Source organism: Phocoena phocoena, chromosome 4 (genome assembly GCF_963924675.1).
Source record: "Phocoena phocoena chromosome 4, mPhoPho1.1, whole genome shotgun sequence".
In the NCBI taxonomy this organism is placed as follows: domain Eukaryota; kingdom Metazoa; phylum Chordata; class Mammalia; order Artiodactyla; family Phocoenidae; genus Phocoena; species Phocoena phocoena.
The window spans coordinates 121,681,744-121,753,832 of NC_089222.1; the positions used below are offsets into that span (position 1 = coordinate 121,681,744).

The 72,089-nt window shown below is 35.9% G+C and overlaps 1 pseudogene; it reads left to right on the forward strand.

Annotated features, from left to right (window-relative positions):
• The first annotated feature begins 40,079 nt into the window (after positions 1-40,079).
• LOC136122086 (dual specificity protein kinase TTK-like) lies at positions 40,080-42,031 on the forward strand (annotated as a pseudogene).
• The last annotated feature ends 30,058 nt before the right edge of the window (positions 42,032-72,089 follow it).

The following is a 72,089-nucleotide window of genomic DNA, read 5'->3' on the forward strand; positions in this document are numbered from 1 at the left end:
CCCGGGAGAACGCACGGCGGGCCTCAGGCTGGTGCAACGTCACGCCGGCCTCTGCCGCAACGTCACGCCGCCTCTGACGCCGCAGGCCCGCCCCGCACGCAGTGCCCCTCCTTCCCCCCCCCGCCACCACCCCGGCCTGAGTGAGCCGGAGCCCCCGAATCAGCGGCTCCTTTAACCCCGTCCTCTCTGAGCAAAAAACAGACGCCCTCCAGCGACCTACACGCAGAGGCAGGGCCAAATCCAAAGCTGAGCTCCTGTGAGCTGTGAGAACAAAGAAGAGAAAGGGAAATCTCTCCCAGCAGCCTCAGAAGCAGCGGATTAAAGCTCCACAATCAACTTGATATACCCTGCATCTGTGGAATACCTGAATAGACAAGGAATGATCCCAAATTGAAAAGGTGGAATTTAGGAGCGAGATCTATGATTTTTTCCCCTTTTCCTCTTTTTGTGAATGTGTACGTGTATGCTTCTGTGTGAGATCTTGTCTGTATACTCTTGCTTCCACCATTTGTCCTAGGGCTCTATCCGTCCATGGTTTTTAAAAAAAATTTCTTTTCTTAATAATTAATTTTAATTGTAATAACTTTATTATACTTTACCTTCGTTCTTTCTTTCTTTCCTTCCTTCCTTCCCTCCTTTAGACAACGAATCACCCCAAATTGAGGAGGTGGTCTCTGAGAGCAAGATTTATGATTTTTCCCCCTTTACCTCTTTTTGTGAAGGTGTATGTGTATGCTTCTGTGTAAGATTTTCTCTGTATAGCTTTGCTTCCAACATTTGTCCTAAGGTTCTACCCGTCCCTTTTTTTTTTCTAAATATGTTTTTAATTGAATAACTATATTATACTTTATTTTATTTTTACTGTATCTTCTTACTTTCTGTCTTTTTTCCTTCTTTCCCTCCTTCCTTCCTTCTTTCCTTCCTCCCTCCCTCCTTTCTTTCCTTCTTTGCTTCTTTCTTCCTTCCTTCCTTTCCTCCTTTCCGTCTTTCTTTCCTCATACTTCTACTAATTCTCTCTACTTTTTCTCCCTTTTATTCTGAGCTGTGTGGATGAAACACTCTTGGTGCTCCAGCCCAGGAGTCAGGGCTCTGCCTCTGAGGTAGGAGAGCCAACTTCAGGACACTGGTCAACAAGAGACCTCCCAGCTCCACATAATATTAAACGGCGGAAATCTCCCAGAGACCTCCATCTTAACACCAACACCCAGCTTCACTCAACGACCAGCAAGCCACAGTGCTGGACAACCTATGCCAAACAACTAGCAAAACAGGAACACAACCCCACCCATTAGCAGAGAGGCTGCCTAAAATCATAATAAGGCCACAGACACCCCAAAACACACCACCAGACGTGAACCTGCCCACTAGAGAGACAAGATCCAGCCTCATCCAGCACAACACAGGCACTAGTCCCCTCCACCAGGAAGCCTACACAACCCACTGAAACAACCTTAGCCACTGGAGACAGACATCAAAAACAACGGGAACTACGAAGGTGCAGCCTGCAAAAAGGAGACCCCAAACACAGTAAGATAAGCAAAATGAGAAGACAGAAAAACACACAGCAGATGAAGGAGCAAGATAAAAACCCACCAGACCTAACAAATGAAGAGGAAATGGGCAGTCTACCTGAAAAAGAATTCAGAATAATGATAGTAAGAATGATCCGAAATCTTGGAAGTAGAATGGACAAAATGCAAGAAACATTTAACAAGGACCTAGAAGAAATAAAGATGAAACAAGCAACGATGAACAATGCAATAAATGAAATTAAAAGTACTCTAGATAGGATCAATAGCAGAATAACTGAGACAGAAGAACGGATAAGTGACCTGGAAGATAAAGTAGTGGAAATAACTACTGCAGAGCAGAATAAAAAAAAAAAAGAATGAAAAGAACTGAGGACAGTCTCAGAGACCTCTGGGACAACATTAAACGCACCAACATTCGAATTATAGGGCTTCCAGAAGAAGAAGAGAAAAAGAAAGGGACTGAGAGAATATTTGAAGAGATTATAGATGAAAACTTCCCTAATATGGGAAAGGAAATAGTTAATCAAGTCCAGGAAGCACAGAGAGTCCCATACAGGATAAATACAAGGAGAAATACACCAAGACACATATTAATCAAAATGTCAAAAATTAAATACAAAGAAAGCATATTAAAAGCAGCAAGGGAAAAACAACAAATAACACACAAGGGAATCCCCATAAGGTTAACAGCTGATCTCTCAGCAGAAACCCTACAAGCCAGAAGGGAGTGGCAGGACATACTGGAAGTGATGAAGGAGGAAAACCTGCAACCAAGACTACTCTACCCAGCAAGAATCTCATTCAGATTTGATGGAGAAATTAAAATCTTTACAGACAAGCAAAAGCTGAGAGAGTTCAGCACCACCAAACCAGCTCTACAACAACTACTAAAGGAACTTCTCTAGACAAGAAACACAAGAGAAGGAAAAGACCTATAATAACGAACCCAAAACAATTAAGAAAATGGGAATAGGAACATACATATCGATAATTACCTTAAATGTAAATGGACTAAATGCTCCCACCAAAAGACACAGATTGGCTGAATGGCTACAAAAACAAGGCCTTTATATATGCTGTCTACAAGAGACCCACTTCAGACCTAGAGACACATACAGACTGAAACTAAGGGGATGGAAAAAGATATTCCATGCAAATGGAAACCAAAAGAAAGCTGGAGTAGCAATTCTCATATCAGACAAAATAGACTTTAAAATAAGGACTATTAAAAGAGACAATGACACTACATAACGATCAAGGGATCGATCCAAGAAGAAGATATAACAATTGTAAATATTTACGCACCCAACATAGGAGCACCTCAATACATAAGGCAAATACTAAAAGCCATAAAAGGGGAGATCGACAGTAACACATTCATAGTAGGGGACTTTAACACCCCACTTTCGCCCATGGACAGATCATCCAAAATGAAAATAAATAAGGAAACACAAGCTTTAAATGATACATTAAACAAGATGGAGTTAATTGATATTTATCGGACGCTCCATCCAAAAACAACAGAATACACATTTTTCTCAAGTGCTCATGGAACATTCTCCAGGATAGATCATATCTTGGGTCACAAATCAAGCCTTGGTAAATTTAAGAAAACTGAAATTATATCAAGTATCTTTTCTGACCACAACACCATGAGACTAGATATCAATTACAGGAAATGATCTGTAAAAAATACAAACACATGGAGGCTGAACAATACACTACTTAATAATGAAGTGATCACTGAAGAAATCAAAGAGGAAATAAAAAAAATACCTAGAAACAAATGACAATGGAGACACAACGACCCAAAACCTATGGGATGCAGCAAAAGCAGTTCTAACGGGGAAGTTTATAGCAATACAAGCCCACCTTAAGAAGCAGGAAACACCTCGAATAAACAACATAACCTTGCACCTGAAGCAATTAGAGAAAGAAGAACAAAAAAAAAACCCAAAGCTAGCAGAAGGAAAGAAATCATAAAAATCAGAACAGAAATAAATGAAAAAGAAATGAAGGAAACAATAGCAAAGATCAATAAAACTAAAAGCTGGTTCTTTGAGAAGATAAAGAAAATTGATAAACCACTAGCCAGACTCATCAAGAAAAAAAGGGAGAAGACTCAAATCAATAGAATTAGAAATGAAAAAGGAGAAGTAACAAGTGACAATGCAGAAATACAAAAGATCATGAGAGATTACTACAAGCAATTCTATGCCAATAAAATGGACAACCTGGAAGAAATGGACAAATTCTTAGAAATGCACAACCTGCCAAGACTGAATCAGGAAGAAATAGCAAATATGAACAGACCAATCACAAGCCCTGAATTGAAACTGATTTAAAATCATCCAACAAACAAAAGCCCAGGACCAGATGGCTTCACAGGTGTATTCTATCAAACGTTTAGAGAAGAGCTAACACCTATCCTTCTCGAACTCTTCCAAAATATAGCAGAGGGAGGAACACTCCCAAATACCTTCTACGAGGCCACCATCACCTTGATACCAAAACCAGACAAGGATGTCACAAAGAAAGAAAACTACAGGCCAATATCACTGATGAGCATAGATGCAAAAATCCTCAACAAAATACTAGCAAACAGAATCCAACAGCACATTAAAAGGATCATACAGCATGATCAAGTGGGGTTTATTCCAGGAATGCAAGGATTCTTCAATATACGCAAATCTATCAATGTGATAAACCATATTAACAAATTGAAGCAGAAAAACCATATGATCATCTCAATAGATGCAGAGAAAGCTTTCGACAAAATTCAACACCCATTTATGATAAAAACCCTCCAGAAAGTAGGCATAGAGGGAACTTTCCTCAACATAATAAAGGCCATATATGACAAGCCCACAGCAAACATCATCCTCAATGGTGAAAAACTGAAAGCATTTCCACTAAGATCAGGAACAAGACAAGGTTGCCCACTCTCACCACTCTTATTCAACATAGTTTTGGAAGTTTTAGCCACAGCAATCAGAGAAGAAAAGGAAATAAAAGGAATGCAAATCAGAAAAGAAGAAGTAAAGCTGTCACTGTCTGCAGATGACATGATACTATACATAGAGAATCCTAAAGATGCTACCAGAAAACTACTAGAGCTAATCAATGAATTTGGTAAAGTAGCAGGATACAAAATTAATGCACAGAAATCTCGGGCATTCCTATATACTAATGATGAAAAATCTGAAAGTGAAATCAAGAAAACTCTCCCATTTACCATTGCAACAAAAAGAATAAAATATCTAGGAATAAACCTACCAAAGGAGACAAAAGGCCTGTATGCAGAAAATTATAAGACACTGATGAAAGAAAGTAAAAATGATACATATAGATGGAGAGATATACCATGTTCTTGGATGGGAAGAATCAACATTGTGAAAATGACTCTACTACCCAAAGCAATCTACAGATTCAATGCAATCCCTATCAAACTACCACTGGCATTTTTCTCAGAACTAGAACAAAAAATTTCACAATTTGTATGGAAACACAAAAGACCCCGAATAGCCAAAGCACTCTTGAGAACGAAAAAAGGAGCTGGAGGTATCAGGATCCCTGACTTCAGACTATACTACAAAGCTACATTAATCAAGACAGTATGGTACTGGCACAAAAACAGAAAGATAGATCATTGGAACAGGATAGAAAGCCCAGAGATAAACCCACGCACATATGGACACCTTATCTTTGATAAAGGAGGCAGGAATGTACAGTGGAGAAAAGACAGCCTCTTCAATAAATGGTGCTGGGAAAACTGGACAGGTACATTTAAAAGTATGAGATTAGCTCACTCCCTAACACCATACACAAAAATAAGCTCAAAATGGATTAAAGATCTAAATGTAAGGCCAGAAACTATCAAACTCTTAGAGGAAAACATAGGAAGAACACTCTATGACATAAATCACAGCAAGATCCTTTCTGATCCACCTCCTAGAGTAATGGCAATAAAAACAAAAATAAACAGATTGGACCTAATGAAACTTCAAAGCTTTTGCACAGCAAAGGAAACCATAATCAAGACCAAAAGACAACCCTCAGAATGGGAGAAAATATTTGCAAATGAAGCAACTGACAAAGGATTAATCTCCAAAATTTACAAGCAGCTCATGCAGCTCAATAACAAAAAAACAAACAACCCAATCCAAAAATGGGCAGAAGACCTAAATAGACATTTCTCCAAAGAAGATATACAGAATGCCAACAAACACATGAAGGAATGCTCAACATCATTAATCATTAGAGAAATGCAAATCAAAACTACAATGAGATATCATCTCTCACCAGTCAGAATGGCCATCATCAAAAAATCTAGAAACAATAAATGCTGGAGAGGGTGTGGAGAAAAGGGAACACTCTTGCTCTGCTGGTGGGAATGTGAATTGGTTCAGCCACTATGGAGAACAGTATGGAGGTTCCTTAAAAAACTACAAATAGAATTACCATATGACCCAGCAATCCCACTACTGGGCATATACCCTGAGAAAACCATAATTCAAAAAGAGTCATGTACCAAAATGTTCATTGCAGCTCTATTTACAGTAGCCCGGAGATGGAAACAACCTAAGCGCCCATCATCGGATGAATGGATAAAATAGATGTGGCACATATACACAATGGAATATTACTCAGCCTTAAAAAGAAATGAAATTGAGCTATTTGTAATGAGATGCATAGACCTAGAGTCTGTCATACAGAGTGAAGTAAGTCAGAAAGAAAAAGACAAATACCATATGCTAACACATATATATGGAATTTAAGGGGAAAAAAATGTCATGAAGAACCTAGGGGTAAGACAGGAATAAAGATGCGGACCTACTGGAGAACGGACTTGAGGATATGGGGAGGGGGAAGGGTGAGCTTTGACAGGGCGAGAGAGAGTCATGGACATATACACACTAACAAACGTAGTAAGGTAGATAGCTAGGGGGATGCAGCCGCAAGGCACAGGATATTAGCTCGGTGCTTTGTGACAGCCTGGAGGGGTGGGATGGGGAGAGTGGGAGGGAGGGAGACGTAAGAGGGAAGACATATGGGAACATATGTATATGTATAACTGATTCACTTTGTTATAAAGCAGAAACTAACACACCATTGTAAAGCAATTATACCCCAATAAAGATGTTTAAAAAAAAAAAAAGAAAATGGAACAAAACGGACATGACATTCAGAAAACAAATTCCAAAATGGCAGACACAGATACTATTTTTTCAGTAATTACATTAATGTAAATGGATTTAACACTCTAAACAAAAGGTGGGCATTGAAGTAATGGATTTAAAAAAAAAAATGTCCAACTATGACTTCTTACAGGAGACACATTTAGGATTGAAGGCACAGATCGGTTCAAAATACAGTAGCTCAAAGAAAGCTGGCATACTAATGTCAGAGAAAACAGACTTCAGGACAAATACTATTACTAGAGACAAAAAAAGGATATTTTAATAAAAGGATCAGTCTATCAGATATACATAACAATTATAAATATATATGCACATTACAATAGAGTGCCAAAAATACATGGAGCAAAAACTGACTAAGTTGAAGGGAGAAAGTGACAACTCAAAAATAATAGTTGAAAATTTTAATTTTCACTTTGAATAATTAATTTAAAAAAATTAGGCTTCAGATCAACAAGGAAATAAAAGACTTGAAATGTACTGAACCAACTTGACCTAACAGGCACATAGAGAACACCTCACCCAAAAAGAGCAGAATGAATATTCTTGTCATGTACTATGGAATGTTCTCTACAATAGACCATGTTCTAGGTTATGAAACAAGTATGAATCAACTTAAAAGGGTTAAAATTATACAAGTTACATTTTCAGACAACAGTGAAATTAAATTAGATATCAGTGACAGAGGAAATGTAAGACTCCTAAATGTATAGGTATTAAATTACACATTTCTAAATAACTAATGGATCAAAGAAGAGATTACAAGGTACTTTAGAAGGTACTTTAAGGTAAATGGAAAAAATAGCAAAATTTAACAAAATTTATAGATATAAATTCCTATATTAAAAAAGAAAATAAATGAAATAAATAATCTAAACTTCTACTATAAAAATACCTAGAGAAAAGGAGAACAAACTGAACCAAAATCAAACAGAAGGGAGGAAATACTAGTTATTAAAGTGGAAATAAAGTTGAGTATAGTGAAACAATAGAGAAAATCAACAAAACTGGAAGTTGTTTCTTTCAAAGGAAACAACTTGATTAACCTTTAACTAGCCAGAGAAAAACAAGAGAGGGAAGATTCGTATTACTAAAAATCAGAAATGAAAGAGAAAACATCATTATCTATCTTTCTGAAGGAAAAATAACTATAATGGAAGACTGTGAACAAATATATGTCAAATTAAATAGTCTACATAAAATTGATGAATTCCTAGAAAGACATAAACTACCAAGACTGGCTTAAAAAGAAATAGGAAATCTGAATAGACCTATAACAAACAGAGAGATTGAATCAGTAATTTAAAAACTTTCTACACACACAAAAAAAAGTCCCAGTGTTGGATGTTTTCACTACTTAATTCTATAAAAGATATAAATAAAAATAAATATCAATGTTTTACAAAGCTTTCCAAAAAAATGAGTAAGGAACACTTCCCAGCTCACTGTATAATGACATTGTTACCCTGATACCAAAACCAAAGAAATCACATGAAGAGAGAATTACAGAAAATACCCCTTATGAATTTCAGTGCAAATATCCTTGATAAAGTACTAACAAGATTAAATTGGCAACATATGAAAACTATTATACACCTTGACCAAGTGGAATTTATCTCAGGAATGCAAGATGAGTTTACCGTCTGAAAATCAGTCAATGTGATACACCACAGATGGAATCAAAGACAAAGAAACACGTGATGATCTCAATAGATGCACAAAAAATATTTGAGAAAATCCAACACCCTTTTGTCATAAAATCACTCAACAAAATAGAAATAGAATGGAACTCCTTAAACCTAATGAGGATATCTATGAAAAATTCACAGCTAATAACATTCTTAATGGTGAAAGACTGAAGGCTTTCCCCCTAAGATGTTCAACAATGTACATATATCTGCTCTAACCACTTCTACTCAAAATTGTCTTAGAGATACTATCCTATCTTTATCTTAGATGAGAAAAATAAATAAAAAGCCTCCAAAGTAGAAAAGAAGTTAAGTTATCTTTATTTTCAGGTGACATGATCTTCTACATACAAAATTGAAAGGAATCCACTAAATGTACTAGAATGACTAACAAAGTATTTCAGCAAAGTTTCAGGATAAAAGATCCATATACAAAAATCAATTGTATTTTTGTAAGCAAATAATAAAAATTACAAATAAAACTAAAAATTATTTTATTTTCAATAGCACCAAAAATAATAAAATATTTAGGGGCTTCCCTGGTGGCACAGTGGTTGAGAGTCCACCTGCCAATGCAGGGGACACGGGTTCATGCCCTGGTCAGGGAAGATCCCACATTCCGCGGAGTAGCTGGACCCGTGAGCCATGGCCACTGAGCCTGTGCATCCAGAACCTGTGCTCCACAATGGGAGAGGCCACAACATTGAGAGGTCCATGTACCGCAGAAAAAATAAAATTTTAAAAATTAAAAAAAAAAATTTAGAAATAAATTTATCAAAGAACTGCAGGATTGTACATTGAAAATTGTATAACATTGTTGAAGGAACTTACAGAAGATATAAATAAAAGGAGAACAATCCTATATTAATGATTTGGAAGACTTTCTCTTGTTAGGATGTCAAAACTACTTAATTTGATCTACAGATTCAAGACATTTTTGTCAAAATCCTTGCTGTCTTTAGGCAGAAACTGACAAGCTGAGTCTAAATTTCATATGGAAATGAAAAGAGACCCAGAACGGACAAAATAGTCTTGAGAATGAACAAAGTTGGAGGGCATATACTTCTCTATTATAAATATTACAATAAGACCACACTAATCAAGACACTGTCATATTTACATAATCATAGAAGTACACATGAAGCTCAATGGAACATAGTTTAAAATCCAGAAATAAACCCCTACTCTATGGTCAATTGATTTTCACAAGAGAACAAAGACAATACAATGGGTTAATTATAGTTTGGTGGTTTTTTTTGTTTTCATCTTGCTGTTTAGACATCTTGATATCCATATTCAAGAACAATGGGCTCTTATGTCACACAACAGAGAAAAAATAATTTGAAATGGAAATAAACAAGTATAATATCAAAATTAAAAATAACTTAGAAATAAGCACAGGAATCTATTTTGTAGCACTTACAACTCAACAACAAATAGAAAAATAACTCATTTAAAAATCTGGTATTTTCTTTCAATACTTAACATATCAATTACACTTCTTCAAAACTAATAGTGGTTTCCCTGGAGCTTACAATATACATTTTATTTCACCTAATTCCATCTTGAAATAACACTAGAGTGCTTCACATGTTGTGTAGGTAGCTTATAATAAAGTATGCCAAATTTTTCCTTGCTGTCCCCTGTGTTATTTTTGTAATTATTTCACCTATCCATATGTTGTAATAATAAAATAATAATAAAACATAATAAAACATTAGTTTTGGTACATTAAACATACAGTTATCTTTTAATCAATTAAGAATTAGAAAATTTTTAAAACGATAGTTTACATTTATTTATTCCTTCTCCAGTTCCCTTTGTTTGTTTACATAGATCCAATCTTCTGACTACAGCATTTTTCTTCCATTTGAAAAACTTATTTTAACATTTCTTGCAGGGCAGATCTGCTCCCTAGAGAATTCTCTTGGTTTTTGTTTGTGACAGTCTTTTTTTCTGCTTCACTTTTGAAGGACTATTGTATTTGATATAGGATTTTAGTTTCCATTCCACTCCTTTCTTGACTAAATGGTTTCTGTTAAGAATCTTATTCTAATTCTTATCCTTGTTACCCTATTGGTAAGACTTTCCCCATCTGGATTTTCTCAAGATTTTTTCTGTCTTTCATTTACTGCAGTTTAAATATGATATGCCTAGGTATAAATTTATTGGTATTTATCCTGATTGGTGTTCTCTGAGCTTCCTAGATCTGTGGTTTGGTGTCTGTCATTAATTTTGGAAAATTCTTGGCCATTATAAATTTCAAATACTTCTACTCCATTTATTCTCCTTCTGGTTTTCCAAATATGCACATATGATACCTTTTAGAAATCCCCAACAGTGCTTGGATGTTCCATTCTGATATTTTCACTTCTTTTTTTTTCTCTTTTCATTTCAGTATGGGAAGTTTCTATTGAGCTATCTTCAGGCTCACTGATTCTTTCCTTGACCATGACCCATCTAATGATAAAACCATCAAAGGCATTCTTTATTTCTGTTAGTTTATTTTTATTTTTACCATGCTTTTGATTGTTATTTAGAGTTTTCCTCTCTCTACTTGCATTACTCATCTGTCCTTGCATATTGTCTACTTTGTCATTAGAGCCCTTTACTTATTAATTATAATTATTTTAAATTCCCTGCCTGACAATTTCAAAGTGTGTGTCATATCTCTTTTGGTTCTGCAGCTTGCTTTTTCTTTTCAGGCTGGTTTTTCTTCTTGCCTTTAGTATGTCTAATAATATTTTGTTGAAAGCTGGACATGATGTGTTGGGTAACAGGATATATTGGGTAACAGGATATACTGGGTAACAGGAACTGAGGTAAGGAGGACTTAATGTGTAGTTTTATGTTAGTTTGGCTAGGAGCTGGGATATCTTTAATGTAGTTGTAGGTGTCATAGATTTCAAATTCCTCTGGTGACCTTATTTTAATTTCCCCTGTTAATTTAGGGCTTTCCTAAGAACTTCTCTCAGAGGTAGTGTCTTGCAGCTATTTCAACTGTAATCCACTGGATCCCTGTTCATATGAGGATAAGTTGTAGGGCAGAGGAAGCATTCTATAATATTATGATTGCATCTCATTCTTTTAATGGTCTATTTCCCTGTGTTGTGACTTTCACAAGTGTTGCTTAGCTTTTCTTCTCCCGTTAATGAGACAGGAAATCTAGAGGGCCCTAGAAGTGGGGATAGGCTCTGGTTAAGTGTTTTCCCTGTAGAGTAGGACTTTGTTATGGAGAAGTCACTGGATGTATTTCAGAACTATTTCTCTTTCCTTCCCCATGATAAAACCCTAGATATTTCTCAGAGCTTTACTGTGGGTGCCTAGAGAGAAAGTGCATAAAATATGACCTCTTCCCAAGACTGCAGCCAGTGAGTTCTCCTGATAAGCATATATTAGCACTAACTCTCTGCATGTGCTTATCTCTCCAAATTTCATGGTAGCAGTTTGTCTTATAACATCAGTTCTCTGACAGGTCCAAGAAACAGCATTGATTTTTAATTTGTACAACCATTTCTTATTATCATGAGGGAAGTGATGACTTCTAAACACTTTAGATATTGGAGCTGAAATTGGAAATCCATTGATAAAGTGTTAACTTTACTCTTGAAATTTGCTTATGCCTCTGTGCACTTAATTTTTTGTCTCTTTGTAACTTTACCCTTTGTGTTATTAACTTTTTGGTTATTTGAGTAAAAGTTCTTGTAATTTAATTCCTGCATACATCTACCCATTGACATTTGAAACATACTTCCATTAAATTCTCATGCTACTCCTCTCCCTCTTGACAAGTGAGAACCTGCTCAACTTACATGTGTCAGGAGACTTCTACTTCCATATCCATCCATCTACATTTCTGCTGCTCTCATTCATTGCATAGGTGCCCTTCTGCTATTTTCTTAACACTGCATTTATCAGTCCCAGTTAGTAGTGCTTAATAGGGTCTCAGCTCATGCCATGGTGCCTGGCACATAGTAATATGGTTAATGTTCAACAGTAATATAATTTTTTAAAGTCCATCAGTAGCTATTCACCAAATTTTATTAAAATAACATAACTTTGTTAAAATAGGAGTATTTTTCAAAATTTTTTGAAAATCCAGAGGATGTAGAAAAGTATATGTTTTTACTTTATATGTACCTTTAAAAGTCTATTAGTTTTCTGATGCCAAAATGTTGTGTTCACATTGTGACTCTGAACCATAAAACTGAATAAAGTACAAAAACATCTTACTCAATTCTCCCTATTTTTAATTCACTCATTTTAGAGGTAGAAAAGTGAGATCCAAAGAGGTAGAATAAACAGCACAGATCATGCAATCTACCAACTTACAGATCAGTGCTCTTTCATTATATCATCTTGCCTTCTGATACCTCTGAATAATTTGCTAGCTGTAGAGAGATAAATGGAGACTATGGATTGCTACAATTTTCAGTCAAGGCACACTCAACCAATAATGTTACCAACAATATCTCCCACAGACATATTTATTACAACTATTCCCTGCTTTGTTTTGCATCATCAGGTCCATCTGGCAGTAAAGGATTGACCAGGTGTTCTGGGGAAAAGTTGGCACACAAATGCCTTGAATATTGTGATACTAGCGGGAGGGAGAGATAAAGAAAATGAAAGGAAATTAAATTATTCTTGTTATATATGAGCTTACAAGACATTTTTACATGGTAACAATTTTGAACATTTTTTGCTTTATTTGTAAATGGATTTTGGCTTAGTTTTAAAAATTAGAATGAAGTATAAATATTTAAGAGAAATATAGTGTCATACTCATTAGTGTAGTGAATAAATAAAAGTATAAGTAAGCATTTTTGAAAACCTGTAGTAAAATGAGAAAAGAAAATAATATATGGTGTACCTCATCAAACTATTTATTATTCTAAAGAAAAAAACAAAACCTCTCTCTTGAATAGTCTTGATTAGTTGATCCCTAACTCAAGTTTTTCAATCAGATGGTCAGAACATGGTTTACAAATGACCTTTGCCTTGCTAAATTGAATTTTGTGGCTTAAATTAATTAATCTTTTCCCTAAAGTGAACAATTTCCTGTGTATTTTAGCTTAGCGAAGACAATGAAGGTATTAAGAAAGCAAATCTCACTCTAACATGCAGAACTCTGATTGAATAACAAGTGTAATGCATGTCCACTGAGGCTTCAAACATTCCCTAAGAAACTTTCCCCAGGCAAAGAGCTGTTTGTGTGGTGCATTGACACACATTAATGAGAAACCTCCAGTGCTGGTACCAGCACTATGCAACACCCTTGACGTTCATTATGTCAGGATTAATACCATGGCAAAGAGCTTTTATCAATCTTGAATGTGCATATGCTATATTATAAAATACACAACCATACAACATTTCTATGGCCTTTTAACTCAGGAAAAATTAATTAATTTTCTATGATTTGGTATTTTATGTTTAACTTTTCTACTATAACCTTCTATATTTCATTTAACTTATTTCACTTTAAGGCATTATTTAGTGATTTTTAGAAACAGAAAAACTGTTACAAAATCAAAATTATTAATTCCACTATTTAGAAATAACATTTAAATGTATAGCTCTTTTTAATCTGTTTCTTGCTTTTTTTTATTATTGTTACTGTTATTTTATGTGATACATTGACATATTTTGTCACACTCTTTTTTTTCATAATTATGGCTAGCTGTCATAACAAAATAACCCAGACTGTGTGACTTAAACAACAGAAATTTATTTACTCACAGTTCTGGAGGGTAGAAGTCCAAGATCAAGGTGTTGGTGGTATTGGTTTCTCCTATAAAAAATAATAACAGAAACTTTAATTAAATAGAATCAGGAGACTGGAAAGGAGAGCTCTCATGCCCTACGATGATAGTAGAGCCCAACAGGAAGTAGGAAGACTCCTCTTCTTTCCTGACAAGAACTCAGCAAGTGAAAAGAGATGGATTCTGTTTACTATAGCCCTCTCAGCTTCCTTTTCCCCTCTATAAAAGTGTTTTCCTTCCCTTGATATGTAAGGGACTTGCACATGACTTGCCCTTGTTGCAGACCCTGAATTGCAAATCTCTACTGATCCTGAATAAACCCACTTTTGCTGGAGAAATATCTGGCAGTCTATTTATTTCATCTCAACATTTTGGTGACCAGTACAGGGGCCAGAGAAGACCCCCTAATATTACAGGGCTGGTGAACCAAAGAAGTGTGGTACCTGAAATTAAGCCCATTGTCACTCACTGCTTTCTTGCCAACCCTGGGGTTTGAACATGTATCTTTCTTCTGGATTCAAGTTCATTCCTTCTTTACATTTGAAACTCTCCAGGCTTTATTTTGGATTTATTTTAAGGTTTTGTCTTCCTGGTTAAGGCCTTGTTCTGTATACAAGTACTCCTTTGGAACTTTGATTTTGAGTCAGACTGCTTCACCTAAAGCTGGCTGAAAACGCCTTTAGACTTCAGCTCATTCCTCTGGAAGGGGCTATTCCCTGGAAACTGTGTAAAAAAGTTTTGACCTGGCTCTCCTGGGAGCAAGTTGTTTCCTTAGAATTGACTGGTATTCAGGCTTGCAAGATGTCTAATTGAGCCATTTGTGCAGTAAGCCATTTGAGCTGTTTGAAAATTGTTCTTTACTCTAGAGAAAAACCTATGAAAATGGGATCTCAGTTATCTAAGTATTTTGAGGAACCCACACTACAGGGATTCCTAGATGATTTTATGCTTAAAAACCACATTCACTCCTCTTGTGTACTTGTAAAATTAAATAGACTGACCTGACTAAAGGCAATTCAAAATGACAATGGCCTCAATGGCCATTATCAAGAAATTTTGAAATCCCAAACTTAATTTCCTTAAAACAGAATTGGACTATAATAGCTCAAAGTGAAATTCTTCTTTCAGTTGTTGTTTTGAGAATTCTCATCATTATCAGGAGCATAAAATTGCCTCTCAACTAAATAAGATTTCAAGATTAATTGAGACACATGAAAGTTTAAGAAAGATAAAATATATCTCCAAGTCTCAAGTCTTTTCTTCTTTGGTTTCTTTGCCTTAGACTCCACCTTTCTCCTTCCCTCTGTGCTGCCTTTGCCTCCTCTATACCCTCTATACCCTCAATTCTCTGTAATGATTATCTCACTAAAATTCACTAAAACTCACTAAATTTTTCCCCCAAATTCTCTCCACTCCCTTCTCTTCTGAACTTGTCAGAACCTGTCCCTTTAAAATAAAACCTTCTGAGGATCCAAAGGCTAAACTTCTTATACTTCACTATAAGCCATAGTCAGATTTTCCCAAAGTAACCAAAGTTCCTCACAGATTTGTTGAGGAATTTAGTATAGTCATTCAAACTTATCAGTCTGGTTTCTCTGACCTATATCTAGTTCACTTGCTTGCCCATAAAGCCAGGCCCAGCACTGGATGAAAACCTCTAATTGGGAAAATCCTGAATGGTCTCTAGAACTTACAACCAGAAGACCAGCTAACTTATTATATGATCTGGATTAGGCAATCACTAGGCAACTCCAACCAGCAATTCCTAGGGTTTTTCCAAAGCCTGTTGATTGGAACAAAACTCAGACTTGCACACAGATATCTGATGAACCTGTTTATGGTTACTATAATCAACTTTAGGTTATTTTTAAAGAAAATTCTGGTCTTCCTTCAGATGTTGATTCTACCTGTGTAGCTTTTAACTCTTTGTTTATTAATGGGCTATACTGGGACTTTTCCCTTCTAGTAAAAAATAACAATAATAATTTTTAAAAAACAGAATGGAATGGAAACTATGATCACTCTAGATTTAGTTAATCTGGCAAACCAGCTCTTTTACGCTCTATATGGGTCACATTAAAGGAAGACTGACAAAATTCTTCATCTTCAAATCCAAAAAATGAAGGCTTCTTAAGAAAGCCAAAACCCATCTAGCTTCTGCTATTATTGCAAAGATCCAGGACATTAGAAAGGAGGTAGTTACTTTCTTAAAGTGCTTAAAGTAAGCACTTTAAACATCTCCAGCTCTATATGCAGCCTTTTGAACATCTCATTTCTCAGACAGGGCTCTGAGGAAATACAGGGGCTATTCCCAATCCTTCCTGTTAATCGGCTTGAAGGAACATATCTCCAGGTTGGGGTTGAATCTCTTCCAGTCCTAATTGACACTGGAGGGAGCCACACTCTCAGCGTTCTCAATCCCACTACTATAAAACACTCCCTGCCTCAGATTACTTAAAGAGTTAAAATAGTGGGGATCTCTAATAAACCTCAAGAGGTTTCTGTCTCTGAACCTATTCCCAATATACTCTGAGAGGTATATTCCCTTGTCCCCTTAGTTCTTCCTCCCTTATCCATTTATTAGGCTGAGATTTCTTACAGAAGTACCATGCTGAAATTTCTTTCTTCCAAAAATGAGAATTCTAGAAATTGACAATAGTTATCAAAGTAACCCACCAGGTGAATTAAATGACCCTCTGACAACTTATATTTGTCCTGTCTCTGACAGTACTAGAGCTGATTCTGGAAACACCAATCATTTATTTGTCCCTATTAAATCAGCTACCACCTTTTTTACGGGCAAAATCTCCAACTGATGTTAGCAAAATTCACAGAGCACCTCCCATCAAATAGACCTCTTAAAACCTCTTCCAATAATTAATAAATACCCTATAAGTAAAGAAGTCCTTCAAGTCATAATGCCCATAATAGAAGGTTACAAAGCCCAAAGAGTCACTGTCCCTTGTACTAGCAGCCCCTGTAACACTCCCATTTTATCGGTAAGAAAATTTCAGGGCTGAAAATGGAGGTTTGTTCAGGACCTCTGAGCAGTAAACTACATTGTTATCTCTTGACACTCAGTTGTTCATAAAACTTGTATGTCACTAACATCCATTCCTACCAGAAGTGAATTCTTTACTGTAATTGATTCATGCAGTGCATTCTTTAGTATTCCAGATGATGAAGCTAACTAATATCTTTTTCTCTTCACTTGGGAAGAAAAACAATTCACCTGAACAGTAATACCTCAAGGTTTTACTGACAGTCCTTCTTAATTCTTGCAAATCCTGAAGGCTGATCTGGATGATATAATATTCTCTATGGTAAAGTTCTACTTTGTTGCAATAAGTGGATGGTTTGTTTCTGTGTTCCTCTTCTCAAGCCTCCACACAGGAAGAGAACATCCACTTGCTAAAGATTTTGGCCTAAAGGAACATAAGGTTGCCAAAGGAAAACTGCAGTTTTCCCAAGCCTGGGTCTGGGTCTTAGGGCATCTGGTATCAGAACAAGCACTGCACCTATATCCAGATAGACTTCATGGTGTCCTGAGTTTCTCAGAACCAAAACTAAGTACTAATTCTGAGGCTATTTTGGGCTAGTTGGTTACTGCTGAAGTTGGATTCTAAATTTCTCTCTTACTGTCAAACCTCTATGTTCTATTCAATAATTCAAAACCCAAACCCAATTTTATGGCAAGGACCAAATTACAGTCTTCAAGACCTAAAAAGAAGAAGCTGCTGAACCCATCTGCCCTTGGGCATTCCAATTAACAGATTCTCTTTTTCATTTTTGTATTTGAAAAGGAAGAAATTGTCCTTGTGATATTCACCCAGTAACACAAGGAACCCATAACACATATAATACCCGTAGGGTATTATAGACAGCAACAGGACCCTGTGTCTTGCGGATACTCCTCTTGCCTTAAGGCCATCATAGCTGCTGCCATTTTGGTTAAGGCCACCAAGAAAATCACTGTGGAATTCCCTTTAACCATTTTTGTACCTCATGCAGTAGAAGCTCTCCTGAATTCTCATCACACTCAACATTTCTGTCAGCTGCCTCACCTATACAGTACTTTTATAAATGCTCCCCACATAACTATTTTACATTTTACTTTTTTACTTTTTTACATTCCCTCACGGTTGCTTAGCCCTGACAGACCACCACCTGACTCCTTGTCACGATCTACAGGAAATTACTTTGAGTAAAGCTTACTTTTTCTCATGGTTCACTGGTGGTTCCTATTTAAAAGATGACAATGGCAAATATTGTACTGGGTATGTTATCACAGCTCCTTTTGATGTTGTTGAGTCAGCATCTTTACCTATGGCTACTTTGGCCCAACAAGCTGAATCCCATGCTCTTATATGTGTTTGTACTTGAGACAAGGACAAAACTGCCAATATTAATACTGATAGTAGATAGCTTTCAGAGTAGATCAGGATTTTGGAACGTTGGGGAAGCAACATGGCTTCCTTATTTCCAGTGAAAATAATATAAAAAGTAGCCCCTATGTTCAGGAATTATTGGATGCAATATTCACAATAATAGATTTAGCTGCTATTAAGAATCTGTGGCATTCTGGCTTCCCTGGTGGTACAGTGGTTAGGAATCCACCTGCCACTGAAGGGGACACAGTTTTGAACCCTGGTCTGGGGGGATTCCACATGCCACAGAGCAACTGAGCCTGTGTGCCACAACTGCTGATCCTGTGCTCTGGAGCCCATGAGTCACAACTACTAAAGCCCGCGTGCCTAGAGCCTGTGCTCTGCAACAAGAGAAGCCAATGAGAAGCCCACATGTGTACCACGGCAAAGAGTGGCCCCCCGCTCGCCGTAACTAGAGAGGACCCGTGCACCGCGGCGGAAACCCAAAGCAGCCAAAAATAAAATGAATTAAATAAATAAATTTTTTAAAAAAAATCTTTGTATAAAAAAAAAGAATCTGTGACATTCTAAACTTGATTCTCTAGAAGCTGGGGAAAGCACCTCACTGATATTTCTGCAAGGAAGGCTGCCGTTAAAGGGACCAGCAGCAGCCAAACCTCTGTCATGATCCAAAGGGTTATTTCCCAAAATGATAATTTAGGAAAAATGGCTAGAAAAGCCTATCAACTGGCCTCAGGAAAGGAAAAATAAAAACATGATTTGAAATTCAGCAATTGTTGGTTTGATAAAAAGAGAAAGCTCTGGTTTGGACCAAATGACAACCCTGCCTCACTAGAGACTAAAATTCCCACTCCTTACCGCTGTACATGAACAGTGACACATTTAAACTGTTTTGAGTGACATTTTTTCTTCTAATTATAAAATGAATACATGATTACTGAAAAGAAAGAGAGAAAGATGAGAATGAAAACATGAAAAAAATATAAAAACTCTACTACTCAACAAATGGAATTATATATCATATGCTGGTTTTGTTTTGTTTTGTTTATTTCTATTGGTAGTTTTAATCCTGTTTTTTAAAAAATAATTATGAATAAAAATAGGTTTCAAAAAAATATTACTATACCCGATGTGCCCATATAAAGCAAAAGAAATAAAACATTACCTAAATGATTGAAGTCCTTTTTGTTCCTTTCTGGAATCACTTTTATTCTTTCTCTCACATATTTAAACACTAGGCAGAATTTGGTATTCATTGTTTGCATATATTTCTTTCACTTTTACTACATAGTATTATGTGGTTATACTGTAAGTATTCCTCTGTAATTTGTTTTTTATGCTTAACATTATTTTTGAGATTAATCTAATTTGATATGTGTCAGTTTAGATCATTCATTTCTACTATTGTATCATATTCTATTGGGTGAACATGTTACAATTTTTCCATGTTAATATTATTTTTTAATCTTTTTAATTTAAAATTGTTCTTTTTTTCAATCTCATTAAAGATTCTTTAGAAATACCAGAGTAATGATTGTTTAACATTTAATAATTTGGATGTACCATACTATGCCTAACAATTCTTTGATTGTTAGATATTCAGGGTAGAGTGCTTTCTTCAATTCTCAGAATTTACAATATTGCTCAGTATATAACAGGTGCTAAGTAAAGACAATTTTTAATATAATGACTTTCTAGTTGTTCATTGTTATAATTAATAGTTCAAGTAGAATTATACAAGATTTTTCACCTGACTACCTGATAATATTACATGTTATATTCCAGAGAAGATTTTTATAGAAAAAAAAAAGGCATTATACAATTAGGCCATTTTCTTTCCTATTCTTACACTTCAGAGGTTAGATTTGAGGTTTAGATGCAGACCTGCTACAACACAAAACTTTGAAAAGGAGAAGTTAGCAGCTGATTTCTGGGTAACCATGTCCTTCTGGCAGATGAGTGATAAGCAACCCTTAGTTCAAAGGAGTTGCCTTCCTATTCTGGGAAAATGGCAGGAGATAGAATTTCAGGTTGAAAAAGTTGGAAGCGTTTGCTACTTTTCCAAGGTGTTCAGTTATTTATATTGTAACAGGGGAAAACAAGTGCCAAAATATGTTGGCTTTCTAAAAATAAACTGAATAATGTTGGAAATCTAATTTATAAAAGCACATTTCCCCCCTGTGGGGCTTAATAAAGTACTTTTATTTTTCTCTTAAGGTTTGGGGATGGGTTATTGCAAATAAATCATTTTATTTGTCCTGAATTGATTCTTATATAGAAAATAATATCACTTCTAGAAGAAAGGTAAATCCATTATTGTTTAGCTGAGCTCAACATCTTAGGAAAAGCAAGATTTACAGAATAAGTACAAGCAAGGATTACCAATATAAATTTGTCTGGAACAACCTGTATCTCCCCTTCCACACCATTTTATTTCCAACAAAAAGTGATAGGTGGCTAGGTGTAGCAGCTATCCAGTGGGTAAAAGAACCCTAAGGAACATCATTGTTGCTATTGTGTATTGTCAGTGTTCTGTTAACCTTTTTGACTTACTGTCATTCCAGCACTTATTACATTCTGTCTTAGGACACTGTGACCTCATTGGAGTTCGTCTCCACTTTTTCATATGTTAACAATGATAAATTGGACATCTTCTGGATTTGATCACCACAATTCCATCTTCGGCAGATGGACCTTAAAGTGGACCCCAGTGATTTCCACCTTCTGGCATGCACAATCCTGTATAATTTTCTCTCTTGAATGTAACTTGCTTCTAGAAAATAGGCTATGGCAAATGTGAAGGGATTTTGCAGATGTAATTAAGGTCTCAAGTAAGTTGATTTTGAATTAATCAAAAGGGAGAGTATTCTAGGTGGTCCTGATTTAATGAGGTGAAAGTCTTTAAAAGAGAGACTTGGCTGTCTCTGAGGTGGGAGTCTCTCTGTTGCTTGTTCTGAAGAAGTAAGCTTCCACATTGTGAGAGGGCATATGGAGAAGGCTATGTGGAAGAGAGATCAGGGTGACCTCTGTGAGCTGAGCACAGCCCCTGGCCAAGAGCCAACAAGAAAATGAGGACCTTAGTGCCAGCCACAAATATGAGTCCTTCCCGCAAGTCAGGGACCCTGCAAATTGATTCTTCTCCAGTACAGCTTCAGATGAGATCACAGCCTCAGTCAACATATGGATTTCAACCTGGTGAGACCTTGCTAGGCTGTGCCACAACTTCTACCTTACAGAAACTGTGAGAAAATAAATGTGTGCTATCTTAAACTGCTAAATTTGTGGTAATTTGCTATGAAGCACAGAAAATTAATGCATTATCATACCTTTTTCTGCAATATTTGTCTCTATTAGTCAGTTTCACATTTTGAATCAATATTTTGTGAGCTCTTATTTTGTACCAGGTCTTATTAAGAATTCATCTCACAATCATGTTAAGTCAGCAAAAAAACAGAGCCCAGATGGGAGTTCAGACCTTTTTATTCCTCGCTCAGGGATCATTCCTCTACATTAAGGAACTATGGGTACATTAATTAAAAAGTCAATTGTGTGATTGACAATAATATTTACATTACAGCAGGTTAGAACTATGATACATTTGTATGTGTCCGTTTATGTGCCAAATTTGAAGCTGTGCTGATTCTTATGGAGTGCTAACCTAGGAATAGTAGATTCAGTAAATAATCCTTTTCATTAATGTTCATCAATGTTTACAGAATACATACACTCAATTTTTGATTTGCCTGAAGTTCAAAAAAGAAGTGAGAAGCATATGGCAAAAATACCTTCTTCTTAAGTAAAAAGCCCCTTGATTCCCAGCTATATAAATACTAATGTCAATTAGTTCTGGTTCATAACATTTCTGGATATCATCATTTAAACTTCCCTATAAATTTTCTATTTTATTTTTGTGGATATGTGAGATTTGATTAGTTCAAGTTTTGACAGAAGCTTAGATAAGTTGACTTTTCAGTCAAAATTATTTGAACACTTACAGCCAGAAAATAATTTGGGCTATGTTAATGGAGCTGCAATAAAATTAATTAAACATTTATGGACAATAAAAGCATATATGAAAAGTTAAAGCTAGATTTTATTTTAATATAATGGTGTCTTTAGAAATATAAAATGTTGTAATAAAATACTGTAAAATGAATGATTTATATTCAGTTTTCTATTTGATAGGATCTAATGATTATGTGGTATTGAATTTAAAAAGTATGTTATAGATATCTTTTAATTTCATTGAGAACTAGATTTTAAACTGCAATAAACTAAAGGTCAGATTCAGAGAATCATTACCTCTTACTAATGGTAACAGCAAAATAGTAATCAGAATTTACTACAGTTTTAAAAAGCTTTTACTAATATCAACACTGGCCCTGGAAAAATAATGATACCAATCAAATTAGTTATTTTCACAACTTTTGATGATTTTAAATAAATGAAATTATTCCAGAAGTGAAAGTATATGCTTATTTGGCAGAAGACAGTAAAATCTGTTTCATTAATTAATAAATTGGCACACATGTTTCATTATTAGTCATACTGAAAGCTGAAATATTTTATCAATGGATAAATTTCTTATAATGACTTACTTCTGCAAAGCAAAGTACATGTCTCACATCCCAATTTCACCACAATGCATATTGTACTGTAAGTTAATATCAGTGCTGCTATTGATTCAATCACTTGTGATTGACTCAGTCATAAGTTCAGAGAGTCAACTGGGAAAATAATGATATTATGATCAGGACGCTGAGGTTGTCCTAACAGAGTGAGGGCAAGCAAAATTTAAAGTCAAGCTGTCAATCACTAAATTTCTTTAGAACGCCTTGCTGCTCTATGAAGTTTTAAAATACAGTGAACTTGGTTGCAACAACTTTTGCTTCTCTGACAGCATATAATTTTTGATCATTACTATTTTCTAGTTGATGCTTTCAGTATAAAAAGTGCATATACTTTTTGTATAAAATACCATTAATTTTAAACCTTGAAAAAATATTTTAAGATAAAGAGATAAAAAATTTGGTGAAATTCTATCACTAATAAAATTGGTCAAAACAAGTGAGTTTATACAACAAAGATAATTAGTCTATGTAATAGACAAGTTTTGTTTCTTTCAGTTAATTCTTATCTTTGCCTCATAATATAAGCTTCTTGAGGTCAGAAGTACATTTATTCCTCTTTGTTTCTTCAGCAAGGAAGACAACATATGACTTAAATATTTTGATTAGAATTGAATCAGGTTCTTAATCAAATTTCTGAAATGAGCCATGTTTCCATTAGGACTATGAAGTAAACAAACCTGTGTAATCTTTGCAAGATTAAAAAGAGCAGGTCTTATGCTGGGGGCTTAGATCATTTGCTTTGTAGAACTTAACTACTCTTTATGCTCATGGCCTCTAGCTATTTAGAGGAAGGATATTTATAAAAATGTAGAAAGTCCTTTAAGGTACATGATAATCTACATTAATTCTAAAGACTCCTTTTAATGATCTTAAAAATTTCCAGCTCCTAAGCAGATGATTAACTGTTGCATATTTCCCCAATCAATGAGATCTGTGCTGCCACCTCAGTAGTAGCACATTCCCTAGGATCCAGTTGGCAAGGGCCAATGGAAATAGCAGAGGAATCTGAATGCCAGGGCTAGCAAGGATAGAATCAGCTGATTTGGTCTGTTAGATTCATATTCATCAAGTTTTCAATTAACTTCCAATGTGATGGGCAAAACAGTGATTGATGCCAGTCTTCACCATTTCCAGAATCACATGACAAAAACCTTACCTATCCTACAAGTGTTTTATGAAAAATAAAACGAGATGTAGGTCATGATATTACAAGGAATTTAAACTGTAACAATATGTAATTTATTAATATTGTATTATCATTATAATGACTAGCAATGACGGTATCATACATATAAGCAATTAAGAACCAATTATAAGGCTAACAATTACGTGATCATAGTGTTAGCCTGAATCAATTAGGAACTCCATTTAAAAACATATTTGCAGATTTTACATATTTTACTTAACCTTAAAAGTCATGGTTAGAGAGAATTTCCCAAAATTATAAAAGAAAATTATCTGAAGTCATTATGATGTTCTCCAATATTTGCTGCAAAAGAATACTACTGGTAGCCTTGAGTGCTCAGTTTTGTTATTCTTGCCTGGACTTGCAAGGATATACTTAGTAATATATGTAGAATGTTTGATTGTGTTTTGTACACATAGGCATTGACTCTTTGGAACACAAAGGCAGGTATGTAAAAAATAAATGTTTGCTTCTTAATATTGGGGTTAGTGATTACGATGTCTTACTGCTATAGGATTTCACTTCACTGGCTGTTAATGGATTGTGAAGTATAGAAATTAAGTTATTGTGAATTCAGTATACGTCAGGATAACTGTTATACAATGAAGCCTTACATTTTTTTTTTTTTTTTTGCAGTACACAGGCCTCTCACTGTTGTGGCCTCTCCCGTTGTGGAGCACAGGCTCCGGACGCGCAGGCCCAGCGGCCATGGCTCACGGGCCCAGCCGCTCCGTGGCATGTGAGATCCTCCCGGACCAGGGCAGGAACCCGTGTCCCCTGCATCGGCAGGCAGACTCTTAACCACTGCGCCACCAGGGAAGCCCCAAGCCTTACTTTTAAAATAATTCAGAAGATGAATCTTTTGGTGACAAACATTTATAGCAATATATTTAGTGTTACCATTATTTGAAAGAAAGGGGTGAGGGTTGGAACACTTGTGGAGAGAGGCAGTCCTCTGTGGATCCTGAGAGTCCCAACATGTCCTCCCTGAGTGTGTGATTTTGCCTTCCCTTAATAGTATTTTCAGAAGTTTTTTTTTTTTCTTAAATGGTAACATTTTCACTGGGAAGCGATTGTCCATGGGCCTCTTGTGTTGCTGAATGTGTTATAAGCAGAGGCACAACAGCTTTTGTTCTGAACTATCTTTTCGAGGATCTCTGAATAGCAAACAGCCTTGGATAACAGAGATAGCATACCCCCCAGCAGCTCCCCCCACCCACATCGAAGCAGAAGCAGGTTTGTTTAGAGCCTTGAGGGATAAAGTATCTCTCTGTGGAACAACAGACAGGCATGCCTACTGATTTGTATTTTAAAATGTAGGTTCTCTATAATATAACCCACTGTGTAGGCAGGTGTCACTTCTCTTAACATCAGCTCTTGGAAATTAAGGCTTGAGAAATCAAGCCAAGTGCTGATGTTCTGGCTATTTTAATTGTCATGAGCAATAAACAGTTCTCTGTTTCTGACATGAAGTTTTAGGTCTCCTGCTAATATCTCTGAAGCTCTACCATGCTAACTTTCAGTTTGCAAGTAGAGTAAAATCTCAGGCCCTTCAGAGTTCTTAATAGTTATATCAGAAGCATCAGTCATTGAGAAGAACATATATGGGATGTTTTCACAAGTGATATTACCAGTCATATGGATGGAAGAGATTATAAACAGGAATAAAAAGTATAAGATAAGCTGGTCTAGAAGTTTGAAATGTAAATCTTAAACATACTTCCATCTTTTCTCAAATGCTGGAAGGGATTACTATGTATGGTACATAAGTCACGATTCTTGAAAGATTTCTTGCAGTTACATTTGTCCTTTTTGCTGTCACCATGCCACCATTCTGCTCTTTCTTTCCCCGCTAGGACTTAAGGACACTTGTGCAACTGAAATGACTTGAGCAGTGTGTGTGTGTGTGTGTGTGTGTGTGCGTGTGTGTGTGTGTCCTGGCATGAGAGCAAATATATCTCTTCATACAATTTTTAACACTTCTTATTACATGTACAAATGTTTTAAAAATCTCTAAACTCTTAATACTGCACTGTTAAGCCTTGGGCTTACTGTATATGTTTAAGAACTTTTTGGGAACTGGACTTAGTAGAATGGACTACAGCGCTCCCACCCAAACTTCAACAGGGTAGCCTTGAATTGCTTTACATACTATATTCTGAAAAGCACAAGGACGAGTTCTTCAGATAAAAAAAAAATAGCAAATTTCTATCATGATTCAAAAACTCATTTTTTGAGTAAAACCAACATGTTTATGAGGCTTTACCTACTAGTAGTCTGTTGACATTGATGACCATATATATTGTTTGTTTCTGAAATTTGAAAACGATCCACCTACAGTTTTCATCAAGCAGATACAGGATTATTTCTCTTTAGAAGACTGTAATCCTAAATTACCTCAGGCCTCTTTAGAGGCATCTAACTTGTTTGAGGGAGGAAACAATATTTCTGTATGTTAATTCTACACTTTAAAATATTAGTATTCTAGATCTAATAGTAAAATGCCATTGAATGAAGAACATTTTGGCAGAGAAACAATTCTTAAAAAATATCAATTCCATTGAGATTAATCTATGAGCAGAACATAAATAAAAGACATGAGTGTCTCACCCACACTAATAATTTGATCTGTTTTTGAGAACTTATCAGCATTTACTTAGTCTTGTCAAAGACAGTCATAATTAGAACCCAGTTATGTATGATTTTGAATGATCATACCACTGGTTTGATTGTTTTATAGTTACCCATATTCCAACTTCATTAAAAATACATTTCTCTGTAAATGGATTAAATGCACCAACCAAAAGACATAGACTGGCTGAATGGATACAAAAGCAAGACCCGTATATATGCTATCTACAAGAGACCCACTTCAGACCTAGGGACACATACAGAATGAAAGTGAAGGGATGGAGAAAGATATTCCATGCAAATGGAAATCAAAAGAAAGTTGGAGTAGCAATTCTCATATGAGACAAAATGGACTTTAAAACAAAGACTATTACAAGAGACAAAGAAGGACATGAAATAATGATGAAGGGATCAATCCAAAAACAAGATATAACCATTGTAAATATTTATGCACCCAACATAGGAGCACCTCAATATATAAGGAAAATACTAACAGCCATAAAAGGGGAAATCAACAGTAACACAATCATAGTAGGGGACTTTAACACCCCACTTTCACCAATGGACAGATCATCCAAAATGAAAATAAATAAGGACACACAAGCTTTAAATGATACATTAAACAAGATGGACTAAATTGACACTTATAGGACATTCCATCCAAAAACAACATAAAACACGTCTTCTCCAGTGCTCATGGAACATTCTCCAGTATAGATCATATCTTGGGTCACAAATCAATCCTTGGTAAATTTAAGAAAATTGAAATCTTATCAAGTATCTTTTCTGACCACAACACTATGAGACTAGATATCAATTACAGGAAAAAAACTGTAAGAAATACAAACACATGGAGAATAAACAACAAACTACTTAATAACCAAGAGATCATTGCAGAAATCAAAGAGGAAATCAAAGAACACCTAGAAAAAATGACGATGAAAACACAACAACCTAAAACCTATGGGATGCAGCAAAAGCAGTTCTAAGAGGGAAGTTTATAGCTATACAAGTCTACATTAAGAAACAAGAAACATTTCAAATAAACAACATAACCTTACACCTAAAGCAATTAGAGAAAGAAGAACAGAAAAACCTCCCAAAGTTAGCAGAAGGAAAGGAATCATAAAGATCAGATCAGAAATAAATGAAAATGAAATGAAGGAAACAATAGCAAAGATCAATAAAACTAAAAGCTTGTTCTTTGAGAAGAGAAACAAAATTGATAAACCATTAGCCAGACTCATCAAGAAACAAAGGGAGAAGACTTAAATCAACAGAATTAGAAATGAAAAAGGAGACGTAACAACTGACACTGCAGAAATACAAAGGATCATGAGAGATTACTACCAGCAACTTTATACCAATAAAATGGACAACCTGGAAGAAATGGACACATTCTTAGAAAAGCACTACCTTCTGAGACTGAACCAGGAAGAAATAGAAAATATGAACAGACCAATCAGAAGCACTGAAATTGAAACTGTGATTAAAAATCTTCCAACAAACAAAAGCCCAGGATCAGATGACTTCACAGGTGAATTCTATCAAACAGTTAGAGAAGAGCTAACACCTATACTTCTCTAACTCTTCCAAAATATAGCAGAGGGAGGAACACTCCCAAACTCATTCTACGAGGCCACCATCACTCTGATACCAAAACCAGACAAAGATGTCACAAAGAAAGAAAACTACAGGCCAATATCACTGAGGAAATAGGTGCAAAAATCCTCAACAAAATACTAGCAAACAGAGTCCAACAGCACATTTAAAGGATCGTACACTATGATCAAGTGGAGTTTATCCTAGGAATGCAAGAGTTTTTCATTATACACAAATCAATCGACGTGATACACCGTATTAAAAACTTGAAGGAGAAAAACCGTATGATAATCTCAATAGATGCACAGAAAGCTTTCGACAAAATTCAACACCCATTTATGATAAAAACCCTCCAGAAAGTAGGCATAGAAGGAACTTTCCTCAACATATTAAAGACCATATAAGACAAACCCACAGCCAACATCATCCTCAATGGTTAAAAGCTGAAACCATTTCCACTAAGATCAGAAACAAGACAAAGTTGTCCACTCCTACCAGTATTATTCAACATAGTTTTGGAAGTTTTAGCCACAGCAATCAGAGAAGAAAAGAAATAAAAGGAATCCAAATTGGAAAAGAAAAAGTAAAGCTGTCACTGTTTGTACATGACATGAAACTATACATAGAGAATCCTAAAGATGCTACCAGAAAACTACTGGAGCTAATCAATGAATTAGGTAAAGTAGCAGGATACAAAATTAATGCACAGAAGTCTCTGGCATTCCTATACACTAATGATGAAAATTCTGAAAGTGAAATTAAGAAAACACTCTCATTTACCATTGCAACAAAAAGAATAAAATATCTAGGAATAAACCTACCAAAGGAGACAAAAGGCCTGTATGCAGAAAATTATAAGACACTGATGAATGTAATTAAGATGACACAAATAGATGGAGAGATATACCATGTTCTTGGATTGGAAGAATCAACATTGTGAAAATGACTCTACTACCCAAAGCAATCTACAGATTCAATGCAATCCCTATCAAACGACCACTGGCATTTTTCACAGATCTAGAACAAAAAATTTCACAATTTGTATGGAAACACAAAAGACCCTGAATAGCCAAAGCAATCTTGAGAAAGAAAAATGGAGCTGGAGGAATCAGGCTTCCTGACCTCAGACTATACTACAAAGCTACAGTAATCAAGACAGTATGGTACTGGCACAAAAATAGAAATATAGATCAATGGAACAGTATAGAAAGCCCAGAGATAAACCCACGCACATATGGTTACCTTATCTTTAATAAAGGAGGCAAGAATATACAGTGGAGAAAAGACAGCCTCTTCAGTAAGTGGTGCTGGGAAAACTGGACAGCTATATGTAAAAGAATGAAATCAGAACACTCCCTAACACCATACACAGAAATAAACTCAAAATGGATTGAAGACCTAAATGTAAGACAAGACACCATCAAACTCTTAGAGGAAAACATAGGCAGAAAACTCTATGACATAAATCACAACAAGATCCTTTTTGACTGATCTCCTAGAGAAATGGAAATAAAAGCAAAAATAAACAAATGGGACCTAATGCAACTTAAAAGCTTTTGCACAGCAAAAGAAACCATAAACAAGACCAAAAGACAACCCTCAGAATGGGAGAAAATTTTTGCAAATGAAGCAGCTGGCAAAGGATTAATCTTCAAGACATATAAGCAACTCATGCAGCTCAATATTAAAAAAAAAAACAAAGAACCCAATCCAAAAATGGGCAGAAGACCTAAATAGACATTTCTCCAAAGAAGATATACAGATTGCCAACAAACACATGAAAGAATGCTCAACATCACTAATCATTAGAGAAATGCAAATCAAAACTACAATGAGATATCATCTCACACCGGTCAGAATGGCCATCATCAAAATATCTACAAACAATAAATTCTGGAGAGGGTGTGGAGAAAAGGGAACACTCTTGCACTGTTGGTGGGAATGTGAATATATACAGCCACTATGGAGAACAGTATGGAGGTTCCTTAGAAAACTACAAATAGAACTACCATATGACCCAGCAATCCCACTACTGGGCATATACCCTGAGAAAACCATAATTCAAAAAGAGTCATGGGGGTTTCCCTCGTGGTGCAGTGGTTGAAGGTCTGCCTACCAATGCAGGGGACATGGGTTCATGCCCCGGTCCGGGAAGATCCCACATGCCACGGAACGGCTAGGTCCATGAGCCATGGCTGCTGAGCCTGCGCATCCAGAGCCTGTGCTCTGCAATGGGAGAGGCCACAACAGTGAGAGGCCCGTGTACTGCAAAAAAAAAAAAAAAGTGTCATGTACCAAAATGTTCAATGCAGTTCTATTTACAATAGCCAGGACATGGAAGCAACATAAGTGTCCATCAACAGATGAATGGATAAAGAAGATGTGGCACATATATACAATGGAATATTACTCAGCCATAAAAAAAAATGAAATTGAGTTATTGGTAGCGAGGTGGATGGACCTAGAGACTCATACAGAGTGAAGTAAGTCTGAAAGAGAAAAACAAATACCGTATGCTAACACATATATATGGAATCTAAAAAAAAGAAAAAAATGGTTCAAAGAACATAGGAATAAGATGGGAATAAAGATGCAGACCTAGTAGAGAATGGACTTGAGGATATGGGGAGGGGGACGGGTAAGCTGGGAAAAAGTGAGAAAGTGGCATGGACATATATACACTACCAAACGTAAAATAAATAGCTAGTGGGAAGCGACTGTATAGCACAGAGAGATCAGCTCGGTGCTTTGTGATCACCCAGAGGGGTGGGATAGGGAGTGTGGGAGGGAGGGAGATGCAAGAGGGAAGAGATATGTATATGTATAACTGATTCACATATGTATATGTATAACTGATTCACTTTGCTATAAAGCAGAAACTGACATACCATTGTAAAGCAATTATACTCTAATAAAGATGTTTAAAATAAATACATTTCTCTCATATTTTGTACTTTTTTTTTAACTAGTTTTTCCTAAGAATATAAAAATCCTATACCAACATTAACTTACAAAGCTTGATATTATATTAGGTTTATAATGCTCACTTTGGAATGTTTAACAGCTGTTCCTTTTGCCATCATAATTACTCAACTCTGACTTTCACCTGCATGCCAAAAAAAGAAGATTACTCTGAGATCTTAACTGTAAATGAAAGAAGAGTTCAGTTCTCTTTAGTCAGTAGAACCGTGGATCTTACTATATATTAATCATTTTTTTCAGTCATAAAATTCTTTTAAAGTTTAGTGAATTCAAAATAATATTCAAAACTTTGGCAAAGCATGAAATTTGTCCTAAACCATTAAGAATTTCTACTTCAACAATTACAAACAAAAATATATTTAAATAAAAACAAAAACACACTAAAAGGATGTAATGGTCAAAAGTTCAGCATATCAAACACTGTTCATATGATAAACTGACAGATCAAATCTCAGTTATAGGCATCTGATAGCCACTGATAACCACCTAACATCCAAAAGAAGTTTCTCAGATATTTTTAAAGGGGCATTACATTTAAAACTAAATATACTTTAAAATATTCATTGTAAACTTTTAACCATTGGATCTTTCTCAAACACCTTGGATACTTCTGTCGTTCTTAGAAACAATCTTTCTTCTTTTTAAAAATATGATGGGCTTCCCTGGTGGCACAGTGGTTAAGAATCCACCTGCCAATGCAGGGGACACCAGTTTGAACCCTGGTCCGGGAAGATCCCACATGCCTCGGAGCAACTATAAGCCATGCGCCACAACTACTGAGCCTGTGCTCTAGAGCCCACGAGCCACAACTACGGAAGCCCACCCGCCACAACTGCTGAAGCCCACATGCCTAGAGCCCGTGCTCTGCAGCAAGAGAAGCCACTGCAAGGAGAAGCCCGTGCACCGCAATGAAGACTAGCTCCCGCCTGCCACAACTAGAGAAAGCCCACACACAGCAACAAAGACCCAACACAGCCAAAAATAATAAATAAATTAAATTAATTAATTAATAAAAAAATTATGAAAGCATACTGATTTGTCTCAATCTATCCAATTAATTAAAGGTAGAGCCAAGAATAGAATCCAAAACTTTTACATTTATTCCAATATATGGTGTACTTTTCCAACTATAATAGTCATTGTAGCATGACAAGTTATTGTCATCCAATCAGCAAAATAACTAAGTCCTCAGGGACCATCTCAATTTGTATCAATATTAATCCTGCTGCTTCTAAGAATGGGGTTATATGGCGAAACCAACGAACTTCGTGATAGTAAGCAAGTTTTCTTGTTTCATTGGTTGAAAAATGATGTCTTTGTTCAGGAACTGTGTTGTATGAATATCACAATGTTAAATAAAGTATTTAATAAGCCAATAAGGGTGATGCTGAAAGAATTTGGGGCAGACAAAAACATCTATAACCCGAGTCACCGTTTTAATGAATTATTTATTTTCCTTACCCTTCTCCCCTATGTGATGGAAGGAAGAGATTAAATATAATTCAACTACCATCAGGAATCAGGGTGGTCCTCTTGGGAAATGACATCCTATTAGGAATTTAGCATTTAGCAACTGGAGATTAGTTACTCAGCTACACAGGCCCTATTTAAGGGAAGTCCTTAGTGACTTCATGCATAACATTCATCCTTTCTGAATTTTCATGGAAAATTATCTTCCACTATTGGCAAGTACCTCTTACAAATAGTTCTAAAGGTTACTTGTTATGTCTTAACCACTATAATCTAATTTCCATGATATCAGTCTGGTAAGATATTATTATGTTCAAAGGTATGGTAAAACAAGTTTCCTGTGTACTACGCTGTGACATAGGACAGAGCTGACAAATTCCTGAGGTAATACTGTGAAGATGTGCTGTCCTCAGTGCTTTATGAAAGCAAACTCTCTGGTGGTCCTTCCTAATTAAAACATAGATGCAAGCATTTACCATATTAATAGTTTTTTGCCACGCTTACTGACCTTTGTGGTATTTGTTACAGTATGCAGATCGCATCTGAAACGACAGTTGCAATGGAGGCAATTTCTAATTGTTTCCAATAATTCCCGTTCATTCTACATCACTGGTATTTCTTCATAGCCAAAGTGGCATTTTCAATGGAGATAAGTTAGAACTCACTATTCTTACATCTTTCAAGTCTTTGATGTTGGCATCATTCTTTGAGATTGCATCATGGATAATATTCTTTTTTTTTTTTTTTCTTTTTGGATATAATGAGATCAGAGACCTCCACTTTTCCTTTGTACCATAACAGCCTTTACTCCATGGGCCAGGAAACCAACGTAGGAATTCTGTCAACTATGGAGATATGTTAACTATATACCTGGAATTTGGGAAGATAACTACAGAATGTTTTTGCAAATTTACCAAGCCCACTAAAAGATGGATTCAGGCCAACATATAATTTCTCAACTGACCTCCATGAGCCCCCATTCTGAGTAAAAATGTGCAGTGGTCTTTTGGATGATCAAAACTTCATGTCAGTTCACAACTGTGCACTGAGTAACACTTAAAAGTTCTCAATACTTCTCTTTGTCCAAAGCAAGTTACCCTAAAAATGTTCACAGGACGCCAGCGGAAAACCAGGAAGACTATCTCCATTACATATTTGCATTTTTGTCACGAGGATACACCTTTAAGGAAACCCAGTTTCTCCTTTACTCCAGGATCTGTAGAGTCTACCTATTGGTTCTAATTTGGGAATTAGGTAAGAAGCCCTTGATTCTCCAACTTGGTGCCTCACCTCAAGTGTCTTCATTCCACTTAGATTTGTTTGTATTTCTTGCTTTTTCTACTATACTTATTTTAAAAATTACTAGATTTCTTTTTGTGTCAGTCAGGGTTCAATCAGAGGAGCTGAAACAGTGAGATAGTTATTATAGAAAATGACTTATGGAAGTAGGGTTTTTGACTAAATAGCCTTTGCAAGGATGTTTTTGTTTCTAATGCTGGAGGCTGAAGTCTACAGGCAGGAAGAGAAGATAGTAGAAAGCTGGAACCACAGGAGGACAGACTGAATATCATACTGCTCCTTGTTACCTCTGAGCTCAGTGATGAAGACATCCTACAGAAACCAGAGCCCTTTGTTATGGAGTTGAACATATGTACACTACCCTTAGCCCAAGAGCCAGAGAAAATGAAGGAAGACCAGGGAGAAGGGAAAGCAACTGAAGAGCCCCCTTGGGAGCATGATTAGTTAGTGTGAGTAAATAACCTATGAAGAATTCTCTACAGATAGCTTCTCTCGCTAAGTACTGTCATTTCTTCCTTCATTATGTTCTAGTTAAGTTCCAATATCTCAACTTTATTTAACATAAGCCAATATTGAGTCCAGATTTCAGTTATCTACCAAGTAATTAGAGATACCTATCACTGCTCAAGCTGCAATCCATATTAATTGTTTGACTCCATATAATGTTATGATTTTTCCTTCCTAACGTAACACATGTATAATATTTTCGTACATGAATTACATGAAGCCCCAGGTTTTGGTTGTTATAAATAGTAGAATAAAAACGAAATGATTTGCCAGATTTTTGTCCATCTCCTCTCAAGTCATAATTCATCTTAATTCTTCTGAGGGTATGGCTCAGGAAGATCTGAGAGATTGTATTTGTGGATCTTAAAATCAATCAGCATCCCCTTGAAATGCATCTGCTTCAAATGAGGTTATTAAAGAGAGTTAAAGCAAAGGAATGCTAACAATCTCCATTAGAGCAAGAGATTTTTTTCTTTTTAAAAGCAAAGTTAAAGAAGATTGGAGGTGGTGGTGTAAATAATCATAATCTATCAGAATTCCTACAAATTCCATCATTCCGATTTTTTCTAATCATCATTCTCACTTTCACTTAAGAGCTCCAGAGAGGTTATGAATTTCATTTGCATTGTAATCTTTTACTTGAAAAGTCAAAAATTTGTGTTTTTTCTTTATATCTCCATGGCTATAGGAGATTAAAAAATCCTTTTGGGTCAGTTTTAGAAGCTCATAAAATCATTCATCTTCTTTATGTAAAAATATCTCTTGCATTTCCTCTCCCATGCATGACTTTGTTCTCTCATGCTCCTCTTTCTACATCAATTTTTATACTATTTTGTGTGTGTGTGTGTGTGTGTGTGTGTGGTACTTGGGCCTCTCACCGTTGTGGCCTCTCCCGTTGCGGAGCACAGGCTCCGGATGTGCATGCTCCGGACGCGCAGGCTAAGCGGCCATGGCTCACGGGCCCAGCCACTCCGTGGCACGTGGGATCTTACCCGACCGGGGCATGAACCCGTGATCCCTGCATCGGCAGGCAGGCTCTCAACCACTGTGCCACCAGGGAAGCCAATGTACTATTTAAGTGTTCTGATTGTCAAGATTGTTGGCATAATTGTAATTCTAAGATGGCCCTAAAGATTTTCACATTGGTGTAAATGTCTTGTGTAATTTCCTCATCTTGAGTGTGTTCAGAACCTGTGAATTTGGTGGATTATCACTCTCATGATTATATTAGGTGACAAAGGAGACTTTACAAATGTAAATAGAGGTAAGTTTACTAATCAGCTGACCTTGAGTGAATCAAAAGGAAATTATGTGGATGGGCCTGTCTATATGAGCTCTTTAAATCACAGTGAGAAGAAGTAAGTTTCAAAGCCTTAAAGGAGCAACCACCATATTATGATGAACACAGGAAACCACAAACAGCCTCTCAATGCTAAGAATGGGCTCTGACTAACAGCCAGTAAGAAAGTTGGAACCTCAGTCCTATAATCCAAAGAATCTAAGTTCTAATTACAGCTTGAATGAGCTGGGAAGGGGAATTTAAGCTTCAGATGAGATAGCAGCCCCAGCCAACATGAGCAAAGAAGTCAGCTAGATAGTGCCAGGCTCTTCAACAGTTGAAACTGGGAGATAACATATTTGTGTTGTTTTAAGCCACTTAGTTTGTGATATTTGTCACAGAGCAATTAAAAAAAAAAAGATTCCAATTAGTTAAGATATAAATCATGATACTAGGCAAAGAAAATGATTCTAAAATACTGCTCATGAACATATTTAATGGAATTATTGTTTTAGGTCATTCTACAATCGACTGATTTTAGTATTACAAGATTTTAGAAGATGCACACTGTTCAACATCTTTTAAACGATATTATTTAAAACATATGGCAGAGCCACTAACACCAGGGCAGATATTGCTTAGCATACTGAGTAGTTTTGTTACTAAAAGACTTTAGACAAAGTTAAAAGACATGACAAAGATCTCAATTATCAATTTGTTGATGGATAAATCCTTTTTTCCCAGTTTTCCTCTAAATATTCTCTGATGTAAACGTCTATACTGCTGTCTTTTTTCTTATTGCCCCACCTCCAAAATTTGCACTGTAACCTCTGAAAACATAATTTCATTATTAACAAACCACCCAATATCTCATTTAACACAGAAGGCTGTCACTCTCATGATTTGTTATTTTACCTTAACTAAACCCTTGTTCTTTCCTTAATTCCTTCCTCTCTATCCCTCCTAACTTCCTGTCTAGGATATTGAGGGTTATCTCTTCCTGTTTATAGCCCTCTCTTTGTGTGACTGTAGCTCATCCTAAATCCTCCTCCCTGTGTGTCCTTTATTGCAATATCTCCTGGCATTATAGAAAATAGCTTCACTGATCACTCCTTTTCTTTTGTGTTCATTCCTATTGTAACTGGTTCCCTTCCCTCAGCACGAACATTCCTGAAGTCTCTCTCTTTGATTCACCCCTGCCGAATTGGACCCTGTCTTGACTCTACAGTTCCCTGGATATACTCTCTAGTTTCTCTCCTCTCTCCCACTGTTCATATAGTAGCAAGAGACGCATATTATGTCCACCATATCACGTCCGTTAAACTCCTAGATGCACTGAAGTTTGACTTATCTCACTAGGTCACCAAAAATGTCCTGCTAAGATCACAATGGATTTCCTAATGAATACTAACAGCTCTTTTCATGGGCTAAGATTAGATTTAGTATTTAAAATTCTGTTGAAACAACATTCACTCAGCTATGAAGAATAGACAATAATCCAGGCTTTTTGAGGCTTCATCTCAACAAATGCTTCTGTGATAAGCATACCAAAGTCAGAGGGCGTGGGGAGTTGGGCAATTACTGGCTTTCTCTTGGAAGTAATATGTCTCTATTATTCACATTTCATTGATCGAATGAGTCTGTTGACCATGCCTAACTCACAGGGAATGAGGAGTACAATCCTCCCATGTGCCCAAGGGAAGAGAGGACTGGATATTAGTAAACAGTACTGATGTCTTCAGGTGCCAATGTTATTAGATATCTCTTTATCTTTAAAAAAACTAATTTTTCCTGATGACCACTTTCTTTGTCCACCCTTTAAGCTTGCTTACCACCATAATTCCTAGTTCAGATTAATACCACTTCACTTGGCATGATTTTCCTGAGAAATTCTCTCCATTCTCATGCCTTCCTCTAACACCTGTGAGCTGATGACTCAAAATCTTATTTCCAACCCAGCTGTCTCCTTATAGCCTTACATGTGCTTGACCACCTGTCATCTGGGAATCTTTACTTTTATACTCAATTTAACTAGAACATAAAATCAAGTTATCTGTCTAAAACTTAAATTGACTTTATTCCTATTCAAATGACATAATTCCAACATGACTATCTCTGTCTTAAACCAATGCAGTAACTTCCAAAATCTCTGTTGTTTCCAGTCTTATCCTCCTTGGATCCATTTACATTACAGCCGAGAAAGTGATCTGTCTAAAAAAAAAAAAATCTGACCATGTTGCTGTCATAAAAAAAAAAAATTCTGTAAATATTTCCTAGCTTCTCATTATGTATAGGTTAATTCTTAAACTTCCTAACAAACTATTTCATGACCCGGCACTTACTGCGCCATTCAAATTCTTTCTTTTTTAATCCCAGTTTCACATTTATTAACTAGCTGCACAAAATTGCTTGTATTGCTCCGCTTATACTATGCTGTTTTTTGCCACAGTCATCCGCTTTTGTGTCATTTTCTTTCTAAAATGTCCTTGAGCTTTCCCTATTTAACTTCTCTTCATCCTTTAAAAATCAGATTAGGTACGACTTCTCTCACCAACACTACCTCCAGGTCCTCTCTTCTCATGACAATCTATGAATTTCTCTGATACTGAGCCATAAGAGTTCTGAGAAATAAGAGTTTATCGATGTAACAGAACTTCTTCAGGAAAGAGACTGTTTTATTCATCTTTGATTCTAAACTGCTTCTCACCATTCCTGTTAATGATATAAAGATAGAGAATACTTAATGACTGAATGAATTCAGAGTGAACAGAGATTCTTTTTCAAAATAGTGTTAAAGTACCTGTGAAACAATGTTATCAATAATCTTTATGATCTTGATCTTTTAAAAATCTTCAAAATTCCATTTTATCAAGTTTTATTGAGTTCATGATAGAGAACCAATGAATATCTGGAAATCCCAATCTGGGTAGGAGATTTTATAGACCCAGCAGTATATTCTGGTACCAATTTGGTCCAAATAATACACTTCTCCTTTCTCATTAAAAGGCAAAAAATTTATCTTGTCACCTTACCTCAAACCAGAATCTTGAGTTTTAGCTCAGGTGGCTCTTGCTTTCTTGCCCTCTATACTTAATCAATGGTCATGGCTTTTGTTATATCTCTTAAAGGATTAAAAATTCTTTACATTTTCTCTATCATATAGTCAATTTCTATATTCATTTCATATCATATATCACCTGGATTTACTCAATATGTCAAAATATTATCCCTGTTTTCAAGTTTGCCCACTCAAATTCATCATCCACAGTTTTCCTCTCCTTATCTCTCCAAATGAAAATCTGATGCTGTATGACTTACTCTTTAAAGTGCTTGGTGTCCAGAGATCTGTAGAGCCCAGGTGGAAGCGTATTCCAGGTGAAGGTTGAAAGTAGAATTTTCTTTTAAGATGTGGCCCGGAAATCCCTGACCTCAGTGAGCCCAGGTTGCAAACAACAAGTGAGCTGATTCTTCACTACTGAGAAGGTTGGAAGTAGACAAATACCAAAGAGCAGAAAGGACTCTTCCATTTACCTCAGGAGGGTAGTGACAGTCTGCCCTTAATCCACAGCTCCCCAGACAAGGAGTCCCATTTACCTCAGAAACCCTGAGAATTCTGTTCATGGGAGACATTCAAATATTCAATCTAAGTCTCAATTTACTGGCAGAGTAAAATTGCCGCTTACTTGATAGACCTCAGGAACCACAGAGAGAAACATAAGATGGAAAGTTTGAAACACATGGCAAGAGAGAAAGACCTGCTGGAGGAGACATATGGACACCTGATTTGTTTTAAGCACTTAGGAAGACACACTCAGAAAATAGATGAAATGAGAAGAAATTGAGACTGAAATTGGTGAGTTAACAAGTTCAGGAAAATTAGCAAGAAAAGAATAGGAGTTTCAAAGGGAGGAAAATGGACAGATGGAGGATCAGGTATAACAGAACACTTGATTGAAGGCAATTCTCTGAGTTGAATGAAGCATGTGTCTTCATATTGAGAGATGTCATTGAGTTCCAGGCTGTACTGGTGAGAAAGAACACCTATCTTGATAAAACATATCATCTGTAACAATAGAGAAATAATTTTATAATTCTCTATATGTAAAGATAAGCTACAAGCAGAGGAAAATAAATCTGACTGGCATCTTTGTATTATCAGCAGCTAAATGCAGAATACCACTTATGAACTACTGAAAGAAAAGGATTTCAGCCCAGGAACTCCAAATTTACTAATGATGTCATTTGCATCTCAGATGCACAAAGATGTTTGAAGAGATGCCAGAATTCAAAAGTGTATTCCTCAACTATCACACTTAAGAAAAATGTTTGGAAATAAAAATTAAAAAAAAAAATCTACCACCAAACCAAACATTAACCAAAACAAGACCTCAAAATATAGCAATGAAGAAAAGATGGAATAGTAGATTAATAGTACTTATGAACATTGGTATAAATAAACTTGATATTTATACAACTTACACATGTGTGTCTGTGTAAATAAATATACATAATATATAATGTATATTATTGATATATATTGTTTCTATATTTATATTTATTTTGTTTTATATACATTTATGTGTAATATATAATATTATATAATTATATACAAATTTATTTATTTATAGAATAACTCAAAATGGATGAATGTATACTTTCTGGTATTGCTTGAGAGCAGCATAAAACTCACAGAAAGATAGTCCTAGTAAGAACTATACTATCTTAGTCAAAATCCAAGATAGGCATGAAGCATGAGAAAAAGGAAGTTCAAGTTGTTCCATAGGTCTCATTGTGTGAAAGGGGAAATGGGGAGACTTTTAAAGTATTCTCAAAATAGTTTTCTATACAGAAATGTTGTAAGAGAGAATTAAAGAGCATGAGGCAGTATAAACAATGCCTTTCAGTGAGAGAAGCAATTGTTAACTTGTAATAAAAGTAAAATCATCTGATAAAGAGAGAGGAATGGTAAATGTCAATTAATGGGAAAGAAATGCAGTAAAAAAAGTCCAAATTAACAGTGGTTGAAAATAGGAACTGATAAAGTCAGCACAGATAAAGGAATCTCTGATATAAAAGAAGCAATTAACTTGAAGAAAAACAAGTATGTGAATACTTAAATCAAAAATGAAACAACTGAATTAATAGATTGATAAACTTTACTTATGATTTCAACATCTTAATAAAAAATACATTTCAGATAACATAAAAACAATTCAACTTTAAAGCAGGTAGGACATAAAAATTCAAGTAAGGTATTTCAGGTGTTTAGTGAAAAGAAGCAGATACACGCTATAAAATATGTGAACCTAGAAGAATCAGGTGACCAAACAATTGAGAGTTATGGGAGTTATGACTTATTTTAATAAATTATAACAACACAGCAATAATGTACCTAACTTTAGGATTATAAAATCAGAGACCACTACATCTATATGGCAGAGGAGTGTGGAAATATTGATCTTAATCGTTGGCTTAAAAAAAAAATCCAGCATCACAGGAATACTAGAGAAACTGAAAAAATATGTTGGGGCCCTTCACATAATTTATCAACATGGCATTTTTCACAGTGACCTGAAACCTGTTAACTTTCTGATGGAATGCTAAAGCTAATTGATTTTTTGGGTTGCAAACTTTATATAAACATCCAGGCACAACATGAATTGATTAATATTGTAAGGTTGGTACAGTTAATTATAGATTACCAGAAATAATAGAAAATATATTTTCCTCAAGAGAAAACAGAAATCAAAGTTAAGCCTTCAAAATGATGTTTGATCTTTAGGTTCCATTCTCTATTAATGACTTATGGGAAAATGCCATTTCAGCATGTAAATATATTTCTAATCCATGTGCATATTTCTGAACAATTTTAGATTGTTTAGACTTAGATTTCCAAGCTATTTATCTTAACCATAAAATTAAATTTCCTGAAATGTTAGATAAATTACTTTTAGATATGAGGAAGTATGGCTTAATAAGGGACTCTAAACAGGAGTATATCTGAGCTCCTGGTGCAGTATATGATCAATTTCAAATTCACCAAAGTACTGAGATGGATAAGAGAACCACCAAAGAAATAAAACATATCCTGAACCAACTTGTTGGTCCAAATTCTAAGTCCATTTTGAAAGTTGTTAGAACTTTATGTCAGTAGGGTAGTGTTGAAAGTAGTGATTCATCTTCATCATCTAAGCCTTTTGGAAAAAAATGTGTAGAAATGGCTTGCAGCTACTCATAACCTGTCAAACAACACCTATAAAATATTGGACTGTTGTACTCTTTATTGTCTTCAGAAGTCAACTCTTGAAGATAACTGCTCTGAAGTGTTATGTTTCAATGGATAATCTCCCAAAGAAATCTCTAAAAATAGCAACCACTGATGGTACCATATGCAATAAATTCTAGAATTGTTTTTCACTGTTTGTAGTTTACTATGAGTCTAATGTATTTGATGTGTTTTCACATTAGAAAAAATGTTGGAAAATTGAAACATTGGGAAAATCATGTAAAAAGTTTTGCAGCATAAAATGAAACTAAAATTTCAAAGAATAAAGAGAGAGAGAGAGAGAAATGAAAGAAAGGAAAAAAGGAAGGAATTGATCCAACAGAAGACAAAGACTGTCATACTGGATTAAGACCTATCACCCAGATATGTTATATTCAGAAACAAAGATTCTCAAAACGAAGTGATTTTTTTAAAAAAAGTTGAAGATGTAGAAATCAGCAAAGTCAAAATAAGACATGTGGAGAAGAAATACTAAGAGAAAGTAACATTAAAGATTATAAATCAATAAAAAGGATAGAGACATCATGTATTAATAAAATACAGCAGGGACATGGATTTTGCAGCCATAAATCTATTTGTATGAACCACAATAGCATCTAAATGCAATGAAAATGACTAGTAAAATTAGAGGAAGTGTTCAAAATAACTTTTTTTTTTTTTTGCTCTACTAGGGCCTCTCACTGTTGTGGCCTCTCCCGTTGTGGAGCACAGGCTCCGGACGCGCAGGCTCAGTGGCCATGGCTCACGAGGCCAACTGCTCCGCGGCATGTGGGATCTTCCCGGACCGGGGCACGAACCCATGTCCCCTGCATCGGCAGGCGGACTCTCAACCACTGCGCCACCAGGGAAGCCCCCAAAATAACTTTTTAATCCTAAGATCTTATTAAAAACTAATGGTAAATATTTATTAAATAATGCAATCAATAAACTTAATTTAAAAGTACCATAAGGAGCCATAAGTCTTTCCAATTGCAAGGATGTATATACTTTTTCTTATGTCCAAATAACATTTACACTTTTTAACTATCATTCTTCCATTCAAAGCAGCATTTCTAAAGCAGATTTTTAAGATGTTCACAAGATACTTTGTATTCAGAAACAAAAGTGTTCTATGATTAAGAACATAGTTTCAGAGGCTTCCGGGAAGATGGCGGAAGAGTAAGACGCGGAGATCACCTTCCTCCCCACAGATACACCAGAAATACAACTACACGTGGAACAACTCCTACAGGACACCTAATGAACGCTGGCAGAAGACCTCAGACCTCCCAAAAGGCAAGAAAGTACCCACGTACCTGGGTAGGGCAAAAGAGAAAAGAATAAACAGAGACAAAAGGATAGGGACGGGACCTGCACCAGTGGGAGGGAGCTGTGAAGGAGGAAAGGTTCCCACACACTGGGAAGCCCCTTCGCAGTCAGAGACTGCAGGTGGTGGAGGGGAAAAGCTTTGGAGCCGTGGAGGAGAGCACAACAACAAGGGTGCGGAGGGCAAAGCAGAGAGATTCCCGCACAGAGGATCAGGGCCGACCAGCACTCACCAGCCCGGGAGGCTTGTCTGCTCACCCGCCGGGGTGGGTGGGGCTGCGAGCTGAGGCTCGGGCTTCAGTTGGAGCACTGGGAGAGGACTGGTGTTGGCGGCATGAACACAGCCTGCAGGGCGTTAGTGAACCACGGCTAGCCGGGAGGGAGTTGGGGGAAAAGTCTGGACCTGCCGAAGAGGCAAGAGACTTTTTCTTCCCTCTTTGTTTCCTGATGCGCAAGGAGAGGGGATTAAGAGTGCTGCTTAAAGGAGCTCCAGAGATGGGCACGAGCCGCAGCTAACAGCGCAGACACCAGAGACGGGCATGAGACGTTAAGGCTGCTGCTGTCACCAACAAGAAACCTGTGTGCAAGCACAGGTCACTAACCGCAGCCCCCTTCCGGGGAGCCTGTGCAGCCCGCCACTGCCAGGGTCCCGGGATCCAGGGAGAATTCCCCCAGGAGAACGCATGGCACACCTCAGGCTGGTGCAACGTCACAACGGCCTCTGCCTCCGCAGCCTTGCCCCTCATCCATGCCCTGTCCTCCCCATGGCCTGAGTGAGCCAGAGCCCCTGAATCAGCGGCTTCTTTAACCCCGTCCTGTCTGAGCGAGGAACAGATGCCCTCTGGCGAACTACACGCAGAGGCGGGGACAAATCCAAAGCTGAGCCCCGGGAGCTGTGAGAACAAAGAAGAGAAAGGGAACTTTCCCCCAGCAGCCTCAGAAGCAGCGGATTAAAGCTCCACAATCAACTTCATGTACCCTGTATCTGTAGAATACATGAATAGACAACGAGTCATCCCAAATTGAGGAGGTGGACTTTGAGAGCAAGATTTATGATTTTTCCCCCTTTCCCTCTTTTTGTGAGGGTGTATGTGTATGCTTCTGTGTGAGATTTTGTCTGTATAGCTGTGCTTCCACCATTTGTCCTAGGGTTCTATCCTTTCTTTTTTTTTTTTTTTTAACTTTTTTTTATAATTATGTTGTTTTACTTTAATAACTTTATTTTATTTTAACTTATCTTCTTTCTTTCTTTAATTCCTTCCCTCCTTTAGACAACAAATCATCCCAAATTGAGGAGGTGGAATTTGAGAGCAAGATTAATGATTTTTTCCCCTTTTCCTCTTTTTGTGAGTGTCTATGTGTATGCTTCTGTGTGAGATTTTTTCTGTATAGCTTTGCTTCCACCATTTGTCCTAGGGTTCTATCCATCCATTTTCCTTTTTAATTTTTTTTCTTAATAACTACTTTTTTGTATGAATAATTTTATTATATTGTATCTTACTTTATTTTATTTTACTTTATCTTCTTTCTTTTTTCCTTCCTTCCCTCCTTCCTTCATTCCTTCCTTCCTCCCTCCCTCCCTTCCTCCTTTCTTTCTTTCTACTTCTACTAAATCTTTCTTTCTACTTTTTCTCCCTTTGATTCTGAGCCATGTGCATGAAAGGCTCTTGGTGCTGCAGCCAGGAGTCAGTGCTGTGTGTCTGAGGAGGGAGAGGCATAAGAGACCACAAGAGACCTCCCAGCTCCACATAATATCAAACGGTGAAAATCTCCCAGGGATCTCCATCTCAACACCAGCACCCAGCTTCACTCGATGAGCAAGCTACAGTGCTGGAAACCCTATGCCAAACAACTAGCAAGACAGGAACAACCCCCCCCCCCATTAGCAGAAAGGCTGTCTAAAATCATAATAAGTCCACAGACACCTCAAAACACACCACCAGACGTGGACCTGCCCACCAGAAAGACAAGATCCAGACTCATCCATCAGAACACAGGCACTAGTGCCCTCCACCAGGAAGCCTACAAAACCCACTGAACCAACCTTTGGCACTGTGGACAGACACCAAACACAACGGGAACTACAAACCTGCAGCCTGCAAAAAGGAGACTTCAAATACAGTAAGATAAGCAAAATGAGAAGACAGAAAAACACATACCAGATGAAGGAGCAAGATAAAAACCCACCAGACCTAAGAAATGAAGAGGAAATAGATAGTCTAACTGAAAAAGAATTCAGAATAATGATAGTAAAGATGATCCAAAATCTTAGAAATAGAATGCACAAAATGCAAGAAACATTTAACAAGGACCTAGAAGAACTAAAGGTGAAACAAACAATGATGAACAACACAATAAATGAAATTTAAAATACTCTAGAAGGGATCAATAGCAGAATAACTGAGGCAGAAGAATGCATAAGTGACCTGGAAGATAAAATAGTGGAAATAACTACTGCAGAGCAGAATAAAGAAAAAAGAATGAAAATAACTAAGGACAGTCTCAGAGACCTCTGGGATGACATTAAATGCACCAACATTCAAATTATAGGGCTTCCAGAAGAAGAAGAGAAAAAGAAAGGGACTGAGAAAATATTTGAAGAGATTATAGTTGAAAACTTCCCTAATGTGGGAAAAGAAATAGTTAATCAAGTCCAGGAAACACAGAGAGTCCCATACAGGATAAATCCAAGGAGAAATACGCCAAGACACATGTTAATGAAACTGTCAAAAATTAAATGAAAAGAAAACATATTAAAAGCAAAACGGAAAAACAACAAATAACACACAAGGGAATCCCCATAAAGTTAACAGCTGATCTTTCAACAGAAACGCTGCAAGCCAGAAGGGACTGGAGGGACATATTTAAAGTGATGAAGGAGAAAAACTTGCAACCAAGATTACTCTACCATGCAAGGATCTCATTCAGATTTGATGGAGAAATTAAAACCTTTACAGACAAGCAAAAGCTGAGAGAGTTCAGCACCACACAATCAGCTTTACAACAAATGCTAAAGGAACTTCTCTATGCAAGAAAAACAAGAGGAGGAAAAGACCTACAATAACAAACCCAAAACAATTAAGAAAATGGGAATACGAACATACATATCAATAATTACCTTAAATGTAAATGGACTAAATGGTCCCACCAAAAGACACAGATTGGTTAAATGGATACAAAACAAGACCCATATATTTGCTGTCTTCAAGAGACCCACTTCAGACCTAGAGACACATACAGACTGAAAGTAAGGGGATGGAAAAAGATATTCCATGCAAATAGAAACCAAAAGAAAGCTGGAGTAGCAATTCTCATATCAGACAAAATAGACTTTAAAATAAGACTATTAGAAGAGACAAAGAAGGACACTACATAATGATCAAGGGATCAATCCAAGAAGAAGATATAACAATTGTAAATATTTATGCACCCAATATAGGAGCACCTTGATACATAAGGCAAATACTAACAGCCATAAAAGGGGAAGTCAACAGTAACACATTCATACTAGGAGACTTTAACACCTCACTTTCACCCATGGACAGATCATCCAAAATGAAAATAAATAAGGAAACACAAGGTTTAAATGGTACATTAAAAAGATGGACTTAATTGATATTTATAGGACATTCCATCCAAAAACAACAGAATACACATTTTTCTCCAGTGTTCATGGACCATTCTCCAGGATAGATCATATCTTGGGTCACAAGAGAAGCCTTAGTAAATTTAAGAAAATTGAAATTGTTTCAAGTATCTTTTCTGAGCACAACGCTATGAGACTAGATATTAATTACAGGAAAAAGATCTGTAAAAAATACAAACACATGGAGGGTAAACAATACACGACTTGATAACGAAGTGGTCACTGAAGAAATCAAAGAGGAAGTTTAAAAATACCTAGAAACAAATAGCAATGGAGACACGATGACCCAAAATCTATGGGATGAAGCAAAAGCAGTTCTAAGAGGGAAGCTTACAGCAATACAGTCCTACCTTAAGAAACAGGAAATATCTCAAATAAACAACCTAACATTACACCTAAAGCAATTAGAAAAAGAAGAACAAAAAAAACCCAAAGTCAGCAGAAGGAAAGAAATCATAATAATCAGATCAGAAATATATGAAAGAGAAAAGAAAGAAACAATAGCAAAATCAATTGAGAAGATAAACAAAATTAATAAACCATTAGACAGACTCATCAAGAAAAAAAGGGAGAAGACTCAAATCAATAGAATTAGAAATGAAAAAGGAGAAGTAACAACTGACACTGCAGAAATACAAAAGATCATGAGAGATTACTACAAGCAACTCTATGCCAATAAAACGGACAACCTGGAAGAAATGAACAAATTCTTAGAAATGTACAACCTGCCAAGACCGAATCAGGAAGAAATAGAAAATATGAACAGACCAATCACAAGCACTGAAATTGAAACTGTGATTTAAAATCTTCCAACAAACAAAAGCCCAGGACCAGATGGCTTCACAGGCGAATTCTATGAAACAATTAGAGAAGAGCTAACAACCTATACTTCTCAAACTCTTCCAAAATATAGCAGAGGGAGAAACACTCCAAAACTCATTTTATGAGGCCAAAATCACCTTGATACCAAAAGCAGACAAAGATTTCACAAAGAAAGAAAACTACAGGCCAATATCACTGATAAACATACATGCAAAAATCCTCAACAAATACTAGCAAACAGAATCCAACAGTACGTTAAAAGGATTATACATCATGATCAAGTGGGGTTTATTCCATGAGTGCAAGGATTCTTCAATATACGCAAATCAATCAATGTGATACACCATATTAACAAATTGAAGGAGAAAAAACATAAGATCATCTCAATAGATGCAGAGAAAGCTTTCGACAGAATTCAACACCGATTTATGATAAAAAAACCTGCAGAAAGTAGGCATAGAGGGAACTTTCCTCAACATAATAAAGGACATATATGACAAACCCACAGCCAACGTCATCCTCAATGGTGAAAAACTGAAACCATTTCCACTAAGATCAGGAACAAGACAAGGTTGCCCACTCTCACCCCTCTTATTCAACATAGTTTTGGAAGTTTTAGCCACAGCAATCAGAGAAGAAAAGGAAATAAAAGCAATCCAAATCAGAAAAGAAGAAGTAAAGCTGTCACTGTTTGCAGATGACATGATACTATACATAGAGAATCCTAAAGATGCTACCAGAAAACTACTAGAGCTAATCAATGAATTTGGTAAAGTAGCAGGACACAAAATTAATGCACAGAAATCTCTGGCATTCCTATACATTAATAATGAAAATTCTGAAAGTGAAATCAAGAAAACACTCCCATTTACCACTGTAACAAAAAGAATAAGATATCTAGGAATAAACCTACCTAAGGAGACAAAAGACATGTATGCAGAAAATTATAAGACACTGATGAAAGAAATTAAAGATGATACAAATAGATGAAGATATATACCATGTTCTTGGATGGGAAGAATCAACATTGTGAAAATGACTCTACTATCCAAAGCAATCTACAGATTCAATGCAATCCCTATCAAACGACCACTGGCATTTTTCACAGAACTAGAACAAAAAATTTCACAATTTGTATGTAAGCACAAAAGACCCTGAATAGCCAAAGCACTCTTGAGAACGGAAAACGGAGCTGGAGGAATCAGGCTCCCTGACTTCACACTATACTACAAAGCTACACTAATCAAGACAGTATGGTACTGGCACAAAAACTGAAAGATAGATCAATGGAACAGGATAGAAAGCCCAGAGATAAACCCATGCACATATGGTCACCTTATCTTTGATAAAGGAGTCAGGAATGTACAGTGGAGAAAGGACAGCCTCTTCAGTAAGTGGTGCTGGGAAAACTGGACAGCTACATGTAAAAGTATGAGATCAGATCACTCCCTAACACCATACACAAAAATAAGCTCAAAATGGATTGAAGACCTAAATGTAAGGCCAGAAACTATCAAACTCTTAGAGGAAAACATAGGCAGAACACTCTATGACATAAAGCAGAGAAAGATCCTTTTTGACCCACCTCCTAGAGAAATGGAAATAAAAACAAACAAATGGGACCTAATGAAACTTCAAAGCTTTTGCACAGCAAAAGAAACCATAAACAAGACGAAAAGACAACCCTCAGAATGGGAGAAAATATTTGCAAATGAAGCAAGTGACAAAGGATTAATCTCCAAAGTTTATAAGCAGCTCATGCAGCTCAATAACATAAAAACAACCACCCAGTCCAAAAATGGGCAGAAGACCTAAATAGACATTTCTCCAAAGAAGATATACAGACTGCCAACAGACACATGAAAGAATGCTCAACATCACTAATCATTAGAGAAATGCAAATCAAAACTACAATGAGATATCATCTCACACCAGTCAGAATGGCCATCATCAAAAAATCTAGAAACAATAAATGCTGGAGAGGGTGTGGAGAAAAGGGAACCCTCTTGCACTGTTGGTGGGAATGTAAATTGATACAGCCACTGTGAAGAACAGTATAGATGTTCCTTAAAAAACTACAAAGAGAACTACCATATGACCCAGCAATCCCACTACTGGGCATATACCCTGAGAAAACCATAATTCAAAAAGAGTCATGTACCAAAATGTTCATTGCAGCTCTATTTATAATAGCCCAGAGATGGAAACAGCCTAAGTGTCCATCATCGGATGAATGGATAAATAAGATGTGGCACATATATACAATGGAATATAACTCAGCCATAAAAGAAACGAAATTGAGCTATTTGTAATGAGGTGGATAGACTTAGAATCTGTCATACAGAGTGAAGTAAGTCAGAAAGAGAAAGACAAATACCGTATGCTAACACATATATAAGGAATTTAAGAAAAAAAAAATGTCATGAAGAATCTAGGGGTAAGAGAGGAATAAATACACAGACCTACTAGAGAATTGACTTGAGGATATGGGGAGGGGGGAGGGTAAGCTGTGACAAAGCAAGAGAGTGGCATGGACATATATATACACTACCAAACGTAAAATAGATAGCTAGTGGGAAGCAGCCGCATAGCACGGGGAGATCAGCTGGGTGCTTTGTGACCACCTGGAGAGGTGGGATAGGGAGGGTGGGAGGGAGGGATACGCAAGGGGGAAGAGATATGGGAACATATGTTTATGTATAACTGATTCACTTTGTTATAAAGCAGAAACTAACACACCTTTGTAAAACAATTATGCTCTAATAAAGATGAAAAAAAAAAACATAGTTTCAAGAACGTTTGTACCTATTTTATATCCCCTCTTTGAAATGACATACATGTACATATATATATGTATATATATATATATATGTACACATTATATGATTTGACACATTTTATTAAATTTTTGTCTATATGAAAGTATGTTCTTTCCTCTTCTCCTCTTATCATGATGGTGAAAGCATCCAATTTCTTATCTCAGGCTAGTCTCTCTCTTTATGTCCATCCCTTTTCTCAGAATCTTCAAATTCTATCATCTGGCTATTACTCACCAGCCTAAAGATCACAAAGCTAATAAGTGAGTGTGGATCAATGGAAATATGTCATCCAGTCCAGGAAACCAATTATAGTTCATCAGTGTGAAATTTTTATACCATAGAGGTGGTGTATAATAGATTTGAAGAGATTTTTAAGAAAATAGATCATTTCAAGCAAATGATGCATTCACCATCATTTTCAACATTCTCCATTTTCCCTTCGTATTAAATTTAAGAGTTTGCAAAAAGGTTGAAAAATAATTCTTATTTAAAACTAAATTGTATTTTTTCTTGACTATTTTTATTCTTGCCCTATAACAGTTTTGGTCCTGATAGGTATATGTGGAAGGTGATAGGTACTGTTAAAGATCCAGTGCATTTATGCCAAATTTTGTTTTGCTTAATAATGCTGTTGAAAGATAGTCCAAAGAACAGGTGTAGAAAATATGTCACAAAAGAATAAAAGGGCTTCCCTGGTGGAGCAGTGGTTGAGAGTCCGCCTGCCAATGCAAGGGACACGGGTTCTTGCCCCAGTTCAGGAAGATCCCACATACCGTGGAGCAGCTGGGCCCGTGAGCCATGGCCACTGAGCCTGCGCGTCCGGAGCCTGTGCTCCGCAATGGGAGAGGCCACAACAGTGAGAGGCCCATGTACCAGGAAAAAAAAAAAAAAAGAAAAAAATAGAATGAGAGTTAGATTCTAAAAATAAACATAAAAATGATTGATAGAGCATATAAATATGAAAAATTCTCTTTAGTTTCAACCTACTACAGTCTCTAGTAAAACAATACATAATGTAATATCCATAATATAATAAACATAATGTAATATAAAATGCTAGTATTTGCCGACTAAAATACCAAGAGATTTATATACATTACCTCCTTTAAGCCTCTCAATAGCACTTTGAGGTTGTAACTATTATTATCACCTCTCACTCTTTAATAACTATCAATGGCCTCTTTCCACAACTGAAATATTAGATTACAATATTAAAACATTAGCAGATGTACAATTTTTAAACATGTAAATAAATCCTGTCCATTATTTTGAATTAAATCCTAAGGCAGTGAGACATTATACACTTTTTTTTTTATCCTCCTCTGAATCACTGTTTTCTCTCTGGATTCAATAAAAGTAAAGACTTTAATGGTGTGATTTCTTTGACTAATTAAAGAGGAGTTGGCCCACGCTCTGACAGAGTGCTGTGCCCTCTGAAAGCAGCATTTCATTTTGTCCCTTCTTTACTTGTCATGAGGTCAAAGGCTTGCTCTTCAGTGCACTAAGTGCAGTCAAATGGCCTTACAGGTAAACATTCTTTACAAGCGAAACCTCCAGGTAGAGCATAACTTTTCTACCTTGTTGAACTCACCTGACAGGACAAGAAATACTGCTCCAGAGAGCTATAGCCAGTGGCACTTAACATTCACAACCAGACTTGCACTTTGCTTTCCAGAAGCAATCAGATTCCCTCAGTCAGGTCCCTCCTCTTTCTGGAGTCTCTTGTTCTGAGCTGTAAGAATATAGTAAAATGGATATTTTATAAACAGGCATATACAATGATATGAAATAGACTACTAGTGACTTGAGGAAGTACTGCATAATAAATAATAGAACCAAAATTATACATTAGCTGATCTTAAAGACAATATAAGCTTACATAAGAGAAACTAAAGACAGTGAGACTGAGTTTCCCTTTACACCAGTGTTTTAAATTTTAAAAAGCATGACATCATCTTTTAAATTTTATAATAAATTTCATTTTAATGAAAAATATTTATTTTAATTATCAAATTTTAATTGTTTAAAATTATTTTTAATTTGGACAGTCATTCTTCTTTTAAGCTTTATTCTATTTAATTATAATTTTCAGAATTTAAGAACATGAACCTTATATAAATATAGAATAAATACATGTCAAAGGTTTTATTTAGCTCATTAACTAATGAGAGACCAGTCATATGGAAAGGCTGATTCCAAGAACATTTGGGGAATAAGTGTTTGCATAGTCTATAAGGAAAGACATTTAAGTAGAATATTAGAATAAGATCACTTGGTTACCTATAATACCAGTTTATATCCTAAACGATGGTGATATCTTTTCTACTAAACAGATATCTACAAGTAAGCATGTAACTTTCTGGTGTCTAAGCACTAATGAATTAGCATATAAAGTCAAAACAAAGATCCATTCTCTAGAAAATCAAATAATCCTTGGGTAGGCCTGTTAATACTGCAATATGACACTGAAAGGATATACAGATATGCTTTCGCCTTATTTTCTAGGTTTAGAACATGTTTTCTCTTAAAGGTCCTTCTATTGGTGGGAGATCATCTGAATACCACTCAGAAATTCTAGTGTGCCTAAATGATGGAATTTGTCAAGACATTTGAAGATGGTTTATAAAGGGAAAGATGATTACACAATAAAGGCCAGTAAGTTAGTATGTCTAGCAAGATATTTTAAAAGGTTGTAGGTTGCATCTGCAAATTATTTTGAAATTTCTAAAACATTAAGAGAGTTATATACTTTAGGTGATATAATTCAAATCTCAAAGAAAAAAAACCTTCAAGTAATTATAAAAATATCTTGTATAAATTTTGAATATGTCAATATAGTGGAAAAAGGGAAAAATACTTTGTGAATTAGATCTGATTAGCCAGGTTAGTGAATTATGAAATATGTAAGAACTTATGATTTAAATGTCATGTATTAACTTGAACAATATGGTAACCAGTAAAATGTATTCTAAAGAGATGAAATGTTGTTTTTCATACATTATATATCCCTGATAGTTCTGTCTTTATGTTTTTATAACAAATTACTTTTCCTTATGATATGTATTTTACATTTATAAAATTTCATTAAACTATATACAGGGAATAAAATCATGGTAATTAGTTTTATTCTGCACCTCCAGAAATTAATATTCTAATTAATCTAATAATATAATATACATATTATGATGACAATGACTTTGTAATAATGCTACCATGCTTATTTACATAGGAGGCTTTGTAATAATGCTATTATGTTTATTTACAAATGCTTGTTTACATAGCAGAAAGGTACTTTCTAAGTTTAAAATAGTATGTAAGCACACTTTATTATTAATTTATTAAAATTCTTTACCCACATGGAAATAGGTTTTTGATAACATATATTTTCCAGTTTTATTTTTAAACATCATAAGCCATGTTTACTTTCAGAATATTATTTTATTTTGAAAATCTGCCTGCAGTACCTTTATTTAAATGTGTGTATTCATCTAACATTTGATCATTCTAGAACAAACAAGATAGAAAATAAGATTGAAAAATTTTACATTAATGAATGAGGTGATTATATATAATTTATTTTTTATTATTTAACTTTTAAAAAAATTTTGCTTTCCTACATTTTCAAATAGAGAGCAAAAGAACAAGTAATTGACTTAAAACATTTCACACGAGGGAAGTCTTAGAGTGAACCCTGATTTTGTTTTCTTCAAACTGCTTTAGAAGGATTGAACAAATGCCACACTTAAGTCAACATACACTGAACTGTACTTTCTTCTTTTTTTGCTGTTTTTAGGAATCAGTCTCTTGAGTTAACTGAAATTGCTAGAATACAGCTTAATAAACATTACTAACAATTTGTGTAACTGGGCAAAACTCATTTCAGTTTAGAAAATCAAATCAATACTGTTTTGACTTTTATTAAATCATTGTTACTTAAGAGGTCGCTAGAGAGAAATCTATCTTTTCTTCCCAGTGCTATCCTTGATTTCTTTAAACATAGGGGAGATTATCAAATACTTTGCAGTTAGTTGTTTACTTTTTTAAATAAGAATTACTTGTTAAAATAAATTGCATGTTAAGAGTTATTATCTTGAGCTACTTTCTCAGTAATAATAGCTACATCAATAAAATAATAATCATAATAATACCAGCAACAAGAGCACATATTCTCTGCCAGAAATTAAGCTAGATGTGTTGTATAGATTACTCTTTGCCTTACAATAATCTCTTAAAAGAGGTATTAGCATCCATATTTTCAGAAAAAAGAATGAAACATTAGAGTGGTTAAGTTATGTACTAAAGTACTCAGTTGGTAAATGGTTCATCCCAAGAGGAAACCTAACTTTGTCTAACTATAAAACCTATATTCTTTTACTTAATCATAAATACAAATTAAAATAAACAGTTTGTACTCACAATGGAAATTATCGTACAACAGTCTATTCTATGTCTGGGTACTCTGACATCTTAGATGGCCAATTCATTCTTATATAAGTGATATTTATATTTGTAGTAAAGGTGAACTGAATCTCTTGCATTTGCTAGAGGTAGGAACATTCACAAGTATTGCTTAATCAAAGTTTGTATCACTCTCTGGGATACTTTTCTTTTGCATACTATTTAACTTAATAACAAGAAGCATAAAAAGTTGGGATTTTTCGCAGAGTCATCACTGTTTCAGTCGCTTACATGAGTTTTGAGTGATCTTTTATTTTTTTATTTCTAAAAGTAACCCCAGAAGAAAAGTTTTCCTATTTAGGATGAAAATCTATAGAAACAATAAAAACTAACTTGATTGTCTTATTTAGCATCTGGTCTTCCCACATTCTATCTCAGAAACACAAAATAAGAGAGTATGATCCTTCCCTTTATTCAGAATATAACCAAACAACATAAATCAAAAAGTGTTTTCAATAAACTACTATGCAGGGGAAAGGAAGGATTTCCACATTAAAAAGAAGGTGCATATATGCATGAATAGCCTTGTTTTGTTTACACATTTCTAATATTAACAACTTCTACTAACAAGCTAAGGGGTGAGCTGCTCCAAAGATAAGGAAATTAGCTGAAGGCTCCTAGTGAAAATGTGGCTGACTTAGCATTTTGGATCATGATTTACACTGGAGATGTAAGGTGACCTGCAGTATATATTTCATGCTCTAATTACTCCTTCCTCTGACTTGTCAGCTAATATGATTGTTGAACTTAAAAAGGCCTGCTTCAAAATACACCTATAATGGAGACTCGACTGATGGGAATGAGATTTGTGATATAACTGAAAAGTATGACAGTAAAATGAATGTGACATCTTTCTACAAAAAGAGAAGTAAAGTAGATGTGAATTCAAAAGAAATGCAGAAGAAAAATACGCAAGAGAAAAGTGAAATTTAAATCTACAGTGCCTAATAGAATGATTGGAACATATGGGACTTTAATGAATGTTTGAGTAATAAACAAATAAATTCAACATAATAATTAATAGGACTGATCTATTCTCTGAGGGAAAGTTACCCAATGTAGTGAGAAGGATAAGCATGCAAACAAACAATGACTTAGCTCCAGGTTTCTTCTCTGAGAAAATTCCCTTTCCACCTGTCACTCTTTCAATCATTTTGCAGACATTCTTGACAAAAAAGTTACAGTATAAGCTGAGTGAAGATATAAAAGTTTCAAACACCAAAGCCCTTTTACTTTATGGTTAGATATAAAGGTTAGGCTGGCTTGTAAACTTGCTTTCTCCAATTGAGTGGGTCAGAGGTGATGGAGAGTCAGTTCAAAAATGTCAAGGGGACTTTTGCATTTCTGATTTCTCTTGTACCTTGGTGATCTACTGAAAACATGTCTAGGTTAGCCTACTGAAGAGATGTGGGAGATCACATGGGAGAGAGCTTACCCGTCCAGGAGCAGCTGACAGCCAGCCAAACCCAAAGATGTGAAAAAGCCCAGCCACAATCAACAGAGCCACCTTCCAAGCTCACAGGTATTCACATAGAATACCGAATCAGCCAGGACCCAAAGAACCATCCAACTGACCTATAAACTTGTGAACAATAAAAATAGTACTGTTTCTCTTATTTGGGGTTTCCAAGAAGCAAAGCCTGAGACATGGATTTCTAATCAAATGATTATTAGGGAAATGCTATTAGGATAAAGGAAGTATAGGATGCAGGCTAGTGCAAGGGAATTAAGGTAAGTAGGGATATCTCAGATCCAAAAGAGAAGACTAACGCACATATTTGTGCACTGAGGAAAGGCAGGTCATTTCCCACCCCAGTGTAAGTCAGTCATTGGCAGAGGCCTTTCTTCCAAGGGAGATAGGACTGGGGGAGAGGAGTAAGGAGTAGCCTCCAGTGCTAGAAGGCTCTCATTTGGCTGAGGGATGTTCACCTTAAAGGGGGCAACTATGAATTATCAGCCAAAACTCACAAAAGCTGGAGTTTGAGCACACCTGCCATGGAAGAGAATTGTGTTGGGACACCGGCAGCACCTGCTACATTATTTTTAGGAACTAAGTTAAGCAGGGATAACTAATACAATAACCATAATGTTTTAATCATGTTCTAGGCACTGCTAAAGCTAATATTGATATTTTTAACTATTTCATGCTCAGTCAATACCAAGAGTAAGGAGCATAGATCGTTTTTACTATAAATAACAGGAAACTAAGAGAAATTTGTTTTTATTTTTTGCAAAGGGATCATATAATCAAATTATTTTCTGGAAGGAAAATTTTAGTGATATTTGATAGATAAACTGTAATGGGAAGATTCATATCATAGAAAGACCATGAGGAGGATATAGTGATACTCTGATTAGAGACATAGAGACCCTGAACTAATCTGCATTAAGTAGATTGCTGAGAAAAAAAAAATCAAGACATAGTATTTAGTTTGCTGGAGCTGCTTAACAAAATACAATAGACTAGGTGGCTAAATAATAGACATTTGGGAAACTGACAAGTACAATATCAAGGTGCTGACAAATTGGATTCCTGGTGGAGAACTGTCTTCCTGGATCATTGTCTTCTGGTTTTGTCCTCACTTGGCAGAGAGAACAATCTCTCTTTCTCTTTCTCTTCTTATAAAGCCACTAATCCCATCATGAGGGTCCCTTCCCCATGACTTCATCTAACCTTAATTGCCTCCAAAGGCCTCATCTCCAATATAGTCACTTTAGGGGTTTGGGTTTCAACATAAGCCTTCTGGGGCAGATACCATTCCATTCATAGTAACCACTTTGATATGGAAGACTAGGAAGACAAATTTATTGAAAAGAAAGCAGAGCCTATCATTTTTAAATTCTTCCTAGATAGCAATATAGTAATGAATAGAAGGACTACAAAAGAAAAAGTTGATTTGAAGGAGACGATTATAAAGGCATATTTTGAATTTCTGGATTTGAGAGTTTTACAATATCCAGGTAGGAATATATTACAGGCATTTGAAACAAGGTTGTAAAGTTTAGATGAGATAATGGAGTTAGAGATTTAGAAATAATTAACTTATTATATATTTTAAAATGAATCTTTTAATTTAGGATGATCATTTTGAAAAGTTGGATACCAGGAAGAAAGTTCTAGAAATTTTTGAAATGTTATGCTCATGCAGCAAAGAAAAAAATAACACTTTTTATTATGAAAAGTCTTTATATGTGCTAAATTCTATTTACTTATTTCAAGTTAATGATCTTTTAATCCTCACAAAACATGTTAGGCAAGGTCTAATATTTTTACTTTACCTATGAAAAAAAAAAGAAAAAAAAGATTGGAGGAGTTATTTGTCCAAGTTCACAGAGTTATGCGTTGAATGAGCTGAGATTTGAACACAAGCCATGTGCCCCCAAAGCCTGTGTTATTAATGTAGAAAAAATCATAAACATATTTTCTATATTGACAGATGTGCATCTAAAATATTATTTTTATATCTGTCCACTCTATAATTATATGCTTGTATGATAGTTTATTGAATCACTCTATTATTCTTTTACTTTAAGTTTTTCACATTTTTAGAACATATTGTAAACAAGGTTTGGTTAGCATCTTGTTGGTCACTCTTTGATAAACCTCTTTTTAATTTTCTCACTTATCTATTTCCTTAAAATATATGCCAGAGGATAGAATTGAGGGTGCATAGGCTTGCAAACTTTTAAAAAGCCTTTCCTACGCAATGTTGTTATACCACAGAAAGACTGTACAAATTTTCCAGTTCTTTGCACGCAATCACTGATTTCATGAAAGCAATCTCATTAAGATAATGGTGCAGAACTCAGATTAAACAGATTTAGGTGTAAATGGCAGTTTGAGTCAAAATGATGAGGCTGGCTTCTTATATGAAAGATGTTTGGTGATAAAAATAATGAGAGCAAATATTACTATATTGTCAATTATGATTCAAAGTGCTCTTGTATTGTTTTTTCATTTAAGCTACAAATCCTATAAAGCAGATATTATTATTCTCACCATTTTACAAATGAGATTACTGAAAAACAGAGAAGATCACATAACCAGAAAATGTTGGAGTTAGGGTTTAAACCCAGGAATTCTTTTCTACAGGGATCACATGTTTAATCTCTTTCATTAACTGTACTGGGACAGAAAGATGATAGGGAAAAGTTCAGAAAGTTGTCTGGGGGCTCTCAAATATTCAAGAAAATATATTGGCTGAGACGAGCAGGAAAAAGAGCAGTACATAGACAATAAAAGAAAATGGTTGGAGATGATCCCTAAATATACAAAGAACTAGCAGATTAAAAGGATAGTGAGAAAGCTTCAGAGAAAATAGAGGAAAACATATCTGAGTAGGATAATTTATATATCCTACTTATAAATTTATATAAATGAATGAATTTATTTATATAAATCATATAAATTCATAAGTTAAGGGATTTATATAAATTCATATAAAGAGAGAGTAAGGAATTTATATAAATTCATAAATAAATACCACCAATGGTATTTCACGTTGTTTCAACCTGGCAAATAGGCAATTGAGTGTTTTCTTTGTAAACTATGTTTGCAATAAAACATTGATTAAGGTTGCTTTCACCTTCAGTATTGGCCAGGATCAAAAAGATAGTTGAACTAGAGCAAAATTAATGAAATATGCACTATTTAAGCAGTGCATTAGGTAGATATTGATTATTAAGGCATTAACTTATGAGCTTGAATTAAATAGCTCCACAGACAGCATACAACCTCTGTAAGTACTCATACATTTAACCTTACAACTTATACAGTAAATCAGAAATTATCAAGTTAAAGAGTTTTATTTCTCTCAGAGTAAATGGATTACCAAGAATTGCATGAGGATTGCTTTTCTAATTATCAAAAGAGAGTAAGACTCACTGGTTAATATATGTGAAAGTGTATATTTAATATTATAAACTAAAATATAAAAGTCTAATCCTCTGCTATAAATTCATTTCTAGATACAGGCTGTTTCATTTCAAACTGTCTTCCTCATTTCAAACTTTTATCATTATAACACTTAGAATTTGAAAGTTTAGGAGGGAATTAAAACAAATTTCAATAAATAAACAAAAATATGATTTTTGTGCTCTTTTTCATTTTATTTAACTAATGAATTTGTTCATTTCTACCTTATATAGCTAGTACTTTTTTTCATTTTTTTTCTATAATCCACAGAGAGCAACATTTGTCTTTGATTTCTAAAACTTATATTAAGTCTGGATGTAAGTTGTCATGCTTGCTATAAACATGGCTTAACCTGTATGCATTAACTGTATAATAGTAAAGGGTGTTAAAAGGCTAGTTTATTTGTGGGCCATTTTGTCTATCTCTTCAATTACAAATATTCCTGAGCGTGGCTTTTCATGTAACCATTTATTCAAGAGAACTTTGAATTGCCTTAATTGTGCCACGTGTAGTTACAAGTTTTTTGTTTTTATTAAAGTTATCTCCTAAAAGAATAATGGTATGATATTGTAAGCTATAAAACATAATGTGGTGTGTGTGTATAATGATTTTTAAGCAGGAGTTCTGACTATGGAAGTTACTTGTTCTAGCCAAGAAATGTTCAGGTTCTGTATTTTAGTTGAGAGTGTTACCTATAGGAGCGCAAAAAAAAAAAAAAAAAAAAAAAAAAAAAAACAAGCAAACAAAAAATATGCCACAATCATAAAGGAGGCAATCATTTTCTACTTGAGCTAAGAGACCAGGGAACTTCTTGACATGAAAGAATAATATGTAAAGAAGCCTCCAGTTATTGAGAGACAGACAGGAATAATGCTTTATTGACTTTGGTCTATTTAAATTGATCCCTGCATTTATCTTAAGTAAAATGAAAAGAAAATCTTCATTTGAAAGTAATGACAAATCTTAAAATTAAAGCTCCAAATTGATATACTACTTCATTGATCGCCAACCTTGATGAAAATTTCCCTTTTGTTTAAGCTAATATTACAGATCTATATCACCTTCCAGTTTTAATTTTCTTCACTTCTATTTTTCAGGTTAATTTCTCATATTAGCAAGAATTTTAGAACCAGTTCTAATATCAGCTTGTCCATCCTAGCACTGGCTATAAGCCTGAGAGATTCACATGTTTATTGTGTCTTTGGTGTCTCACAATACTTCAAATATTTTATTTAATATATATTTGTTGAATGTCTAGTTTTACTCTGTTGCTATGTAAAACATAAAAAGGATAAAGGTGAATCAAATAGAACTTTGGGCCTCTTTATTACAAAAGTAGGCAAAGAAAGGAATGAAGCAAAGTGATGTATCTCATAAAGCAGACACATGGACCAACTAGAGGACAAAAAGGAGAGAGTGGTTACATCTGTAAGTCCTCTTGGAAAAGGCCTATAAACAAGAGAGGTTAGACCAATTACCTTTAATATGATTATTGATATGGTTAATTTTAAATTGATCAACTTGATAGTTGTCTTCTATTTTTCCCAACTGTTCTTTGTTCCCTTTCTCCTTTTTCTGCCTCCTTCTGAATTCATTGAATATTTTATATGATTTCATTTTATGTCTTCTGTTGTTTTTTTAACTATAACACTTTTTAAGTTGATAGTTGCTTCAGTGTTTATGGTGAACATCTTTAATCTATCACCTTCTACTTTCAAGTGATAGACTGATTCATTTATAACATAAAAACCATACAAGAGTATACATCAATTTCTCCCTTCCTAGCACTGATGCTATTGCTGTTTTACATTTTTTTCTTTCTATGTTGTAAAACTCACAATTCATTTTTGTTATTTTTGCTTTAAATTGGCAATTGTCTTTCAGAGAGATTCAATAATAAAAAATGCTGTTTTGTATTTGCCCATACTTTGGTTTGCAGTGCTCTTTATTCTTTTGCCTAGTTCCAGATTTCAAACTGGAATAATTTTCTTTATGCCTTTAACATTTCTTCATGGATTTGGGACATAAATTCATTCTTTTATTTTATGTTTAAAAGTGACATTATTTTTGCTTTCAATATTGAAAATATTTTCACCGGGTATGCCATTCAGAGGTGACTGTTCTTTTTCCTAAGTACTTATAAGATATCGCCAAACTATTTTCCAGCCTGTATGCTGCCAGTGAGTAACCTGCTATTACTCTGATATCTATTCCTCATAAGTAATGTGTCTTTTTCCCCAGTTTTAAGTTTCTCTATTTATATGGTTCTTAGTGAATTGTTTATAATGTAACTTGGTGGAGTTTATCTCATGTTTCTTGAGCTTGAGGTTCATTGAACTTTTGATATATGTGAGTTTATAATTTTCATAAAATTTAGAAATTTGACCATTATTTACTGAGGATTATTTTTGTTGATGTTGTTCCTTCCTCTTCTATCTTTCAAGGACTCCAATTACTTGTGGATTAGACCACTTGAAGTTGCCCCCCAGTTCACCATTGTTGTGTTCATTTTCTTTTTGATAATTTCTATTAATATTTATTTCTTCAATTTCTTTCATCTTCATTATGCAGTGTCTATTCTGATGTTAGTCTCATCTAGTCTAATTTTTTCATCTCAGACCTTAGAATTCTCATCTCTAGAACTCTATTTTGAAACTTTCTTATCTCTCCCATAGTCTACTTAATATGTACAATCTTTTGTCTTCTTCAATATATAGTATACAATTATAATAACTCATAAGATTCTTATCTATATTTTTAACATCAGTAACATTTTTTTAGTTTGCTTCAGTTGACAGGTTTTCTCCTCATTGTGGATCATAAATATTTCCTTCCTCTTGCACACCTAGGAATTTTTGATTGAATGCCAGCTACTGATTTTTATTTTGTTAAGTGATGGATATTTTTATTCTGAAAAATATTCTTGAGCTATAATCTGGGTGAAGTTAAGTTTCCTGGGGGCATTCTGATCCTTTTGAGGATAGATAGCTAGATTCTGAGTACTCTTCCTAATACCCCATGAATTATGGGATTTTTCTATTCCGTTTGAGTTCTTGTCACTGTTATAATTCTTTCAGGTGGTTCTTTCTCTGGTCCTGGGTAATTTCCTCCCTTGCATTCATTAGTCATCACTCATCTGAAAACCTGTGGGGGACCCTCTGTTGATCCCTAGAGCTGTCCCTTGATTTAGCTATCTCCTCTCCAGTATTCTGCACTGTAAATCGTAGCCTGCTTATTCTTTCCAGCATCCCAGCTCTGGTTCCTAAATACAGGGAGACTGCCAGACTCCACAAGGATTACCTTTCTTGGCATTGTGGCCTAGAAACTCTCTCCAGACATGAAGTTAGGCTAATTACAAGATTCACCTCATTTGTTTCTTTTCTCTTAAGGATAATTAAGATTTATTGCCTGATGTCCAATGTCTTGAAAACCATTATTATTTTTTTAAATATTTTGTCTGCTTTTTATTTGTTTTAACTAGAAAAATAAATCCAATTCCTATCATTCCATTTTGGTCTGAAAAGTAAGTACAACCTCTATTTTTAAATATACCTTTTATAGATGCATGCTATACAGACATTAGTCAATTCAATGATTTTTTAATTTCCAGAAAACAAATTACTATAGTGTGCTTTAGAAGCTAAAATACATAGTTTGAATTATGCTTTGAAACAAAGCACTTTTGTTTTAAAATTTTGAGTTCTTTGTTAAATGACTCAGGTTTTAATGAAGCTGAAATAAAAACTAGCATTTCTAATATGATTATTACCTTTCTGTGTGCTACAACCAATAATTCCTGCTGGGTGATAGGACTCTGGGCTTCCTATGAAATGATTCTAGCTTAAAATTCTAGATTGCTACATATTAACCCCCAGCTCATGCAATCTCACTGCTTTTTGTTCCTAGGAAGCACTTAACTGAGTGGCAACATTCAGGAAACCTCCCTTATCCCAGAGAATGGTTGAGAAGTTGGATCTTAGGCCTGTTAAAATTATTGCTACTTTCAGGAGATGTCAGTGGCAGCTTTCCGTCTCTACAAGGACTCAGTAAACCCAGGTGATACCTCCTCCAAATGGAAATATATTGTGATATCTCTTGCTTTGTACAGCCATATCTGTGCAGATGTTTCTGTATATTTTCTATTAAAAAGTAATATATTTTAAATATGTCCATTTGTACTTTCTGTACAATACCATCTTTTAATGACACCTACACTTTTCATAATTAATAATATCCCTGATATAAAATCTGCAGAGAAATTAAGATATCACTTCTTTAGTAATAATAGTTTGAACGTAAAAGTTAAAAGAAACAGTCTTCTTCCAGAATTGGCCTAAAATTGTGAAAGCAATAATTTCATACAGAAGAAATCTACAAGAGTGCTTGAAAAAAATCAAGTAATCTACATGCATCAAATCTGGAGGAATTTGAGATATAGTGCAAATAAGGCTCAATGGAAGAAAAGCAATAAGGAGGGAACCCACAATTTCCTTTACTTTAAGTAGAGCCTACACTGGCAGAAATATAGCAGTACCCACTATTTTGATGAGCTACAACTTGCAAATGAGGTTACATTTTAGAACAAGAAATAAAGTTCATTGCTTCATGATTTCCATCAATGCTGAGGAAGAAAATACAGAAGCATCTATGACAAGAAATCTAATGATAATATTAAGAATAACTAACACTTATATGGACTAACAATATTCCAGGAACTTTTCAAATTTTGTAATGCATATAATCCCATTTGACCCTCAAATAACCCTACGAAATAGGTATTATTGTTATTATTATCAGAGTCAGACTCAATCAATTGTTTGATTACAGTGGATCTTATCAGAAAATGGGCCCTTTTTCTTCATGGGAATCTATGTGAATGACTCAGATAGTTCAACCAGCAACTGTAATCTGTTTCCACAGCTGATGACCCCAAAGAGGGGTGACTTTTAATCTAGTAGTTTTCCACATGATGGACCAAACATCTAGGTCATAAGCAAAAGAGCAACAGTCAGAGTTCTTACTTCTAAACAGAATGACCTTGTCTGGTGTAGGATCTTTAGAGCTGGGAATTAGGCTAAATAGCTGCAGTATACTAGGAGACATTTGGTTTCTTTCTTTTAATAAATTTGTTTATATTATTTACTTATTTTTGACTCTCTTGGATCTTTGTTGCTGCGTGTGGGCTTTCTCTAGTTGAGGCGAGTGGGGGTTACTCTTTGTTACAGTGTGCGGGCTTCTCATTGTGGTGGCTTCTCTTGCTGTGGAGCACGGGCTCTAGGTGAGTGGGCTTCAGTAGTTGTGGCATGCAGGCTCAGTAGTTGTGGTTCTTGTGCTCTAGAGCGCAGACTCAGTAGTTGTGGTGCACGGGCTTAGTTGCTCCACAGCACGTGGGATCATCCAGGACCAGGGATCAATCCCATATCCCCTGCATTGGCAGGTAGATTCTCAACCACTGCACCACAAGGGAAGCCCCATCTGGTTTTTTTTTAGCTGAACTGTCAGTGAACCAGGCCTAGGCATCTAGGGGAACCTCTATGAATCAAACACCCTGGTGACAGTAGCTTTGCTTCAAGAGGTGGAGTGGGACAGAAAGGCTCTGTACAACCAAGCTATAACTGCTAGCTTTTCATGTAAAGCCAAGATGCAACTGGGGCCAGTAGCTGTGTTTTTTAATATACCACTTCCATTTTGGGGCCCTTCATACCGTGATAATCACTGGGTCCCTGTAGACCCACAACAAAATGTAGATATCAGACCAGAGTGTCATATGGCCTCTATGGGTGAGGCATTTATTTTCAACAAGAGCCCAGTAGCAGGCTAATAGCTACTTCTCCAAAGAGGTGTACTTGGAAGTTGTATCAGGGGGACTTTAAGTTCAAACCTCCAAGGAGCACCTCTGGGTAGAGACTATCTCCCTTTTCCAGAGGTTCCAATCAACAAAATCATCAGTCACAGAGACTATTCTTTTTGCCCAAAATGGCCAACAAGGGGCTAGGTCTTCTTTTTGGTGGCAGGGGTCTGAAGAGACAGCACTTTTTCCTTGACTTCCAGACGGATAATCATGAATCTCCCCACATAGTCCAAAAACACTTTTGGCACTTATCAAAGAATAGTTTTTCTTTGTTTTTTTGTTTGTTTTTTTGCAGTACGCGGACCTCTCACTGTTGTGGCCTCTCCCGTTGCAGAGCACAGGCTCCGGACGCACAGGCTCAGCGGCCATGGCTCACGGGCCCAGCCGCTCCATGGCATGTGGGATCTTCCCAGACCGGGGCACGAACCCGTGTACCCTGCATCGGCAGGCAGACTCTCAACCACTGCGCCAGCAGGGAAGCCCAAGAATAGATTTTATCAGCTACCTTGTTGACAGAGATACGATAACAGGACAATTGAGACTCCTGCTTTTGACCTACCATATACAGACATCATCTGTATAAGGAAAGCAATGGACATAAGATGACAAAGGATCTCATGCTAAATTATGCCCCACCCACTGGTGGTAAACACTATGGAAGTTTGTCTCCCTAGTCTCTCTCTACTTACAGCTCTTCCTTGATCAAGCTGATTGTCTGGCACTTGTGGCATGGGGAAGTTCAAGTAACCCATCAATTCCTACCATACATGCAGGTGTAGAAGTAACAAAAACAGTGCAATTAATTAGCCTAAAGGGTCCCACATAAGGTCATGTTAGCTTTCTTTTCCCACAGTGAACCTTGCTGAATCCCAACAGTTGAATCCAGAAGTCTCCTCCTCATACAAGTCTGGGTAGGATGGAGATTTGGGCACCTGCATCTAACAGAGCCAAAAAGTTTGCATCTCTCCTTCCCCCCAAATTATTTTCCCAAATTATATCCACAGAATACTCAGCCTCTTTTCTCAAAGCAGCTGAGAGGGGACAAGAAGAGAGAAAACAGCTTTCTGCCAGTAAGTCACAGTTACTTTCCATGTCAAGCAGACAGATGACTCAATCAAATTTCCACTGTTTTCAGTTTACTCAAAGCCTTGTGTACCAGCTTTGGGACTCCTTGACTCATCCACTTCCTGCCTAGAGGAGTAAACAACAAGCAAAAGACTCATTTGTGTAGCTTGTTTCAAGCTTACTTCCCACTCTCCATCAATTAAAAGTTGAGGGATTGCCCTTAACTGCACCCTACCACTTCTTGCCTACAACTTGAGAACATTTGCTACTACTCCTGGAAATTATTCTCATGTCCCTTAACCTGGCCACATAAGATCCTTTTACTTTCTTCTTTTAGAAAGCCATGTCTCTGTTGGTAACCCATCCTCCAATTGTCTCCAAAATTGTCACAAAATATCTGAGACTTTGTCCTACTTACAAGCTAATGTTAGGCTATCACAATTATATAGATACTGGCAGAAGACATGAGTCTCCTGTGTCAGTATCAGCTTCATATTTGCTTTGGTTCCCCTTGTCTGACAAATCCCAAGAAAAAGGTACAGAAGTAAGCACAGGTAGATGCTGCACTCAGTGAGCTGGTGTCATAGCTGAGAGACTCCAAACATAGGAAACCCCCAATTTTATAAAGGGGACTACAAGCAAACCTACCTAACCTGTGACCCAGAGAGATACATTGTCCTTATTATCTTAGGAAATAATTCTGCCCTCTGGCCCTCTGTCTTACAAGAGTTTTTGCGTTGCAAACAAGGCTTTATCTTCCAAGTGTTTTGCTATTAAAAAATACCCTTGAAAAGATTGTCTTGAACAAAAACTGTCATAGATGTACAGAAACAAATATTTGTTTTGCCCCCCAAAGTAATATTTTCCATCTTCTTTTTCCAATAAGTGCCTCCAGGAAAGAGAAAGCAAAAGGGAATAGACCTCTGGGGAGTATTATAGGGACACCCTTCCCCACCTCAAATCGAGAAGCCATATTTTTGTATGTACTGGAACTTTAAGAGACAAAATATTTTTATAGTAAAAATAACACTATAAAATTATTGGTTTTAGAATAAAAAGAAATGATTTTTTGTAAATCCATAGAATGTCATCTTTGCAAAGACTATTTAACTGTATGTATTTGTTTATACTTTAGATATTTGTGTTCCCTGTAGTTCCAGTGTAGCCTGTGTCTTACTGTGTACTGACAAAATAATGAAAGAGAAATTAAAGACACTGGAGGATTTACTGAATATCTGATTATGATAAATTGTAGGTACATTTTATAGAAATATTAAAACATCAGTGTGAAAGTAAAATACAGATATCTGATTATTTCATGAACATCACAATATTATGGATGGGAATAAAATAGAGAGAAAATATTTAACATGAAAAAAGAAAAAAAATCCACTATTTATGACATCTGTAAGGCTCCAGAAGTTGGCGGGAGTAGCAGAGATAAGGAATTTTGTTAAGGTTTATATGGGGAATATATCTTTTAAACTATGCATGCATTCTCACTCACTGCATGTAATGAGTAATGTTAATTATGAAAATTATACTAAGGATGTGAACAGTATGCAGCCAGACAGGGAAAAAACAAACGAAAAGAAAATAGAAAGCAATATTGAAGAATCACTGACTGGCATCTGGCATTGAAGAATAAAATACAACATTTAAAATGTGTACTGGCTTCTCTTCACTGTGAAAACTGGATTCAGTGGTGCCATTGTGATCAGGGCTGAGAAAGACTCAAGAAGTGAGGAAAACTACTGCCTTTGGTTTCTAAGATGTAAGCAACAAATGTCTTTTAACTTTTGGCAACTCCAGTGCTTGCTTTATTGTAAAATCTCAAAGGCTGATAAAATAGGAAACAGAAGTATACTTTGACTTTGTAGTTGACAAACCTGTGAATGGGAAAGTATTTTTGCACTCTGCCTAAGATTGCTTTGTATTCCTCATGGCAAAGTCAATCCCTTCCCCAATTAATCCCAAGCGTCAATCATTACCATCAGCAAATTTTACCTCAGTGCCAAAAATAGGTACTAAAATGGAGAATTTATCATCTCTTCTTCCTTTCTCCACGAAATAAGTATCCTGACTTTGACACTCTCCTTTTTTCTTATATCTTAATATAATAAGAAAGATGGAAGGACCAGAAAGAGAAATTCAAATAATGTTTCTTTCCCTGGAGTGGGGGCTTGGGAAGTGGAGATTTGTATGACTATGGGTATTACTCATTACTTCTAAATATAAATGTTACTCCTTGCATCTGATCTTTCTAAAACTCTATAAAACATTCCTAACACTATTTAATTTTAATAAGCTGTTTACTAAAAATGAATCATCTAATTCCAAATGCAACAAAATAAACCTGAAATGCCTTGGAAAAATCAAATACAGTTATCTCTCCAGTTGCTTCAGGAAAGTAATAGCAATAACTGCTATAAAGAACAAAATAGTCATTCAGTAAATAGTCAGTTAATATATACATATTTAGAGTTTATTTTGTGATAGACTGTAATATATGTTTGCAATATACCAATGAGCAAAGACAAAGTTCTGCCTTAAGGAGTCAATATTCTGATAAGTTAAGATAACATATGGTGGGGGTGGAGTCAAGATGGCAGTGTGGGAAGACGTGAAGTTTGCATCTCCCCTCAACTAGGGCACCTGCCAGATGCTGGTGGGGGACCTTGACAACCAAGGAGACGGGAGGAAGCCCCAAACGAACTGGTAGGACGTGGGGGGACTGAGGAGGGAGAAGAAGTGGAGGCCAGACAGGACCAGAGTCCCTGAGGGGTAGCTGAGAGGGGGAAGGGGTTTCCATGCCTGGAGGGATGCTCAGGGGCTTGGATCAGGTGGGAGCATGCCCAGCATATCCCCAATCCAATCAGCTGGGGAAGTTTGCCTGGTTCTTGGACCACATCCTACACCCCCAGAGGCCCAGAGAAGGATGTTTGCCATTCCCACTCAGGTCCAGGCAGCTTGATGGGCTCCCAGCTGGGGTCCCCCACTCCCTGTGATCAGAGGCAGGAGGCACACCTGGACTCCTTCTATTCAGTTGAGCCTAAGCCCCACCTCCCCACACCCTCAGGGCCTTTTCCAGCCCTGTGGGTCCTAAGCATAGGCTCTGCCCACCACCCAAACCCTGCCCCTGCTTAGGCCCTGCCCTCTACAGCCAAGGTCTTTTCCACCTTTTTTTTTTTTTACTATTGTGATTCTGTTTTACCTTCCGGTTGTTGTTTCATCTATATTTATATTTTTTATATTTAACATATCTGTTAGTTTCCTAGTCTAATATTATTATACTTTTTACTTTTTTATTGTTCTCTTTTTGTTTTTTGCCATGTTGTGCAGCCTGCAGGATCTTGGTTCGTGCAGCTTGCAGGATCTTGGTTCATGAGCCGAGGGTCAGGCCGAAGCTCCTGCGGTGGGAGCTCCGAGTCTGAACCACTGGGCTAACAAAGAACCTCCAACGCCAGGGAATATTCATTAGAGTGAGGTCTCCCAGAGGTCCTCATCTTGGCACCAAGACCCAGCTTTACCCACAGCCTACTAACTCCAGTGTTGGAAGTCTCAGGCCAAACAACTAGTAAGACAGGAACGTAATCCCACTCATTAAAAAAAAAAAAAATGAGAGGGCAAAAATATAAGTCACAGATGAAGGAGCAAGGTAAAATCCTACAGGACCAAATAAATGAAGGGGAAATAGGCAATCTACCTGAGAAAGAATTTAGAGTAATGATAGTAAAGATGATCCAGGATCTTGGATATAGAATGGAAGCACAGATTGAGAAAATACAAGAAATGTTTAACAAAGATCTAGAAGAACTAAAGAACAGACAAACAAAGATGAACAAGACAATTACTTAAATGAAAAATACAGTAGAATAAATCAATAACTGAATAATGGAGGTAGAAGAATGAATAAGTGAGCTGGAAGACAAAATGGTGAAAATACTGAGGAACAGATAAAGAAAAAAGAATGAAAATAATTGAAGGCAATCTCAGAGACCTCTGGGACAAAACTAAATGCACCAACATTCAAATTATAGGGATCCCAGAAGGAGAAGAGAGAGAGAAAGGACGCAAGAAAATATTTGAAGAGATTATAGTGGAAATCTTCCCTAACATGGAAAAGGAAATAGTCACACAAATCCAGGAAGCACAGAGAGCCCCATACAGGATAAACCCTAGGAAAAACACACCAAGACATATATTAGTCAAACTAACAAAAATTAAATTCAAAGAAAAAATAATAAAAGCAGCAAGGGTAAAACAAAAAATAATATACAAAGGAAACCCTATAAGGTTATCAGCTGATTCTTCAGCAGAGACTCTGAAGGCCAGAAAGGAGTGACAGGATATACTTAAAGAGATGACAGAGGAAAACCTATGACGAAGATTACTCTACCCAGCAAGGATCTCATTCAGATTCGACAGAGAAATCAAAAGCTTTTCAGACAAGCAAAAGCTAAGAGAATTCAGCACCTCCAAACCAGCTTTACAAGGAAAGCTAAAGAAATTTCTCTAGGTTGGAAACACAGTAGAAGAAAAAGAGCCACAAAAACAAACCCAAAACAATTAAGAAAACAGTAATAGGAACATACACATCAATAATAACCTTGAATGAAATGGATTACATGCTCCAACCCAAAGACACAGACTGGCTGAATGCTTACAAAATCCAGACCCATATATAAACTGTCAACAAGAGACCCACTTCAGACCTAGGGACACATACAGACTGAAAGTGAAGGGATGGAAAAGATACTCCAT